Genomic DNA, 71,829 nt, shown 5'->3' with positions numbered 1-71,829 from the left:
GGACTTAGGGAAAATTTAAGACAGAGCATCAACCTATATCACAAGTCTACAGATCATTCAGGTTCATCATAATCCGGAGACTTGGGGGCTGGCAAAGCATATGTAAGCTAATGAAAGCTGGAGAACATACCTCATATTTCAGTTGCAGCTGTTTGACCATCTCAATTTCAGAGTCACGACTGGAATGCACATGACTGAGGTATCCAGATAGCACGTCACTAATGCTCAGGTGAGCATAGTGAGAGACATCAAACCATACTTTCTGCCTTTCCAAAGCCTCTTGCTTGGCAGAATGCCTGGCCAGTACAGTTGGATTGCCCGGTTCGACAAATCTACTTCCAGTAATTAAAACATCACCGTCGTAAGTCGCCGGCGGGTTAGTTGAGCTCGACCGTTCAACAATAGACGGGTTGAGAGTAGTTTCATCAACAGACGGTTCAGGAGGATCTATTTGAACATTGACGGCAGGGTCTTCTGGTGCTTCAGGTTGTTCAGGAGCAGGAGTTGGCATTGTCGGTTCAGGACCAGGGTCTTTCGGGTCTTCCGCCGGCTTAGCCACCCTGGCCTTATTGGGTTTAGCTTGACCGCTGAGAAGAATTTCATGAGTCAGTATAATGATACAAACTTAAAGATGCAGAAGAAAGATAATTTTCTTTACCCAGGGGCAGTCTTGAAAGCCGGAAATTGAGTTTGAGAGGAATCACCAGAAGAACAAGAGACCTCCTACAAAAGTGAAATCACAATCTAAAATAGCAAGGAAGTAGATTCATTCAAAAAAGCAAAAGTCAAAAGTGAAATAAACCTCATTCTGGCATTTCCGAGGGGTTTTCGATAAGCCGGGGGGCAGTTCATTATCGTCATTGGTCCAGGCGTGACGGCAGCTCTCATGTTGCTATTTTTTCAAAAGAAAATGAGGATCCAAATAAGCCAGAGGGTGTGAAAACCTTAGTTTTCGGGTTACCGGTCGAGGTTTCTGTCTTGGCAAAGGGGCTAAGTCGGAGGAAATAGTTACCTCTTCTTATACTCCCTGGCTGGCCCCCGTGTCATCCTGGAAATAGTCAGTGTCAATAAGGTTGTTAAAAAGCAGGCCAAGAGAGTCAAGGGCTAAGACATCATCCAGCTTGAACATATCAGAAGCAGTTCTTTTCTTCTTGGATTTTCGGGTTGTTTTCTTAGCGGCTATGGCAGCGGCTCTAGCCTTCTTGGCAGCTTCATGATCATACTTGGCCTTCCAAAAGTCAGATTTGGCCTGTAGGCGAATAACAGGTTTAAAGTTATGCAAGTACTTAACTATTGAAGGAAAAAGGGGCTCAAGGGGATTTACCTCTGGTGCCGGATTGAGTTTGTAGAAAGGGTTCAATCCAACTTTACTGCAGTCCTCGTATTTACTGTTTACAAGGGTGGTTGACATTTCAACAATGACCTCTTCAGTCAGTTGTATAGAACTATGATGCAGAGGGTCATCTGGTCCTCCGGCATACTTATACATCAAGTCAGAGCGGTGGCTCAAAGGGATGACCCGCCACGCGATCCAACAACGGATTAAGTCAACTCCAGTTAAGCCGTTTCCCAACAAGGCTTGAATCCTTTTGATGCTTGGGATAAGCTTCTTACGTTCAGCGGCGGTAAGCTTGTCAGGGAGTAGAAACTTCGAGTCAAGACGCTCCACGCGTTAACCCAATATTGGTTTTTCATCAGCGGGCGATGTGTCTTTGCAATAAAACCAAGTTTGGTTCCAATCCTTGGGATGGCTTGGTAAGACTACTAAGGGAAAGACGGCACCCTGTCGGCGCTGAATTGAAATTCCACCAAGTTCCAGGCTGGGGCCATTGGTGTATTCATTCTGGCGGTTCAAATAAAAATACTCTCTGAAGAGTTCAACAGTGGGTTCTTCTTGAAGGTAAACCTCGCATAGAACTTGAAAATTGTAGATGTCTGATATGGAATTGGGTCCAAGGTCTTGCAGATGAAGCTTGAAGAAATGCAGAACATCTCTGAAGAATTTTGAGCTGGATGGTGAAAAACCCCGATTCATATGATCAGTAAAGATAATGACTTCACCATCTTTGGGATGAGGTCGTTCTTCAGCCGGGTCAGGGGCATGATAGGACATAATGTTTTTCTCTGGAAAATATCTGATGGTGACAAAATCCTTCAAAGTGTCATCAGTGACTGTGGAAGGGACCCAGTTGCAGACTGTTGGTGTCTTTGACGGCATAATGAAAAAGGACAAGCTGAAAAGAAAGTAATTTGCCGTTTCAAATTAATTGGTGGAATTACAGGTTAATGATTATAGTACAGATGAGTAATGGCGGCTTAAAGTAAGGGCTAATGATATATGAAGGAAAAATGAGCCGGCATGATAAGCCACCATGGCTAAAGATATTCGAAGGTTGCCTGAGACAGAATTGGCTAAGTACTGAGATAAACAAGTTTCACAAGTTGTTGCTATTATTTTGGATCAAGATGGTTCAAAAAAGAAAAATAAATCTAGACCTAAAAAACTAGCACAAAGGAGTTCATCAGTTCTAAGGAGGCCTTTGTACAAGAAAGAGTGATCTGCTAGCATCTGAAATGGATGCAAAACAACTACCGCATGAGTTCCATACTGCTTTTAGATCAAAGGAGGATGCGGTGGAGAAACTACAAGCAATCCGCGATGAACAGCAAAGAACACAAAAAGAACTCGCAAACCCTAATGCAGATCTAAGGTGTGGGAAAGCAAGAACTTACGGACGCAGATCTACTGCGGAGGATCACCGCCGTTCTCTGGACAGACTCAGGTTGATGCAGCAACCAAGGTTGAGGACGACGGTGAGCACTGCGGCGGCAGCGGAGTTTGAGCGTTGGAAGTTGCAAGAGGAAGAAGACGATGGAAAAGGGGGAGAATGAGAAGAAGACCGATCGCAGCTATTTATAAGGAAAGACTGACAAGTGAGCGTGAAAAATGAGGAGACCTAAACATGGTTATCCAGCTACCTAGGTGCCTCGATTTTCGGAAAGGCATTAAAGATAAAGATCTGTTAAAGATGACATGGTGGCGGGTTTCTGAAAAATTCGGAGATGACGTCATGGCGGGTTACAAGGCTTTCGCAACAGTAATAGATGGACTTTTTCTAAGTGTTGGAGATTGACAAGAACAAAGTTCAAATCAACCCGGGGCCTAATGTTGGGGATATGACTACCAGGTATGACCCGCCCAGGAGGAGCCGGGTCAATCACAATGGCGGGTTACTTAAAGGAAGCTCGAAGAGTATATAAGGTGACGGTTTATGATAAGGTTGGTAGTAGGCCCAAGCCCAGAGGCGGCTTAAGGCCCGTGAGTGTAAACCGTCATGTACGAATAAAGACTTGTAAAGTAAGGCATGTAAAAGACGTCATCGAGGCGGACACGTTGTATGAGCCTGCCGGGACTCTGTAGGCCGCAGGGCGTGAACCTGTGTATATAAGGGGACGACCTGACGGTGGCTTAGGGCAAGAAATAACAGATCGAGAGGCAAGCTAGCGGATCTCGCTCCTTGGTCGTCGAAACCTAGCAATACCACATCAACTGGACTAGGCTTTACCTTCAACACAAGGGGCCGAACCAGTATAAACCTCTCGTGTCCTTTGTCCCGATTAACCCCTTTAAGCTTCCTAGTTGCGATGGCTCCACGACTAAGTCCTTTCACTAGGACATCTACCATGACAATTCCACGACAGTAGTACTCCTTCCCTTTCCTCCGCGACGAGATGGCCGGACGCGTGTGGGACCCGGCACCTTTCAGGTAGTACCCCCCTCCCAGATGGAGGATGGGCATGCGGCACACCGCCTTTCATGTAGTACTCGAGGCGGGTACCTGGATGCGGGAGGGACAACTGCCGCTCCTCCTTCACGGTTATCGGGAGCCAGTGGGTGCGGGGATGGCCACCTGGTGGGGAGAGTTGCGCCTCCAGCTTGATGTCGGTCGGGGGCCACTAGGTGTTGGAGTGGTGACGTGGCAAGGATGTCAAGAACTGGGCAGAACATCGAGGAGGGACATAGCGAGCCTGACCAGCATGTGTTGCTTCTCCGATGATTTCGCCGTCATCTCCCAGGTGAAGCCCTCATTGTCGGAGTCGGGCTCCTTCTCGGCGGAGGGCACGATAGAGGAGGACAGGGCACATAGCTATGTGCCGGCGAGGCGCACTGGCTTGCACGAAACACGACGACACGTGTCTCTACGCCAATGCGAGCCCAAGCTATCACTGCTGCCACCGCTAAATCCGACGTAGTGCACGGGGCGACGACAAGTCGGAAGGGTACCCACCAAGTTACAAATTACCACAACATGCGGCCCTGCAAGTCCTCCTTCATCATATGGTTCTTTCCTATGGGAACGATGACCGAAAGTGGTGTGATGCACGTTGTGGTGGGTGAAGACTTTCAGGTGGGGGTAGAGGAATGCGTGAGAATAGGGTTCGGGGGTGGCTTTAATAACAGAAATAGGTTCATCGAACGACGTGTCGGACGGGCGGGCTTGAATGCAGGTAGGCGGGAAGCCTATGAGCTTCCATGAATACTGAGAGGGTTATGGACATGGATGTGGTTTTGGATAACTAGGGTGTTGGACATAGATGTATGAACTCCCCTAGATCACCCCCCCCCCCCCCCGATTTGGCACCAAACTAAGGAATTTTGGTCGTCCGGAACATTCCGACTTAAAATGGATGATTGTGTTGAAGGCCTAAAAGTGCCCGAATCATTTGGTCAGGACATATAGAGGTTTCGGCGTTCGCGTTGAAGATGCCTTAATGGTGACTCATGGCGCCCATACCCACCTACTCTGTTCTCCTCTCTACTATTTTGGTGGCAAACCAGTGCCATCGCCCATGCCCCCGTATGTTTTACTTCCTTACCTCCTCATATGCGCACCAAAGATGAGGACGATCGACGGTGGTAAATGGGCTAAGATCAATTCAATGGTGTACTTCTGCTCGAAGCACATATGACATGTTCCCATAGGGTTATGGGAAGAGTTTCTAGATCTACATGCAATTACTAGAATCTTAGTTTTTTTCCGCAAATTTGAAAAGGCTACTTGGGTGATCGTCCGACCTCATATCAAACGCTTGAGCTCGCGCCAGAGCACGTGAGCTTAAGTGCTCCCGTAGCACCTGACATTTCTCGCTTCTGCTCGAGTTATAAGATTTTGTCGAATAATCTCTAATCGATATGATATTTGTTACTTTTATCCGAGGAGTCGTAGTCTGAATTCCACACCACGAGATTAATGAAAGATTGATTGCAAGCATGAGCAACGTTGGAGGAAAGGTTTCATATAGACCTTTTCATGGACAGCCCGGCCCGATAGCCCAACATTCGGGCCAGGCTTAGGCTCGACTTTTCCACTCAAAGCCCGGGCCAAAATCCTAAACAAAGCTCGAAAATAATTTGAAGTGAAAAAATATACTATTCACATGTTTCAGGCCTGGTCGGGTTTGGCCGTTTGGGGTTGGGGCTTTCACTTCGGCCTTTGTCAAGCCTGGCGCAAAACACGGCCTTGCATGGACATGATATGGTTTAGTTTCATACACCTGCCGCCAGTGGCGGAGGCAGGGGGTGCTGGCAGGGGCCAAGGCCCCCCTATGCTCTCACAAATACATCTATATGTACTCGTAATCTTTCATTTGTCAGACAAAATTAGATAGGTTTAGATGATTTGGCCCCCTCTAACATTATATGACATGTTTTGGCCCCCTGTATATTCAGTTTCTGACTCCGCCACTACCTGCGCTTGTGGTTGCCATCGTGTTGCTTCCTCCTCCACCCATTTTCACCGCGACACTCTCAAGAAATGTTGACGTATAAATGCATAACCATTTTTTTCTCATCAGTTTAAACTTTTGGGTGAACTAGTTTGTGTGTGTTGTTCTACATGGTTTCAGAGCCAAGAGTTCTTGAGTTCAATACCCAAGTAGCACAATTTAAAAATAAGAAAATACCACTTTTAGTGCATGTTTAGGACCGAGGAAGCCACACATGAGGGAGACATACTTGAGTTTGTTTTCTTCAGAATCCACGTACTTGAGCTTAAACAAAAAAAAAGGATCTCTTAACTTGTGAGGATAACTTATTTTCACGCCGCAAGCGGCTGCATCCACAGTCAAAATTTTCAATCAACCATCCACAGTGCAATAATTACCTCGAATCTTTCATATTGGCAATCTACATAGTTAGTACATGTTTATATATTTTTTTAAGAAAAGGTTTTCCTCAATTTCATCAAGGAAATCGGCAGTACATAATCACACATGCATTCACTCTGGGTAGTGGAGCATTTCTCACGTTCTCCGACAACTTCAGCCAGTGCACATCCATCGGACCGTGTTTCACGACCGCTATTACCACTGCTCGATCAGTTCTTTACTCTTTCGCCTGTAGGATACGACACCGGCGTGTTCCCTTTGGCATCCGATGCAGCGCGCAAGTAGACAGATGCCCACTGGCGCGCAGACGCACGCGTGCAGCGGTAACGCCACGGCGGGCTCCGCACCGACGGCAAGTTGCACGGCGCCAACCGCGGCCGGATGCGCGCGCGCGCGCGCCTGCTCGTCCGAAAGCCGCGCCGGACGGCACGAGCAGCCCAGCCGAGACCCATCCACCATCATCGCCATGTAGCACAACTGTACAAGTGCAACCGCACGGGCAGGCCTAGCAGGGGAAAACGACCCCTCACCGGCTCGTCATGCTCAAAAGCCACGAGGCGCGAGCTGTTGTGCATCGTCGTGGTACGAACGAACTGCAACGCCGAGCTTTTCTCTCAGCGGCGCAGTGCACGAGTCTGTCCTGTGTGTAGTAGGTGGAAGAGACGAGAGACGCCGTGCGCTTGCGCCACCGGCGAGTTCTCGCCCGGAGCATGCAGGCCAGCACGCGCGCTGGGCTGCGCCAACGGCCATTGCTGGTAGCTAGGGCATGCGGCTCGTATGGTATGGCTCGTCTTCTTCCCTGGGTTTACGTTCCAACAGGAACAGTTCACGCTTGAAGAGTTCACGCGTGAGTTTTTGAACAGTTCAAGCTTTGTTCCAAAGTTTAAAACTCCTCAAAAACACCCGATTGTTCATGTCTTGGCTTTCAGTTTCGACGTATCAGTTGAGGATGGAGCCGCCCGGATGCCTGCCGTCCCATCCACCGGCTGCATGTCATACAATAGCTCGCCACATTATTAGGTGCACGTTGGAAACGGGACCAGATTTTAAAAGGGAAACAGACAAAGGTTTCAGACGTACTGCTCAGAATCAGGATCTTAAGGCCGCTGTCCATCGCAAAAAAGAAGAAGAAAGAGCCGCTGTCTAGTTCAAAATCAAAGATGAAAATTAAAGCAGCTCTTCCGGTCGAGCCCACGCTTTTCATCCGAAGCGAGTGCTCTTAGGCCTTGTTTGGTTCGGCTGTGGATTTCTAAAAGCAGCTGTGAAAAATCTGCTGTGGAAAAATAGCTGTGAAAAATCTGATGTGAAAAAGATGTAGGTCATTTGGCAAACCAGCTGATACAGCTTTTTTAGATTTTGACCTGCAGCGAAATCAGATTTTGGAAAGCACATTCTGGACTGCTTCCGTTTTTGATTCAGATTTTAGTAGCAGATTTCTGGAATCGGATTCTGGTGGGTTCGCCCTTTGGTTTAGATTCTGCTGCGCGGCAGCCGAATCCGTCGATAAAAGCTGAACCAAATAGGGCCTTAGCCATGCCCGGTCGACCCTATTTCATAGCTAGACGCGTCACAGCTTCCGTCCATCCATGCACGCCTGATCGATGTCAGTTTGATTAGTTGCAACTTGCAACATTATCACCCATCCCTAGAGTATGAATTAAGAACGACAACGATGAAATAAACAGATCAAACGACTTGCTCAATCAACTGACCGTGCACACGCCCTTCAACACATTTACAAAAGTCTTGTTCGTTCTTCGTTGAGGTAAGTTCTAGGTGACAAACGACTTGCTCAGTCAAAACTGACCATGCACACGGCCTTCAACACATGTACACAAGTCTTGTTCATTCTTCGTTGCCGTAAGTTCAAGGTGACACAGAGGGCTGGGAGAAAAAACAATCCACTGTCATGTGTAAAAAGAAAAACCCTCTTTCGCCTATACAAGTCGCGGTCTGCCTTCCAAGGTCGAACCGACGTGATATTGCACATTTCACGCGGCTAAACATGTGCCGCCCGGTCCATATATCCATATCTTGTTCATCTCATTCTACTCGATTAACTTGGTCTTAGAGTATATCTAGCAGATCCTGCAAAAAGCTCCAACCCACAAAATAACCGTCAAAATGCAGGTCGACACGGAAAAATCTGCCCGAACAGACCCCGCAAACGCAGCCGGCCCGTAAATTTTTTTGAGGGGCGCGGCAAAATTTTGACCCCAACCCAGGAATACGCGCCCCTCCCCTCGGCCCGTCGGTGCCCTATATATAGCGGGAGCGGTTGGTGAGGAGGACATTTCAATCCGCGCTTTTCCCCACCTACCACCTCCCCTCTACCCCTCGCCCCACCGCCGCCCACGGTTTTGGCGAAAGTAACCGGCGGGATCACGCCGAAAGGCCGCCACACGCACGAGGTTGCCCTCCCCCCTCCTGCATCGACGGGCCGGAAAGTTGCAGATCTGCGACCCTTCGTCGCGGGCGGCCGGATTTGGCTTTTCCGGCCACCGATAGCTACGCCAAGCGATGGAATGGTCGGGGAGCACCTCACGCAGCCCCGACAAAGTCCCATCGCAACATGCAGGTACGGGTTCGTCCTGTCGCCGCCGCCGACGGTTTGGCGGCATGGATTCGGCCGGCTGTCCTCCGGACTCGGCGCTCGCGCAGAGGCTCTGTGGTTCGCCGATGCCGCTCATACAGTGCGGCGACTGCACGCGGGCAGTGCTGCGGCTAACTTCGGGCACGCCGAAGCACCCCGGATGGGTGTTCTTAAAATGGGAAAATGATGAGGTACGTGTTGTTTTCATTCGGCTTTGGCACCGCATTCTTTGGTTCAATTGCGATAGCTCATTTTGATCATCATCATGTGTGTAGGAAGATGGATACTCATTTTGGTTTTGGAAAGGCGAATACATTGATTTATTGATAGAAAGAAACTTAATAGACGTTCGTGCACTCCACAGATCATGTGTGTAGAATCGAAGGCAATGAAGCGGCCGCATGTGCGACTAGAGGGGAAGCAATGTCTACTTCTTTAGAACCAACAAAGAAGAATGAAAAATGCAAAACCAAGAATCCACAGATCAACAATGAATGCATGGAAAAGGTTTTGATCCAACTACTGGGAGCAGTTATGGAAGTTGGAAATCTTCTAAAATGTATAATTGTGGTTCTTGTTTTCTTTGGTCTTACTATTCTAGCAAAGATTTGGTGATGCCCTATGTATTCAATGTTGTTGAAAAAGCAAATAATTGCATTATCTTGTGTCAAATTGAGGTGCAAATTTAGGATTTGCGGGCCGGCGGGAGCGGCGCCAGATCAGACCCCGCAAAGCCGACCCGTAAAAAAGCATATTCCATGAATATCCTTTTATACGGGCCAGTTTTGCGGGGTCTGCCTCTATAGCCGTCCGCGCCGGCCCGCAAAGCCGTTTTTTCGCGAACTGCAAACGCGTTTTGCGGGTCGACATTATGCGAACTGAAGTCTCATGGTCTTGCACCGACAAGATGAAGAGAAGAAACTAACCACATGAAAAGTAATGCATGTTGCTTCAACTGCGGTCTACAGTTCAAACCTCAAAGTAACATGCTCCGACTGCTTCCTTCAAAAGAACATGTTTGTCTAAATCAAACATGCATTTGTTAGCCGCCAACAAGCCTCTTTGACCAAACAAAGGGCGTGAAAGATCATCCCACCCTACGACCTACTCTGGAGTCTGAACCAACAACAACAACAACAATGAAATAAACAACTCAAATGAGTTGCTCAATCAACACTGATCATCTTCATCAACAAGGCTGCGCAAACGTCCTTATTTATCACCGTCAGTTCAACGTGACGCCCGGAGCTTGTAGAAAAAGAATGCAAAGTAAATAGCCATCTCTTTCGCATATAGAAGTCGTGGTGTTCCTTCCATGTCCGAATCGACGTAATCGTGCACGTCACACACAGCTAAACATGTGCCGCTCGGTCCATATACCCATCGTCCGCGTGCGCTCCGCCAAATTAAGCAGACATCACGTCGTACCTGCGTCCACATACTAGGCCATCAACGTTAGGAACTTGCAACTTCCACGTCGACCGTTTCGTCTCGTCTACAAACATGTTAATCATACGTGGAATAAACGGCACCTTGGTAAAGAGAGGAACTCCTATTTGCAGTGGATATGAGGTCAAGAGCTGTCACATTTGCAACTTGATATATATGATTCATGGATGACCACTACGTGCAGCGACGCCTAGACATAATATTCCCTCACTTATCTTTTCCTTCACATGGTATGATCGGTCGATCACAGGAATTAGCCTTGGAATTGACTTTTAATTACTATCCTTTTGTGAAGCTGGAGATACGGCAATAAGTGCCGGTATATACTCCAGTGCCGCTGAGTTTTTCTGCCCCCAATAGTTGTAGCCATTGACATAGACGTGTTTTGGCTTTAGCTGGCTAGCTAGTGTTGTACTCCCTCCGTTCGAAATTACTTGTCGCAAAAATGGATGTATCTAGACGTATTTTAATTCTAGATACATTCATTTTCGAGACAAATAATTCTGAACGGAGGGAGTAGATCGATGAGGTAAATGAAAGCATGGGTTTGGCACTTGTGGAAGAGAGACAAAGATACATACATAGCTGTAGGAGGATTGATTTTTCGGACCACAACTGATCTGAATTGATCGGCGCAAAAGCAAAAAAGCGCGTCCAGCCATGCATGCCCGTCTGTAGATAAGCTGAAGAAAAGTGTTAGGGCATCTTCAACATGGACCTTCAAAACGGACATGATATTCGCCCGTGGACACGTCCGCAGACAGTTATATGGCAGCCGGCCATCCAACCGTGCCCGCAAACATTTCAAAGCGAAATTCATCAAACCGAAGGTTTTTCATATAAATCAGATGATTTGGATCAAATCATTACAATTTCAACATAATTTTTTAAACAAAAAAAAGTGCATCCAGCGTATGTAGATAAGCCCGAGAGGAGGTGGAGAAAAGTGCTTCGCTAAAGGGAGCATCTAGTTTACCGAATAGGATGGATACCTACTTGACGTACGTGACTAACTGCTGCTAGCGTGTCGTACACTTGCACTATTAGTACTGGGTGCCCTTGAGATGCCATGTTTACGCTAATGTGAGTGAGCTCGATGTCGTACGTACTTAATTAACCCTTGATATTTCCACATTCAGATCCAAGTCATCCAACCAAAGGAATATGTACACCTATTTGAGCTGATCTAGTCTCTCAACATTGTGGGATTGTTGCAGCGAATGAACCGTTCTTTTCCGATGACGAACGTTGGACCTCTACTTTTTGGTCGCCCGAGAAATCATGTCGCGAGAAGAGAGCTTGTTCGAGACAAAACCATCGATCGGTCGACAGATTAAAGTTAGCTGTAACGATTTGAGATAATCACTAGCTAGGAATTACTCCCTCCGTCCCATAGTGTCAAAAAAGTCTTATGTTATGGGACGGATGAATTAGCTAGCACATAGTCACTAGTAGAAAAAAGGTCTAATGTGAAACTCATTAGTCCCGGTTTGTAATTGAACCGCCACTAATGTGACCATTAGTATCGGTTTCAACGGCTAGGCGGACGGCGCTCAGTAGTACCGTTTCGTGGTGAACCTTTAGTACCGGTTCGTGTTACAAACCGGTACTAAGTAGGTGGCGGCTTTTAGTACGGGTTGGTGGCTCCAACCGGTACTAAAGACCCCCCCCCCTTTAGTACCGGTTGGTGGCTCCAACCGGTACTAAAGGTGGTGCGCTGCCACCCGCAGTGCACAATATTTAGTCCCACCTCGCTAGTTGAGAGGAGCTCGCACCGGTTTATAAGCCCCGCCGCGGCTACCGTGTCGAGCTCCTGTCTAAGCAGGCCTTTGTGGGCCTATTGCAAGTCTTCTGTCGTGTGGGGCCTACTGGGCCGTACGGGCCTGCATCCTGGCCCAACTAGAGATTGGGTTTCTAGTCGTATGCAGGCCGTGCCGGCCCAGTAGGCGGGCTGTTTTTGCTTTATTTCAAAAATAAAAATAAAAAAATCCTTACCAGCCGGGACTAAAGGTCCCCCAGACCACGGCGCGCCTCGTGCCACGTGGTTGCCCTTTAGCACCGGTTCGTGCTGAACCGGTACTAAAGGGGGGGGGGGCTTTAGTGCCCACACTTTAGTGCCGGTTACCGAACTGGCACTAAAGGGCCTTACGAACCGGTGCTATTGCCCGGTTCTGCACTAGTGAGTGCTAAGAGTTAGCTAGGGTTGGATTGCTTGCTTGCTTCGGCTTCAAAACAAGAATAGAATACAACCTAGGGTTGCCCTAGTTGAGAGCCGTGCTGACCAAATAGCCGCCATCTCTTATCCCTTCATGCAGTTGCCTTCTCCTACCTCCATGTCTTCCTTTTTCCTTGTCGGTGCTAGAGACCAATGGTCGGGCTAAGTCCGTCACTGATCGATGAAGGCAACGCGGGGAGATCTCTGCTCCGGTAGTCTTCAGCTGTGAGATGAAATCTACGTACGGACAACACGTGAGGTAGAAGGTATGATTGTGCGATGGTTGTGTTTCCGGGTGGTCTAGCGATCTCTAGCAACGAGGTGCTGGTGGTCGTGATCCATATGCATGTAGTGTTGGAAATATGCCCTAGAGGCAATAATAAATTGGTTATTATTATATTTCCTTGTTCATGATAATCATTTATTATCCATGCTAGAATTGTATTGATAGGAAACTCAGATACATGTGTGGATACATAGACAACAACATGTCCCTAGTAAGCCTCTAGTTGACTAGCTCGTTGATCAATATATGGTTACGATTTCCTGACCATGGACATTGGATGTCGTTGATAACGGGATCACATCGTTAGGAGAATGATGTGATGGACAAGACCCAATCCTAAGCCTAGCACAAAGATCGTGTAGTTCGTATGCTAAAGCTTTTCTAATGTCAAGTGTCATTTCCTTAGACCATGAGATTGTGCAACTCCCGGATACCATAGGAGTGCTTTGGGTGTGCCAAACGTCACAACGTAACTGGGTGGCTATAAAGGTACACTACAGGTATCTACGAAAGTGTCTGTTGGGTTGGCACGAATCGAGACTGGGAGTTGTCACTCCGTGTAACGGAGAGGTATCTCTGGGCCCACTCGGTAGGACATCATCATAATGTGCACAATGTGACCAAGGAGTTGATCACGGGATGATGTGTTACGGAACGAGTAAAGAGACTTGCCGGTAACGAGATTGAACAAGGTATCGGGATACCGACGATCGAATCTCGGGCAAGTATCGTACCGCTAGACAAAGGGAATTGTATACGGGATTGATTGAATCCTTGACATCGTGGTTCATCCGATGAGATCATCGTGGAACATGTGGGAGCCAACATGGGTATCCAGATCCCGCTGTTGGTTATTGACCGGAGAGTTGTCTCGGTCATGTCTGCATGGTTCTCGAACCCGTAGGGTCTACACACTTAAGGTTCGATGACGCTAGGGTTATAGGGAATAGATATACGTGGTTACCAAATGTTGTTCAGAGTCCCGGATGAGATGTCGGACATCACGAGGAGTTCCGGAATGGTCCGGAGGTAAAGATTTATATATGGGAAGTCCTGTTTTGGTCGCCGGAAAAGTTTCGGGTTTTATCGGTAATGTACCGGGACCACCGGGAGGGTCCCGGTGGTCCACCAAGTGGGGCCACCAGCCCCGGAGGGCTGCATGGGCCAAGTGTGGGAGGGGACCAGCCCCAGGTGGGCTGGTGCGCCCCCCCACCAAGGCCCAAGGCACCTCCAAGAGGGGAAGGGGGCAAACCCTAGGGCAGATGGGCTAGCGGGTGTCTGTCTCTCCCACTTTAGTCGGATCGGATTCGATGAAAAGGGTCCTTATGAAGGGTAAATAGAAATTGGCATATCACGTTGTGGTTTTCACGAAGGTAAGAAACGTTCTTGCTAGAAACCTATAGCAGCCACGTAAAAACTTGCAACAACAATTAGAGGACGTCTAACTTGTTTTTGCAGCATATGCCTTGTGATGTGATATGGCCAAAAGGATGTGATGAATGATATATGTGATGTATGAGATTGATCATGTTCTTGTAATAGGAATCACGACTTGCATGTTGATGAGTATGACAACCGGCAGGAGCCATAGGAGTTGTCTTTATTTATTTATGACCTGCGTGTCAACATAAACGTCATGTAATTACTTTACTTTATTGCTAAAGCGTTAGCCATAGTAGTAGAAGTAATAGATGACGAGACAACTTCAAGAAGACACGATGATGGAGATCATGATGATGGAGATCATGGTGTCACGCCGGTGACAACGATGATCATGGAGCCCCGAAGATGGAGATCATAAGGAGCAAAATGATATTGGCCATATCATGTCACTATTTGATTGCATGTGATGTTTATCATGTTTTACATCTTATTTTCTTAGAACGACGGTAGCTTAAAGAAGATGATCCCTCTCTAAAATTTCAAGAAAAGTGTTCCCCCTAACTGTGCATCGTTGCGAAGGTTCGTTGTTTCGAAGCACCACGTGATGATCGGGTGTGATAGATTTTAACGTTCGAATACAACGGGTGTAAGCCAAATTTACACAGCAAAAACACTTATGTTGACTTGACGAGCCTAGCATGTACAGACATGGCCTCGGAACACGGAAGACCGAAAGGTCGAGCATGAGTCGTATAGAAGATACGATCAACATGAAGATGTTCACCGATGTTGACTAGTCCGTCTCACGTGATGATCGGACACGGCCTAGTTGACTCGGATCATGTTTCACTTAGATGACTAGAGGGATGTCTATCTGAGTGGGAGTTCATTAGATGAACTCAATTATCATGAACATAGTCTAAATTGTCTTTGCAAATATGTTGTAGATAAATAGCTCACGTTGTAGCTCCCTGTTTCAATATGTTCCTCACTGCTACACAGAAGGCTGCCGTCTTTGATGCACCGCTTGATGTGCAAACCCCTACAGCGTCATCTGTGGATGTTGTGAACACCTGACAGACACATCCTGATGACTACTTGATAGTTTAGTGCACCATACTTTACGACTTAGAATCGGGATTCCAATGACGTTTTGAACGCCATAGAACATATGAGATGTTCCAAGAGCTGAAATTGGGATTTCAGGCTCATGCCCGTGTTGAGAGGTGTGAGACCTCTGACAAGTTCTTTTTGCCAACAAGATGGAGGAGAATAGCTCAGCTAGTGAGCATGTGCTCAGAATGTCTGGGTGCTACAATCACTTAAATCAAGTGGGAGTTAAACTTCCAGATAAGATAGTGATTGATAGAGTTCTCTAGCCACTATCACTAAGCTACTAGATCTTCCTGATGAACTATGACATGCAAGGGATGGAGTTGATCCTGGAGCTGTTCGCGGTGCTTAAGACCGCAAAAGGTAGAAATCAAGAAGGAGCATCAAGTGTTGATGGTTTAATAAGACCACTAGTTTCAAGAAGGGCAAGGGCCAGAAGGGAAACTTCATGGATGGCAAACCAGTCGCCGCTCCAGTAAAGGAACCCAAGGTTGAACCCAAACCCGAGACTAAGTGCTTCTATTGTAAGGGGAACGGTCACTGGTAGCGGAATTACCCCAAATGCATGGTAGATAAGAAGGCTGGCAACTTCAACAAAGTATATACGTGTTATTAATGTGTACCTCGCTAGTACTCCTGGTAGCACCTGGGTATTGGATACCGGTTCAGTTGCTATTACTGGTGACTTGAAGCAAAAGCTACGGACTAAACGGAGACTGGCTAAGGGCGAGGTGACGATGTGTGTTGGAAGTGTTTCCAAAGTTGATGAGATCACCATCGCACGCTCCATCTGCCTTCGGGATTAGTATTGAACCTAGATAAATGTTATCAGGTGTCTACGTTGAGCATGAATATGATTAGATCATGTTCATTGCAATACGGTCATTCATTTAAGTTAGAGAATAATGGTTATTCTGTTTACATGAATGATACCTTTCATGGTCATGCACCCTATGTGAATGGTTCATTGAATCCCGGTCGTGGTAATACACATGTTCACGCCAAAAGATGTAGAGTTAATAATGATAGTACCACTTTCTCGTGGCACTGCCGTTTAGGTCATATTGGCATAAGATGCATGAAGAAACTCCATGTCGATGGATGTTTGGAGTCACTTGATTTTGAATCACTTGACACATGCGAGCCATGCCTCATGGGCAGGATGACTAAGACCCCGTTTTCAGGTACAACGAAACGGGCAAGTGACTTGTTGGAAATCATACATGCAGATGTGTGTGATCCAATGAGAATTGGAGTGTGCGGTGGATATCGCTATTTTCTCATCTTCACTAACGATTTGAGTAGATATAGGTATATTTACTTAATGAAGCACAAGTCTGAAACGTTTGAAAAGTTCAAGCAATTTCAGAGTGGAGTTAAGAATCATCATAACAAGAAGATAAAATTCCTACGATCTGATCAATGAGAATATCTGAGTTATGAGTTTGGCAAACACTTAAGACATTGTGGAATTGTTTCACAGTTGAAGCCACCTGGAACACCACAAGGTAATGGTGTGTCCGGACGTCGTAATTGAACCCTATGAGATATGGTGCGATCTATGATGTCTCTTACCAATCTACCGTTTTCATTTTGAGGTTATGCATTAGAGACAGCTGCATTCACTTTAGATAGGACACCATCTAAGTCCGTTGAGATGGCATCGTATGAACATTGGTTTGGCAAGAAACCAAAGTTGTCGTTTCTTAATGTTTGGGGCTGCGATGCTTAAGGCTTCAGCCGGAGAAGCTCGAACCCAAAGCGGACAAACACATCTTCATAGGATACCCAAAGGTGACAGTTGGGTATACCTTCTATCTCAGATCCGAGGGCAAATTGTTTGTCGCTAAGAACGGGTCCTTTCTCGAGAAGGAGTTTCTCTCGAAGGAATTGAGTGGGAGGAAGATAGAACTTGATGAGGTTGTCGAACATTTATTTCAACTAGAGAATGATGCAACATAGAAAGATGTTTTCTGTGGCACCTACGTCTGTTGAATAGGAAGTTAATGATAGTGATCATGAAGCTTCGGATCAAGTTGCTATCGAACCTCGTAGGTTGACAAGGAAATGTACTACTCCTAAGTGGTACGGTAATCCTGTCTTAGACATCATGTTGTTAGACAACAATGAACCTACGATCTATGGAGAAGCGATGGTGGGCCCGTATTCCGACAAATGGTTAGAAGCCAAGAAATCCGAGATAGGATTTATATATCAGAACAAAATATGGACTTTGGTGGACTTGCCCGATGATCGGCAAGCCATTGAGATAAATGGATCTTTAAGAAGAAGACGGACGTGGGCGGTAATGTTACCGTCTATGAAGCTCGACTTGTGGGAAAGAGTCTTTTCACAAGTTCAAGGAGTTGACTACGATGAGAATTTCTCACCCGTAGCGATGCTTAAGTACGTCGGAATCATGTTAGTATTAGCTGTATTTCGATTATGAAATCTTACAGATGGATGTCAAAACAAGTTTTCTTACCAAGTTTTCGTAAGAAAAGTTGTATGTGATACAATAAACGTTTTTGACGATCCTAAGGATGCTAAAAGGTATGCTGGCTCCAGCAATCCTTCTATGGACTAGAGCAAGCATCTCGGAGTCGGAATATATGCTTTGATGGAGTAATCAAAGCTTTTAGGCTTATACAATGTTTGTTAGAAACTTGTATTTACAAGAAAGTGAGTGGGAGCACGACAACATTTCTGATAAGTATATGTGGATGACATACTGTTGATCCGAAATAATGTAGAATTTCTGGAAAGCATAAACGGTTTTTTTGAAGAGTGATTTTCAAAGGAAGATCTGGATAAAGCTGCTTACATATTGGGCATCAAGATCTATAGAGATAGATCAAGACGCCTGATGATACTTTCAAAAAACGCACACCTTGACATGTTTTTGAAGGAGTTTGTCGATGTCAAGACCGGCGGATCTCGGGTAGGGGGTCCCGAACTGTGCGTCAAGGCCAGATGGTAACAGGAGACAAGGGACAAGATGTTTTTTACCCAGGTTCGGGCCCTCTCGATGGAGGTAATACCCTACTCCTGCTTGATTAATATTGATGATATGGGTAGTATAAGAGTAGATCTACCACGAGATCAAGAGGCTAAACCCTAGAATCTAGCCTATGGTATGATTGTTGTGTATGGAGTTGATTGCCTACGGACTACAACCCTCCGGTTTATATAGACACCAGATAGGGTTAGGGTTACATAAAGTCGGTTACAATGGTAGGAGATCTTGAATATCCGCATCGCCAAGCTTGCCTTCCACGCTAAGGAAAGTCTCATCCGGACACGGGACGAAGTCTTCAATCTTGTATCTTCATAGTCCAGGAGTCCGGCTGAAGGTATAGTCCGGCTACCTGAACACCCCCTAATCCAGGACTCCCTCAGTAGCCCCTGAACCAGGCTTCAATGACGACGAGTCCAGCGCGCAAATTGTCTTCGGCATTGCAAGGCGGGTTCCTCCTCCAAGTCCTTCGTAGAAGATTGTAAACACCAAGAGTAGTGTCCGGCTCTGCAAAATAAGTTTCCACATATTGCCATAGAGAGAATAATATTGACACAAATCAAATCTGCCGACGTATTCCGCAGTGCGTCATCACACTACGGCCAAGTCCTTTGCTCGAATCGTTTTTACTTTTCCACCTCAGCATGTTTTGCGAGGCGGTTTCCTTGGCACGTCTTGTCAAAGCAGAGATCGTGTACCCCCTTTACGGGATTCTCATCAATACGGACGTGGGTAACCCAACCGCGCCATTTATCACGGCGCTTGGGAGGCAAGCAAGTTTTACTAGGCTGGTGGGGACGCACAACCGCATCCGCCCATATAAGGGGATAAGGATCCACCCTTTTACCTACGCCTTCTTCCTCTATTGCCTATCCATCTCCTGTGCACTCGAGCTCCAGCGCCCAAGCCCGCACTTCCCACCTCAACCTTCTCCAACAATGTCCGGAGCGGGAGGCAAGTGGATGGTCTCCTCCGTCACGGAGGGCCATGTCAAAAAGCTAAGGAAGGCCGGATAGTTGTCCAAAGGCATCGCGCACCGGCTTCCCGAGGAGGGGCAGCTTCTCCCCACCCCAAGGCCCCATGAGTGGGTAGTATTCCTTCCCCACTTCCTCCACATTTGTCCGTGGGCTCATGTTTTACTATGGCCTGGATTTCCACGATCTGGCCCCGAACTTCGTCCTCAACATCTCGGCGTTTATCGTCGTGTGTGAGGCCTTCCTCCGCATCCGCCCCCATTTCGGCCTCTGGCTCAAGACCTTCAACGTCAAGCCCAAGGTGGTGCGCGGCAGCCAGGCGGAATGCGGAGGCGCCATGGCGGGCAAGATGGCCAACGTCCTATGGCTCGAGGGCTCCTTCGTGGAGACCCTGAAGGGGTGGCAATCGTGGTGGTTTTACATCACCGAGCAGCGCGATCCGAAATGGATCGCAACCCCCGAGTTCCGATCCAGACCTCCCACGCGGCTTATGTCCTGGAAAGAGACGGGCCTGTCGTGGGGCGACGAAAAAGAGGTGACCGGACTGCAGATATGCATCCAGTCCCTGGTGAGCAAGCCGATCAAGCTCGTCAATGTAGTCCAGGTTATGCTCGTCTGCCGGATCCTCCCGTGTCAACAACGGGGCTTTAATTTGTGAGAGTTCAACCCGGCGCAGCACCAAACCCTTAACAGGCTCTTCGACACGACGTATGAAGATGTCTGGAAGGTGCTAACCAAAGGCGCCGAGGCTCCCACATCCGCTTTCGAGGACCGCGGATACAGCTCGCAGCGTCACGCTAGCGAGGTAACCTATTTTCACCTTTTACAGGATGTTAAGTTTTTTCATAGTTTGACTCTATGCGGGATCTAAGCTCCCTTACCTTTGACAGGCTTGGCGGGCGAAGTCTGGATCGATTAACTGTCCGGCTCCCTTGCCCGAAGACCCAGCCCCCGCTCTACTAGCGAAACTGCTGGTTCCGGCACCTTATGTGGTGCCGGAGAAGAAGGCCAAGAAGAAAAAGGCCACGGGGACCCGAAAGATTTCCCGGCATATGGTGGTGTCGGACTCGTCGTCCGACGAGTCCGAGATGCACTCCCCCTGTGAAGACGAGGAAGAGGAAGAAGAAACCTCTCCCTCCCAGCGGGGGGAGGAGAGAAGAGGAAGGCCGCCCCAACGGGGGAGGCCAAGGGGTCTAGGAAAAGGAAGACCCATCCGCCGGACTACGCCCCCAACTCCGAAGAGGGCAAAGAGGAGTGGCCAAACAGGGCCAAGCGTCCGGCGAAATCGTAAGTTCGGATATCAGAATAACTCATGATGTTTCTTTGTTGCACAACTTTCCCTAATGTCGAACATAATTATGCAGCCCGCCCCGGGCCGAACTCAATGAGTCGTCGAGCGGCTCCCTGGATTCATCGGACGTGAACTCAGTTCCGCCCGCTGTCTCCCCCCGCACTGCGGACGACGCCGAAGTGGCATCGCAGCGAGCTCCGGGGCAGGAGGAGGTGGTCCTGGAGGAGCCGCAGGGCGACCTCCCGGACCCCAGGAGTAAAGGGGACAAGACCCCCTAGGGCTCAAAGTCCGGCTTTGTGCCGGACACCGCGCCGGAATCTTCAACAGTTCCGGACCGCGGTAGGCGAACTCCTTCCAAGAGGAGCAAGCCTTTTGAGCCGGCGGCCTCCGTCCAACCGGAGGTGCCGGACAATCTGCTCGAGGTGCTTGACGGCGCCTCCATCGACGAGGAGCACCGTACTATTATGAGTACGGTGATCCAGAAGGTTCAGTCCGCCAAGAGCGGACTGAGTGAAGCTTGCGCTAGCCTCCTAATGGGCTTCGAGGTAAGTAAAAATATGTAAAAATATAACCGCATAGACAATAGCCCCTGATGCTCTGTTTGGCGTTCGAAAAGAAAAGCCGAATAGAGGATCTTGTAAATTTCGCAGGAGTCTAACAATAAAGAGTCAATATGCGTGTGCAGGCTTCGCTGCTATCCACCGCCGCACTGACTGCGGAGGTGGGTGTCCTGAAACAGGACCTCAAGTGGACCGAGCAAGAGCTCGGCCTTGCCAAGCGACATCTCAAGGAAAAAGAAGGTAGGAAATACCTTACAGAAAAAGTGCCTATAGAGAGGCGTGATTGCAAAAAATAACTAGATTGCACTGCTTATTATAGGGGCCACGACTGAGGTGGCGACCCTCAAGCAGGCGCTGTCCGAGGCCGAAAAGAAAACGGCCGCGGAGCGCACCGAGCGAGAGAAACTTGGGGCTCAGGTCGGCGAGGTGCAGCAAGAGCTTCAGGCTCTCATGAAAAACATGAGAGTTTGGAGCTTGAGTCAAAGACCCAAGCGTCCGAGCTTGCGGCGGCCCTTGAGACTGCCAAGTCTGCCAAGGCCGAAGCCCAAAAGGCCCTCCAAGAGTTGGAGGAGATTAAGAAGATAGCAGCGGGTAAGGCATTCTTTATGCAAAGCAGAAATATAAAAGTAAACTACTTGTTACTTACCCGAATCCGGAGTTCTCCAGGGGCATTCGCAGATCTTCCCTGCAGCGTATCCGACGCCGCCGCATTCTACCAAGCTGAAGAGGGCAGCTCGACGGAGAAGGTGTTCTGGTCTCAGTATGCTGAGGCCGGACACCCTGTGCCCTTGAGCGACCAGCTGAAACAGCTGGTCGAGCTCCACAAGGCGGCCGAACAGGCCATGAAGGGCTTCATAGTTCGGCTGTGGCCCAGAGAGGCCCTGCCTGGGAGCTACTTCGGGCTGGTGCGGCGGCTGGTGGAGGCCTGTCCAAGGCTCGAGGTCATCAAGCGCTCTGTCTGCATCGAAGGTGCCCGTCGGGCCCTTGCCCGTGCAAAGGTGCACTTGGGTAAGCTGGAAGGTGAGAAGCTTGTGAAGGATGGGCCGCCGCCGGGGAAGGAGCATCGCAAGCCCGAGAACTATTATAAAGATGTTCTTACGGGTGTCTGCCTTGTGGCGGATGAATGTACCAAGGATGTAATTTTTGAATAAACTCGCTCGTTTTTATCCTGTGCGCTGAAAATTTGTTCATAGGCGCTTAAGCAATGCTTGTTGAATTTAAAATATTATTTTCTGTGCGGCCATTTATCAAAAAATTGAGAGATGGCCAGTCGTCGACTTCTGCCCCCATGCCACTAGTGCTGGGGTGTTCGGGATAAACCTGAGCGCTCTTTTTCCCATAGTTGGGTCCTTCGAGGGAGGCGCTCAGCACAACGAACCAGGCAATCGGACTATAATGCTTGAACACTCTCACTTAGCCATAGAACTTTATAATTTTAAATTTCGGCGAAGCCCCTAGTTCGGAAGACCGAGTTCGGGGCGCTATCCACGCCTTGGCCGGACAAATCCGGCTCCTCGCTCGAAGTGGCATAAGTCTTTAGGGACTCAAAAAACCTCTCGAACAGCGACCGGTCTCTCACCTCATCATGACAGTCAATTTTAGCTTTCTCCACTGAGGTGCTTAACCCAGCTCAACCGGGGCATAATCGCAGTGGTTATCCTAGTGCTACCTTAGCCGATATAGCGGAACGTAAGGCACCAAAACATAGGAGCCGGGCAAACCCAACTATTGACCCAAATCATGATTCGGAGCCGATGCATATAGTGCTATAAGTTCGGGGTGCCGCACTTGTGAAAGTGTACGGACTTCTCACACCATATTAAAGGGTACTAAAGCCCCTGGCGTACTTGCCGTACCACAGTGTATGGGTGCAACATGTCATTAATGAACATATATAAAAGAGAGTAATGCAGAAAATAGACAAAAGCTATGCATTGTTTATATAAAGGCTATTTATCAAAGCCGAACGATACAAATAGTGCGGTAAGCAAAAGATATTGGACTATTCAGTATGTCCTGACCGGGGGCAGGCCGCGGAATTGTATTTAAAACAGGTATACCGCTCATAACAGAGACCACCTGGGAGTTCCATAGTGCGGCATGGCTTGTCTGCCTCCCTGGATCTTGCATCGTTTGTGCGGCAGTCGAATTGCCGAACAGGTCGTCCGAAGTATGGAGTCCTGAAGGTAAGAAAAAATTAAAAAGAGAATCCGGCAGCCCCTAGTACGTTTTAAGCCGTATTCTGGGCGTGCCGTTATTGTGCCCCTTCCCCTGTGCCCATGGTATTTCAAGGGCGTAGTTATGTACGCGAGGTACTGGTTTCGCTATGTCGCGATAGCTGGGGTTGGGGCCGCATTTCTACGCTTGCTCAGAGTGTGCCAGGCGGTCCTGCTGTGGGATACTCCGGGCGCGCTTGGCAGTGTCTGGCTTTTTAATGGCCGGGCTGGAGAATTGCCTGAGAAGGCTACTTCGTACCTCCGCTGCGAGAGCCGCTGTATGCTCCTCCGTACGGAGGGAGCGTTCGGTGTTTCCGTTGACCGTAATTACTCCTCGAGGGCCTGGCATCTTGAGCTTGAGATATGCGTAGTGCGGCACCGCATTGAACTTTGCAAATGCGGTTCGTCCGAGAAGGGCGTGATAGCCACTGCGAAACGGGACTATATTGAAGATTAACTCTTCGCTTCAGAAATTGTCCGGAGATCCGAAGACCACGTCAAGTGTTACTGAGCCTATACAGTTGGCTTCTACACCTGGTATAACGCCTTTAAAGGTCGTTCTTGTGGGCTTAATCCTTTAGGGATCTATGCCCATTTTCCGCACTGTATCCTGATAAAGCAGGTTCAGGCTACTGCCGCCGTCCATGAGGACTTTTGTGAGATGAAATCCGTCGATAATTGGGTCGAGAACCAATGCGGCGAAGCCGCCATGACGGATGCTAGTGGGATGGTCCCTTGGATCAAAAGTGATCGGGCAGGAGGACCATGGGTTGAACTTTGGGGCGACTGGCTCTATCGCGTATACGTCCCGTAGCGCACGCTTCCGCTCCCGCTTGGGAATGTGGGTCGCGTATATCATGTTCACCGTCCGCACTTGTGGGGGAAAGCCCTTCTGTCCATTGTTGTTCGGCGGCTTGGGCTCCTCGTCGTCGCTGTGCAGCCCCTTGTCTCTGTTTTCGGCCCTTAACTTGCCTGCCTGCTTGAACACCCAACAATCCCTGTTAGTGTGATTGGCTGGCCTTTCGGGGGTGCCATGTATCTGGCACAAGCGATCGAGTATTCGGTCCAAACTGGATGGGCCCTGAGTATTCTTTTTGAATGGCTTTTTCTGCTGACCGGATTTATAGCCTTTGAATCCGGCATTGACTGCCGTGTCTTCATTGTTGTCGCTGTTAACGCGGCGTTTTTGCTTATTCCGACGTGTCCTGCCACTTTTGTCCTTGGTATCCGAATTACCAGGGTTCTTTGATAAGTTGTTACTGCGAGCTAGCCAGCTATCTTCTCCCGCGCAAAAGCGGGTCATGAGTGTCGTGAGGGCTGCCATGGATTTCGGCTTTTCCTGTCCCAGGTGTCGGGCAAGCCACTCGTCACGGATGTTATGCTTGAAGGCTGCTAGGGCCTCTGCGTCCGGACAGTCGACTATTTGGTTTTTCTTTGTTAGGAACCGTGTCCAGAATTGTCTGGCCGATTCCTCTGGCTGCTGAATTATGTGGCTTAAGTCGTCGGCATCCGGCGGTCGCACGTAAGTGCCCTGAAAGTTGTCGAGCAATGCGGCTTCCAGGGCCTCCCAAGAACCGATTGAGTCTGCTGGCAAGCTGTTAAGCCAATGCCGGGCCGGTCCTTTAAGTTTGAGCGGGAGGTATTTGATGGCGTGTAGATCATCGCCCCGTGCCATGTGGATGTGAAGGAGATAATCCTCGATCCATACCGCCGGGTCTGTTGTGCCATCGTATGATTCGATGTTTACGGATTTGAAACCCTCTGGGATTTTATGATCCATTACTTCATTCGTGAAGCATAGCGGGTGTGCGGCGCCTCTGTACTGGGCTATATCACGACGTAGCTCGGAAGCGCTATGTCTGTTGTGTTCGGCCCGGCCGGATTTGTTGTATCCGGAGTGAAGATCATTGTCACATGCCGTAGGGCGCCTGCGCGATCCGTAGATCGATCTTGTTTGTCTTGCCTTATCCTCCAGTATGTCTCGCAGGTCGGGCGCATTTTCCCGTGCCTTAGTTGAGCGGCATCGGGGCATGGCTTGGGTGGAGGGCCGAGGGGCCTCTCTGTCGCGGCCGCGAGGTGGCCGGTCTGCCATGTCATGCGCTGGTGATGTAGGTGCTTCCTCCTCTGATCGGGGTAGTGGCCTGCGCTTCGGGTAACTTTTGGAGGGGCGTTCGAGTTCATACTCTTCGGCCGTAAGGACTTCAGTCCATCTGTCAGCTAGCAAATCTTGGGCAGCTTTAAGCTATTGCTGCTTTTTCTTGAGGCTGCTTGCCGTGGCTAAAAGCCTGCGTTTAAAACGCTCTTGTTCGGCAGGGTCTGATGGTATGACGAATTCGTCGTCATCGAGTCTTGCCTCGTCTTCGTAGGGAGGCGTATAGTTATCATCCTCGACCTCTCGGTCTGCCGCTCTCTCATGAGGGCTGGCTTCTCCATCTTCCTGTGCCGAATCTTGCTGAGGTGGGTGTTCTTCGGCGTTATCCGGGGTAGTATTATCTCCCGTGCCAGAATCACCGTTTTTGCTTTGGCGGGATTTAGAGCGGCGCTGCTGACGCCGGCGCTTCGGCTGTTTCTTGGGGGCGTCATCACCCACTGTTCCATCGCCATCTCCATCTTTTGGAGTATCCACCATATATATGTCATATGACGAGGTGGCCTTCCAGCGCCCTACAGGTGGTGGTTCCTGTTCGTCTCCTACATCGTCGTCCATGCCGTCGATGTCTTCGGAGCTGAAGTCAAGCATGTCGGTTAGATCGTCGACAGTGGCTACAAAGTGGGTGGTGGGTGGGCTTTGAATTTCCTTATCGTCCGTATCCCACCCTCGCTGACCGTAGTCCGGCCAGGGCTCTCCTGATAAAGAGAGAGACTTAAGAGAGTTCAGGATGTCGCAAAAAGGCGAATGCTGAAAGATGTCTGCGGCGGTGAACTCCATTATCGGCGCCCAATCGGATTCGATTCGCAGGGGCGCGGGGGGTTCGGAGTCCGGGGAGGAGTCCGGATCCTCGGAGTCACGGGCCATGCGGAGTGCGGGGCTGGAGTTCGGCTCGATCGCCTCTGAGATCGCAGCCCCTGAGGCAGCGTCTAACCGCTGATCCTCGATCGGCGCAGTATGCTCCTAATCAATGGTCGAAACCGATGCGTATGCGGCCTCCAAGTTGCTGTTCGGCGGCAGAGCTATATCATGCCCATCGAGACAGTGCGGCGCGCTTGGCTGTGGCTCGAATCCGTCGAAGATCAAGTCCCCGTGGATGTCAGCCGTGTAGTTTAGGCTTCCAAACCTGACCTGATGGCCAGGGGCGTAGCTTTCGATCTGCTCCTGGTGGCCGAGTGAATTGGCCCGCAGAGCGAAGCCGCCGAAGACGATGATCTATCCGGGAAGAAAAGTTTCACCCTGAACCGTATCGTCGTTGATGATCAAAGGAGCCATCGGGCCTAAAGGCGACGACACAGAGGAACTCTCAATGAAAGCACCAATGTCGGTGTCAAAACCGGCGGATCTCGGGTAGGGGGCCCCGAACTGTGCGTCAAGGCCGGATGGTAACAGGAGACAAGGGACAAGATGTTTTTTACCCAGGTTCGGGCCCTCTCGATGGAGGTAATACCCTACTCCTGCTTGATTAATATTGATGATATGGGTAGTACAAGAGTAGATCTACCACGAGATCAAGGAGGCTAAACCCTAGAAGCTAGCCTATGGTATGATTGTTGTGTATGGAGTTGATTGCCTACGGACTACAACCCTCTGGTTTATATAGACACCGGATAGGGTTAGGGTTACATAAAGTCGGTTACAATGGTAGGAGATCTTGAATATCCGCATCGCCAAGCTTGCCTTCCACGCCAAGGAAAGTCCCATCCGGACACGGGACGAAGTCTTCAATCTTGTATCTTCATAGTCCAGGAGTCCGGCTGAAGGTATAGTCCGGCTACCCGAACACCCCCTAATCCAGGACTCACTCAGAGTTCAAAATAGATGAGTCAAGGAAGGGGTTGTTACCTGAGTTGTAAGGTGTGAAGTTGAGTAAGACTCAAAGATTGACCACGGCAGAAGAAAGAGGAAGGACGAAGGTCGTCCCCTATGATCTTGTCATAGGCTCTATACGGTATGCCATGCTGAGTACCACACCTGATGTGTGCCTTGCCACATGTCTGGCAAGAGGGTACAAAGGTGATCTAGGAGTAGATCACCAGATAGCGGTCAAAATTATCCTTAGAGGAATAAGGAAATGTTTCTCGGTTATGGAGGTGATAAAGAGTTCGACGTAAAGAGTTACGTCGATGCAAGCTTAACACCTATCCGGATAGCTCTGAGTAGAGATACCGGATACGTATAATGGAGCAACAATTTGGAATAGCTCCAAGTGGAACGTGGCAGCAGCATCTACGATATAAAGTTTTGCGAAATACATAGGGATCTGAATATGGCAAGACCCGTTGACTACAACCTCTCTCGCAGCATAACATGATCAAACCCAAAACTCTTTGAGTGTTTATCACATAGTGATGTGAACTAGATCATTGAGTCTAGTAGACTCTTGGATGTTGGTCACATGGCGATGTGACCTATGAGTGTTAATCACATGGCGATGTGAACTAGATTATTGACTCTAGTGCAAGTGGGAGACTGTTGGAAATATGCCCTAGAGGCAATAATAAATTGGTTATTATTATATTTCCTTGTTCATGATAATCGTTTATTATCCATGCTAGAATTGTATTGATAGGAAACTCAGATAAATGTGTGGATACATAGACAACAACATGTCCCTAGTAAGCCTCTAGTTGACTAGCTCGTTGATCAATAGATGGTTACGGTTTTCTGACCATGGACATTGGATGTCGTTGATAACGGGATCACATCGTTAGGAGAATGATGTGATGGACAAGACCCAATCCTAAGCCTAGCACAAAGATCGTGTTGTTCGTATGCTAAAGATTTTCTAATGTCAAGTGTCATTTCCTTAGACCATGAGATTGTGCAACTCCCGGATACCGTAGGAGTGCTTTGGGTGTGCTAAACGTCACAACGTAACTGGTTGGCTATAAAGGTACACTACAGGTATCTCCGAAAGTGTCTGTTGGGTTGGCATGAATCGAGACTGGGATTTGTCACTCCGTGTAACGGAGAGGTATCTCTGGGCCCACTCGGTAGGACATCATCATAATGTGCACAATGTAACCAAGGAGTTGATCACGGGATGATGTGTTACGGAACGAGTAAAGGGACTTGCCGGTAACGAGATTGAACAAGGTATCGGGATACCGATAATCGAATCTCGGGCAAGTATCGTACCGCTAGACAAAGGGAATTGTATACGGGATTGATTGAATCCTTGACATCGTGGTTCATCTGATGAGGTCATCGTGGAACATGTGGGAGCCAACATGGGTATCCAGATCCCGTTGTTGGTTATTGACCGGAGAGTTGTCTCGGTCATGTCTGCATGGTTCCCGAACCCGTAGGGTCTACACACTTAAGGTTCGATGACGCTAGGGTTATAGGGAATAGATATATGTGGTTACCGAATGTTGTTCGGAGTCCCGGATGAGATCCCGGACGTCACGAGGAGTTCCAGAATGGTCCGGAGGTAAAGATTTATATATGGGAAGTCCTGTTTTGGCCGCCGGAAAAGTTTCGGGTTTTATCGGTAATGTACCGGGACCACCGAGAGGGTCCCGGTGGTCCACCAAGTGGGGCCACCAGCCCTGGAGGGCTGCATGGGCCAAGTGTAGGAGGGGACCAGCCCCAGGTGGGCTGGTGCGCCCCCCACCAAGGCCCAAGGCGCCTCCAAGAGGGGAAGGGGGCAAACCCTAGGGCAGATGGGCCCTAAGGCCCACCCCAGGTGCGCCTCCCCCTCTCCCCCTTGTGGCCGCCACCCAGATGGGATCTGGGGGCTGCCGTCACCCCTAGGGAGGGAACCCTAGGTGGGGGCGCAGCCCCTCCCCTTCCCCTATATATACTTGAGGTTTGGGGCTGCCCAACACATGTGATTTGCTCTCCCTGTTGGCGCAGCCCTACCCCTTTCCCTCCTCGTCTCTCGTAGTGCTTGGCGAAGCCCTGCTGGAGTCCCGCGCTCCTCCACCACCACCACGCCGTCGTGCTGCTGCTGGATGGAGTCTTCCCCAACCTCTCCTTCTCCCCTTGCTGGATCAAGGCGTAGGAGACGTCACCGGGCTGTACGTGTGTTGAACACGGAGGTGCCGTCCGTTCGGCACTAGGATCATCGGTGATTTGGATCACGACGAGTACGACTCCATCAACCCCGTTCACTTGAACGCTTCCGCTTAGCGATCTATAAGGGTATGTAGATGCACTCTCCTTCCCCTCGTTGCCAGATCACTCCATAGATTGATCTTGGTGATGCGTACAAAATTTTGAATTTCTGCTACGTTCCTCAACATGTAGACGGGCGGCATCAACGACCTTCTGCATCCCAACGAGACGGTCCTTCACTTGGGCGCACGTATGGCATCATGGTCCTGCACTGCTAGGTGGTCGTCGCAACATGTTAGAGGGTCTTGGACCTTTACATCTGACGACAATAATGAGTATGTTTAGACGACCAATTTTATAGTCACATACGAGGACGACAGAGTATGTGGATGGCGCGGGACTCCCGTCTGTCCGGCGGCATCGATGACCTTCGTCACTCGCCAATCCTCATCTCATGTGCGACGGTCGCCGTTTTGGACCTTTGGTGGTTACTGACACTTGTTGCATCTTGACTACCTACTTCTGTGACATGGCCATCACTTGTGTGGTATCTCCGTGCTACGCATGTAGAAGATGCCATTGCAAATAATGGTGGTGACAACACATGATGACTTTGATTTGATGGCGCTTATCGAGTATCCAGTTTGGAGCTTTGGATGAAAACCCTAGGTCCGACCCAACAGGTTATACCCGGCAATGCAGTGCTTTTGTGCCGTTAACTTGTTGAAGGTAATTCTGGATTTGCTAGACTTTATCTTTAGGGTAAAAGCATAGGATTTGACTTTTAATGGTTGGATCCGGCGACAACGGCGCTTGAGCATCGTTCCCTCCCGAAAGTGTTGTTGTTGAAGAATCTTTTTCGTTGTCTTTGTGATGGCAAAAGGTGATTGGTACGGATGGACATTATTTTAGCTCGTCGTTTGTTGTTTTGATCGCTTCGATTTATTTTCTTTTCTCCTCCATTTAGGTAGTCTGATTTCGTATGACTTTGCTCTTTGCCGGTTGTGATTTTTTTTGTGTCTATGCATTGGATTGGTGACCGTGTGCTTAGTGTGTTTGTATCCCTGATAATGTACATTGACTCAACAAAAATCACCTCTTTTGTTAGAAGAAAAGGCTAGATAGTGCTGGCGTGGTGCTTGTGCTTGAGTTAGTACGTACGGATGAGGGGGGAGCAGCTTGTGTGCCTACATTTGTGAGCGTGAGAGAAGCACTAGTGCCCGACCAGAGATTATGGGCGATTCCATGATTTTGGGCCCAGCCTACTCATCATTGCAAACATTCGGCCCTATCAAACTCTGACTGCCACACTTGACATCCATGTCTTGATCCATTGCCATTTGCTGCTACCGTTCTTGTTCATGATGATGACGCGTCATCTGACCACTAAATTTCCCCTTGATTTCTGCCGTGAAAAGCAGAGCATCCGCAATGGTGGATTCAGTGATACAAGTTGGCTTAGCTCATCCAGTCTTTTAATAAGATGTGTTCAACACAATGATTTTCTTAGCTTAGCCAGTTTGGCTTTCCTCTCAAGCTCAATCAGTACAAGCTAGTGCTAATTAAGCTTCCGTAGAAAGCCGTAGCATTATCTCACTGCCAGCGTGGCTGTATATATATCTTTTTTCTTCCTCCATATCTTGGAACTTGCTGCGGCTTCATCCGGAAGCTGCCGGGCAATTCACACGCAACTTTCTTCCGATGATCCAGTTTTAGGTACAGATAAGCTGTTGCGCGGCCATGTGTGCCCATGTGTATGCTCTGAACTCCAGGCCAATTTGCCCAAGCGAATCCTGTGTTGACCATGCCGGGTGTGGGAATTAAAGGCCAGAAAAGAGACACAGATACCTTGGTTGCCGCATCTGAAAGATTATTTTAATCTTTTCGAAACGGATCGCATCTGAAAGATCGATGCCGCGGCAGGTACGCGCAACACATCAAGAGAGATGGTCCTCCGCCAAAGTCGTTATCGGATTCATAGCTGCCTGGCTCTGAAGCTTTTCTTTCTTTGCTGCTTGCAGGTTTTCTTTAGTCTGTTCCTCGGTTCTAGCCAGAGGCCTGGTGAATACGAACACAACTAACCCTCTTTTGAAACATTAGCACAGAATGGCCTAGATCCAAACAAATCCGGCACCATGCTAGGTATCACGACATTCTGGGCTGGGGCGCCATGCTAAATGGCGCGAGAGTGACCTTCGTCGAAAGTGTCGCGCTATCTAGCATGGCGTCCTAGCCCCCGCGTCATGCAAAGTGGGCCATTTTGTGTTTTTTATCCGGTTTATTTTGTGCTAAAGGTTTAAACAAGGGCTAGATTTGTTAATTTCAACATTGGCTTGACAATCAAAGAGCATGTACATAGTGACCGGACGGACCTCAAATTTCGTCGCTGCATCCAAATACCTCATAGTTGATACCTCAAATCCATATAAACCATCAAAAATAAAAATTACATACCATCGGAGGAGATGTCCTACCCTACACTAATCATCATCGGAGGAGATGTCCACAATCTCTCTGCCGGGCTCTGGGTAGATGGCCGCCTACCGCAACTCTGGCTCATCGCTGGACTCAGTAGACGTGAAGATTTTGTCGACCTCCGCCCTCTGTTGGCGGAGGAAGCGCCAGTTGGCCTTCATCGCGGCCTTCAACTTGATGGACTCTAGGGTGGCGGCTTGCTACACCATCTCCTTCGTTTGGGCGACCTTGAACTCTGTCAGGGCTTCCTCCATGGCGAAGCCCGCAGCTGGCTCCGTCTCCTCCTCCGGCCCGCCCCCTCCATGGGTAGGGGTCCTGCTTCGCCTTCGGTTGCTGCTTCGCTTCCTCCCCCTTCTCCGGTTCCGAGGAGTCCGAAGGCAGGCCGACCGCGATTCGGGCTTCGTGCGTAGCCCGAATCTCCTCGAGCAGCTGAAGGCCCGCTCTTGCGTTAGCATAGAGTAGGTGGTCACCTCCTGTTGGGCCATGGCTCTCGACGGACGGCGAGCGGAGAGGGAGGGAAGCGGATCCGGCTCGGGCTTGCGATGCAGAGATGGAGGGAAGTGGTCAAGTGGATGTGGCTAGGGCTGGAAGTCGTCGTCCGGCATAAATAGCCGGACTTTGGCCCTCTGGCGGCTAGCTGGAGCAGCGCCACGCGACATTCACACCCCTTGAAGAAGACGCCCCGTCAAAAAGTTTGTATTCCGAGTGATTTCGTATGGGACCCCAACATAAGTCCGACGTGGCAGACGCACCCGGGACTCCTTCATATCTCCCAAGATTCGGGCTAGGTATTAGGTGCGCCCGCCAGCCCAGGTGTTTGAGCCCGGTTTGAGACGTCCAGGTATATAATTTTTTTGACCGGTCCATCCACTCCGGCATTTGAACTTGGTTTGAGATGCCCGACTGTAGATGCTCTATCAATATTTGTAGGAAATGAAAACCTAATGATATCTGTATGCGCATGGCTCCATTGGTCCATTGGTTCCTCATTGAGGTGCCCCTGCATGCGCGTCTATTGTTTGTTTAACGTGAAGAGACGAACGCATCAACACATGTTCCATAGGTAATTGCACGCTTGTACTTGTCGACAATGACATGTTATGCGCTCGCCTGTAAGAAAATCATTCCGGCCGCTCGTATGTCAATTATGTTTTCAAGACAGACCGATCTCCTCACTATTTATATGCCTGTGCGCTTCACGACCGCTGCACCCGAAGCAAAGGGAAAGAGAAGGAAGAATAGTGTGTGCATCGGCCATGGAGAGCTCCTCCTCGTCTCTGTTGTTGCCGAGTTCGTATGCCGGCAACAACAAGAGGGCCAGGGATGCCGACCTTGAGGCGGAGGCGGAGGCCGCCAAGAGGATGCGGCCGGAGGACCTGCTGGACCTGCTCGACGACGACACCGACGCCGCGGCGGCCGGCGACCTGGCCTCCGTCATGCGGAGCCTTGAGGAGGAGATATGCGCCGACGACCTGACGCCGCCGCAGCCAGAGCTAGGGTTCCTGCTCGAGGCCTCGGACGACGAGCTTGGCCTGCCGCCGGCCGCCGGGGCGTCCTCCTCGTCGGACGACGCTGGGGGCTGGGAACCAGAGGAGCCCGCCCGCGTGTTCGGGGAGCAGATATGGAGCTTCGAGGACGAGATTGAGGGCGCCTACGCCTTCGGCGGCGTTGCCTACTCGCCGGAGGCCGCCGTGCCGGCTGCTGCGGCCGCAGCCGAGTGGGGCGACGACGGCTTCGACGCCTGCCTGTTTGGCTTCGGCGACGAGTCCTTCGGGCCGTCCGATCTCGCCGTGCTTCGCCAGGAGACCATGCCCTCCGTTTGATCAGTCATTAGTGAATGGATTAGCCTTTTCTTTTTTACCTTTGGCTAACATTAGCTTTACCCTTTTTTAACCTTTGGGGATGTAAAGTTTCTAGATGCAAGATGAAAACCTGTGGAGAAGAAACCTGGAAAATGTGTTGCTTCGAATGAATCATGTAGAGAGAAAAAAAATCATCCGAAGAAAAAAAAATTCTCTCAATGTTCCAGAAAAAATAGCTTCATATTTATGTTGTTCTTGGAATTTTTCTTTTTATATGAAATGAAAAAAATTAAATAAATCCGCTAAAGTGTCTTTTACTTTGTCGATGAAAATTATGTTAGTATTATGAAAACGAGTGTACGAGCCAAAAGCAGATGCGGATTTGTGGCCGTTGATGAAAATGTTCAAAATGATAGGGTGCCTGCACTTTGGACGTTGACCTAACCTAATGACATGACAAACCTAAATAGTACTGTAATAGTGAGAAAAAAGAAAGATAAAAGCATGTGTGATTCAACTGCCCACTCACACGGATTGGGAAATCACAATCTTCTAGTGTTCCTCATGTTCACTTTATTTAAGAAAAGATAGGCCAATAATTCTCCAGCGTATATTCTAGAAGAGGAGAAAAGATACTTGGATGTGAGTTGGATGGAACGGATAATTTCTACACGTATAAAACAAGAGCATTTGGCAAGATGCATGGAATTTTGTCTACACGTATCCGCCAGTATAATACAGGCAATCTGGAAGTTGTAACAACTACCATCTCATTCATATTCATATTTGCCGTCCTCATAAAGTAATGCAAACACATCGGAGTTGTCACGAAAGTCTTGTGGAAACATGTTGTGTCAAAGTGTCTGGGGACACATTTTCTCTTCCTAAATAAAAAACGCATATAAAACTGATTGAACTAGTTTTTCTTTTTCTTTTTTGAACAATGATTGTATTAGTTTCCTAGTACGAAAAATATCGAGACAGCCAGCCAAGAGATTATGAATCGTATTTCTCGGCGAAGCTAAGCTGTTGCTTGACGGCTAACTTGTCAATGGCACTTGAAAAATGAATTTGCACGACAGCGCGAGATTGACCGTTCATATCTTTTTCTTTCTAGATTCGAGCACTGGGCATGACGTGGTGGCTGTCCTCTCCCTAGCTTGGATCTCTTTCGGGGTTGTCCTTTCCCACGGCAGGTCACCATCTAATCGTGCAATAATGTCGACGATGTTTGCCACAACCGGGTGTACACTGAAGATTGAAGATCTGTGAACTGGGTGTCACCTTGTTGGTTAGTATAGCACGAAGCTGTCTAGCTTACCCAGATTCGAGTCATCGAGTAACCTGTGGTTCTTAGAATTTCTCATATGAATTCAAAATATTATATTGGGGCGGTGGCGGTGGGGATCTCACGAGTTGAAAGTACGGTATTCCTGGAGCAGGGAAGTTTGGGCGGCTGGGATCAGAAATTTGCCCTATCGGGCTCGATCACTGTGGGTAATAGTATTTATAGCTGGACTTGACAAATTCGGTCTCTCAAACATTTGTGGACGGGACCGGATGCGTTTATATGGACAGTGATCGATCACGCCTTAAATTTACTACTCTATATTTAAGTCTCTTGTATTTTAACCCTAGATCTAGACAAAGCATGCAAAAATTCTATTTATTTACTACCCTAACTAATCTTCGTCATCGGAGATATCTACGACGTTGATGCCGGGTGGACGGGTGCGTAGGAGGGCTCTGGCTCCTCCTCCTTGTCCCCATACATGTAGGCGAACATCTCCTCCTCCTCCATCTCCTGCCGACGATGGCGTCTAGCCTCCGCAGCCAACTCCAAGCAGAGGGAGTCGAGGATGGCCTGCTGCTCCGTCTACAGATCCTCGTCCCCAGCGTTCCCCACATCCTCCCCCGGCTCCTCCTCCTCGTCTGTTTCCAATGCATCTGAAGATAGCCCCACGATGATCCGGACTTGCGCCTTACCTAGATCTGCTCAAGTAACTGTAGCTAGCGCTCCGACGTTAGAAATGGGTAGCTCCTCATTCGACATCGTGAGGGCATGTCTACTAGTTGTGGCAGACGGGGAGTGGAATGTGGCGGCGGCAGCGAACGGGAGGAGGAAAATGTGGAGGGTAGCGTTCAGTTCTGGCGGTAGGCTTAAATAGCCGGCCTAGGTACATGTGGCCCGTCGGAGCCGCGCCACGCGCGGCGACATCGGTCCGACTGAGGAGAAGAGCTTCAAACTGCCGGGTTCCGGACTGTTTTCGTCTGGGACTCTAGCGCCAGTCCGACCCGACAGACGCGACCAGGCGCCCCATGTCCATCCCATAGTTTGGCTCGACCTGACGGGTGCGATCAGCCTGGGCATTTAAGACCTGTTTAAGGCGATCGTCTAGTTCACATTTTCATGACCAGTCAGTGACCAAGCCATCCACCCGAATTTATAGGACGGATTTGAAGCGTCTGGCTGTAGATATTCTAAAATACAAAAGCCTGCAATCAAAGCAGCCACGCAACGATGCGGAAGGAGAACCCTCCAGTGCAGTAGCGTCTGAGGGATGGGCAAAAATCCGTATGAGAAACGGAAGTCAGATCTAGCGCTGCGGAATAAATTAGGCCGGCGAACTTTGTGTGTGAGCCACGATTTCGTTCCCGGTGAAAGAAGGGAAAGAGGCAGGCGGGTGGCGACGTGCGAATGATCAAAGCGGCAGCAGCATGATTCTACCACGGGACTGACCCGGTGACGCGGCGCATGTGGATGTCGCCGGTCTTTGCTGGCCGCCGCAGCGTGCCGCCGATGCCGATCCGGTCCACGGCGTTGCCTTCCCCTGGCGATGCACCAAAGGTCGGGCGGCGCCAACCGAGCCGAGAGAACCACGTCAATGGTCGCCCCGCCCGCCTTTTCTCACTCCCTGGGAACACAGCGGACACATATCCTTTTTCTTTTCTTCACATACAGAGAAAGAAGAGAGCGATCGTACGCTCGGCTGATTCCGTTTAATTTTCTTTGTCAAGTGGTCTCAGTTCGTCTAACTTGCGAGTGATGCCGCTGGTGCTCATCATGCATGATGCCATAATCATTCCGCTTGCAACGACAACTCGAGAGGAGGAGGTCACATGCCGGGTGTATCATTTTTTTTCTTTGACCGGTCCGTCCGTCCGGCGTTTGGACTCAGTTTGAAGCGTCCAATTGTAGATGCTCTAATAATATTTGTAAAAATAGAAAATCTAACAATATATATATGCGCATGGCTCCATTGGTCCATTGATTCCTCATTGAGGTGCCCCTGCATGCGTGTGTATTCTCTGTTTAACGTGAAGAGACGAACGCATCAACACATGTTCCGTAGGTAATTGCGCACCTGTACTTGTCGACAAGGACACGTTATGCGCTCGCAGGTAAGAAAACCTGAAATCTTAAAAATGCACGCGCGTTTGTTGGAGAGAACGAGCAGCTGCTTTATCACTCGCATGCATACATGCATGTATGGTCTGCTAGTGCATGTGACTACTAGCATTAAATGCGGTCAGACTTGTCACATGTGACGAAAAACAGATTCACGTCTATTTATTTCGGATTTTTCAAAATTTTAAGAAGTTATATCTTTCAAATCATGCGTCAGAATTTGGATCCGTTTTCACGGTTGGATTTCTCGTGACGAGATCTTTGAAACTAGATCCCACATGGGTATGTTTCGATGAAATTTTTTTGATGCCAACTTTCGTGCTATATGGTGCAACTAGTCTACTGTCCCGACCAACTACCTAGTAGTCGTTGTGCAACCCTCCCCCTACTCGTGGATGCGTAGTTTTTCACTATTGGCACACCCTACCCCCACCTCCCCTGCAAGGGATATGTGTAACTTAGTCTATTGTTCAAGCCAACTGCCTATTAGTCAATGTGCAACTCCCTATGCTCTCTAATTGTGGACCTGTATTTTCAGTTGGCGGGACCAACAAACAGAGTTGCACATAGTCTACTAGGTAGTTGGCCAGGGGCAATATACGAAGTTGCACATCTCACAGGCAGGGACAGTTGAATGGTAAAAAGGTACATATAAACAGAGTACTAAAGTTGCAAAACTCACTAGGGGGTGGTTTGGGCCATGTGCTAGCAGGAAAACTACACATCCATGGGGTATGAGAGAAAGTTGCAAATCACAGTTAGACAGTTGGCCGTGGCAGTATACGAAGTTGCACATCCACTGTTAGGTTGTTGGCCGATGCAGCAAATAGTGAAGCACATCCACGGGCAGGAAAAAGTTGCAGATCAACTACTATGCAGTTGGCCTGTGTAACAGACGAAGTTGCACATCTCATTGGAACGAGTTAGTTTTGCACCATTATTGAAATCTGCATGTTTACGGTATTGGACAAAAGTTGCACATCCCTGTCAGGTAGTTGCACACCGACGGCTAGGCAGTTGCACAAAACAAGGGGAAAATTGCACAAATTTTTTTCATCAAAACATAGCCATGCGGGATTTAGTTTCGAAGAGCACGCCACGAGGGTTTCAAAAGTGAAAACGGATCTTAATTTCGATGCGCGGTTTGAAAGTTATGATTTTTTTAAAAACTGAAAACACAAATTAAATACGTTCACATCTGTTCACATGGATGTTTTATAATTATTTATCCTCTTCAAATATGTCCGCACATGTTTACTTTTTCTAATATGAGTCAGGAAGACAAAAACTTACCTTTTTCGGCTGGCCACCATGGAGTGCTAGTGGGCAGCCGGCCGCCGGTTAGAGGCGTCCGTAACAAAATCATTCTGGCCGCTCGTATGTCAATTATGTCTGTGAAGCCAGACCGATCTCTAATTATTTAGGGCATCTCCAGCCGTTGGCCCCCCAGGAGGGGCAACAAATCACCCCCTGGGGGCGCACCGGTGCTAAACCGCGCACTGGGGGCGTGATGCCCCCCAGTCGCGGCCCTCACGAGTTTTTAAAATGTTTAAATTCGGCGCAAACACAACGCAAACACGGGCGAGTTCGTTCAAATTTAAACATATTTTACAAAAAAAAAAGAAAAAAACTACCGCGGGCTACCCCCGCCGTCTCCCTCGCCGCCCGCCCACGCGGTTCTACATGCCGAGGAAGCTGTAGAACCGCGTGTAGTCACCGCCGTCGTCGTCGTCGTTGTCGTCGCCCCCGCCTACGCCTCCGCCGTCCCTGCTGCATCCCTCCCCCAGTTGGCGCGGCGGGCTGGACGGTCCGAGGGCGTCGTCGTCGTTGCTATCGAGGACGACGATACCGTCCTCGTCCTCGCGCCCACGTTTGCGGGCGGCGATCTCCTCCAGGGCCCGGCGCTGCCGGACCATCTCCTCGAGCAGGTAGTCGTCGCGCGACCACCGCATGGCGTCCTCGTCGAAGAAGCCGTGCCGGGTTATCTCCTCGTACTCCAAGGGGAGGCTGGACTCCACCTTGGGCTCGACGAGGGCGCCGGAGCTGCGGGTACGCGCGCTGACAGGCGTGTCCTGGGGCTCCGGCTTGACGGGGCGGAGGTGGAGGCAGGGAGAGCCGCCGGACGAGGAGGAGGACACCCAGGTCTACATGCGCCTCGGCGTCCAGGAGCTTCCCCGGCGGCGTGAGAAGGACGGGGGAGCGGGGTACTCGAGGCGCGGCGTGTTGCCGCCCTCGATGTACTCGAGGACAGACTCCAACGTGCGCCCGGGCACGCCCCACCACTGACGCCGGCCGGCGGCGTTGAACTTACCGGAGGGCACGGCGCCGTTGGTGGCCTCGAGCTGCTCGTCGTGCCGGCGGCGAAAGTACAGCTCCCGGATTGGGCTGTCGGGGACGTACCGGGGCCCCTTCCTCATCGCACGCGGCAGGGACGAGCGGTTGCGTGCGATCTCCGCACGCCGCGCCGTACCGATGGGTACCGGGGGCACCGGCACGCCGCCGGCGCTGATCCTCCATGCCCCGGGCACCCGCATGTTCGGCGGGACCGGGTACTCGGCCTCGAAAAGGAGGCGAGCCTCGTCCTCGTGCAGATGACGGCGTCTGAATCCGTTCGCCGCCGCGCCACCGCCTGGGAAACGCTCGGCCATGCTTTCTCAACTGGTGACGGCGAGAGGATGAAAGGGGGAGAAATGAGCGCGTCGTCGGTGGATGATCGGGGTGAGTCTCTTCGGCGCGCTTGCAGTCGGCTTTTATAGGCGGAGACGCCGCGTGGTAGGCTTGGCCGGCGCGTTACGCGTGGCAGCCGCCCAGCCTTCACTGCGCCGCCCGTGAGGCATCAATGGAGGCTGACCGGCGCGGCAGCGCGCGGCAGCTTTGCCATTGATTCGTCGCGGAAAACGAGGCGATGAGGACAACGAAGGGGCGAGAAGAGAGTAGAGTCGCTGACGCGGCGGGCCCGCGGCTCTTCTCGCCAAAAACGATTCGCCCGGCGCCCTGAGCGATTTTTTAACGCCGGCGGATAAAAAAACACTTAAAAAGCAACTTCTTGAGGGCGTGGCTGGAGATGCTCTTATATGCCTGCGCGCTCCACGACCGTTGCACCCGAAGCAAAGGGAAAGCGAAGCAAGCGTAGTCTGTGCATCGGCCATGGAGAGCTCCTCCTCGTCTCTGTTGCTGAGTTCGTACGCCGGCAGCAACAAGAGGGCCAGGGGTGCCGACCTTGAAGTTGTCTCGTCCGCTGAGGCGGAAGCCGCCAAGAGGATGAGGCCCGAGGACCTACTGGACCTGCTCGACGACGACACCAACGCCGCGGCGGCCGGCGACCTGGCGTCCGTCATGCGGAGCCTTGAGGAGGAGATATGCGCCGACGACCTGACGCCGCCTCAGCCAGAGCTAGGCTTCCTGCTCGAGGCCTCGGACGACGAGCTCGGCTTGCCGCCGGCGGCCGCGGCGTCCTCCTCGTCGGACGACGCCGAGGGCTGGGAGCCGGAGGTGACCGCCGGCGTGTTCGGGGAGCAGATATGGAGCTTCGAGGACGAGATTGAGGGCGCCTACGCCTTCGGCGGCGTTGCCTACTCGCCGGAGGCCGCCGCGGCGACCGCAGCGGCCGCTGCTGAGTGGGGCGACGACGGCTTCGACGCCGGCCTGTTCGGCTTCGGCGACGAGTCCTTGGGGCCGTCCGATCTCGACGTGCTTCGCCAGGAGACCATGCCCGCCGTTTGATCAGTCATCAGTGAATGGATTAGCCTTTTCTTTTTTTACCATTGGCTAACTTTAGCTTTACCCTTTTTTTTTAACCTACGGGGATGTAAATATTCTAGATGCAAGTAGGAAGAAAAAACTGTGGGGAAGAATCCTGAAAAATGTGTTGCTTCGTATTAATGATGTAGAGAGAACAAATATCATCTGAAGGAAAAAAAACCTCCCTGGATTCTAGAAGAAATTGTTTCATATTTATGTTCTTCTTGGAATAACTTCTTTTTTATGAAAGAAATAGGAAATCAACCCGCTAAAGTATCCCCTATTTTGGTAGAAATGTATGCTAGTAGTATGATATGAACGAGTGTAAGACTCAACAGCAGATGCGGGTTTATGATCGTTGATGGAAATGTTCAAAATGATACGGTGCCTGCACGATTGGAGGTTGACCTAACGTAATGACATGACAAACCTAAATACGGCGAGAAAAAAAAGAAAGCTGATTGGATAATCAGAAGCTTCTAGTGTTCCTCATGTTTCTTTACTTTTTAAAAACGATAAGCTGACAAATCTCCGCCGTTTATTCTTGAATGAATAAAATAAAAGATACTTGGATGTGAGTTGGATGGACCGGATAATTCTGGCGGGAACGGTTGACCTGCAAAACAAGAGCATCTGCCAAGATGCGTGGGAATTTTTCCTGCACGTATCTATACAACCCGTATAATACAATCGGTCTGCAAGGTGTAGCTATTATCATCTCAATCAACTAGAATTTTTTTAAATGAGATTGTTGGGCACTAGCCCTCGGGGCATATTTTTATAAACGAACCCCATCTGATAGAGATTGCGAAAATTCACTTCCGACGGGCGTTGAACCCCAGTGTGAGAAAAAAAAACTGTCAACCCATTCATATTCAGGTTTGCCGTCTCAATAAAGTAACGTAGACACATCGAATTTTTCACGAAACTCTCGTGGAAACATGTCGCGTCATAGTGTCTGGCACACAGTCTCTCTGTGCCAGATAAAAAAAACACATATAAGACTGATTGAACTACTCCTAATTCTAAAACATATTTGGACAAGGAGACGAGAAATCAGGGGTCGTATTTCCCGCCGGAGCTAGCCGTTGCTGGACGGCTAATTTTGTCAATGGCACTTGGAAAATGAGTTTGCACGACAGCGCGAGGTAGACCCTTCATAAATTTCTCCTGTTTTTCTAGATTCGAGCACTGGGCATGACGTGGTGGCTGTCCTCTCCCTCGCTCGGATCTCTTTCGGGGCTGTCCTCTCCCGCGACAGGTCACCGTCTAATCCTGCAATAATGTCGACGATCTCATATGACTAACACCGAAGATCTCATATGAGGAGTAAAAAACTCCCTCGCAAAAAAAGAGAGTAATAAACTGGTATTGAGGTCAGATTTTGCCCTGGAGGGCTGGTTCTCCGCACACAACGCCCGCCGCAGCGATGCACCAAAGGGCGCCGACCGGACCGGCGCAATGGCCGCCCCGCCCGCCTTTCCTCGCTCCCCCGGAACACACACAGCGGACACACATATCTTTTTCTTTTCGCTACTGTATTACACAGGAGAGTACCATCGTATCGTACGTTCGGCTGGCCGCGCCTTTGTTTTCTTTGGCAAGTGGCTAGTACTGTACATTCGACTTGGCTGCCGCTGGTGGTGACCACGCCCACGCACGATGATGCCATGCCATAATCATTCGGCTTCGTACCAGACACAGGCCCCGGCGAGCTCTGGTTAGCCACCCGGCTCGGTCGGTTCCCGTTCGGAAGGGCCGGGCACGTAGTACTACGATCTCGGTTGCTGGGAGGTGGTGGTGCAGGTGCAGCTGACTGGTACTGCTGCTCGTGCCGGCACGGCCTCATCTGTTGGGAAGGTGGTTGGATCGGATCGCAGGAGTAGAGGAGGCCGTCACATGCCGTGCGTCCCGTGCGTCCGGCCGACCGTGCCGGAGAATGCAAACGCAAGTAACGTCGGATCCAATAATGGCCGCCTATAGGGGCAGGAGATCTGAATCTGCATCGGTTTGCGCGCCAGATCTCGTCTCGAGAACCACTGGGCGGCTCATCAGTGAGTGATTAGTTAATCCAAACTGGTTGCTCCACGAGTGGCGCATGCATGCAACCAGCAGCCAGCGGCCGATCTACGCAGGCCGTAGCACATGGGGTGTGCGGTGGTTCTCCGATCCGAGTTGAACCACCGATCAGTTTCGGGCAGGTCGGCAGCCCAGACGTGCCCACATGGGCCAAGCTTTGATGCGCTTGGCTTCATTTGTTGGATTCTGTCCGCTGTTTTAGCAGTCTGGATATCATTTTGCTCCGACGAGCTCGTAGGTGGGACGCATCAAGCTTGGCCCATGGTTCCACGCGCATATTATTTTGCCCTGATGATGACTTTGCTACTGTTGATATCTTGCGTGAGTTAGAAATCTCTAGAAATTTGTTGCATGACAAAAATATTGATACTAATTCACAAAAAAATATCGTTAATGATGGGTTGGGTAATGATGTGCCCCTCTCTTTAACATGAGATGATGATAGTAGAGATATTGAGGAACCATTTATCCTGGTTCAATCTAAAAAAAAAGAAAAATCAACGCAGGAAAACGGTGGTGGTTTTTATCTCCTAATAAGTCCACTAGACCCGTGACTAGAAGTCAACAGAAGAATGGGGTGGGTAGGGCTGCTATGGAACCTGGCAGACCTACCAGAGCGAGAGATAAACCCGAACGATATAAATGAAAGGTTTTTTTGGAATTGTAGGGGTGTGGGTAAAAAGGGCATGTCCACCTGCCTCATTGACATGATTAATGCCAATGAATTAGACTTTATTGGACTTCAGGAAACTATGAAGAAGTCTTATAATCCTGCCTTTTTTAGACAAATTGACCCGAATCATAAATTTCATTGGGAATGGGATCCTTCTAGGGGGAAATCTGGTGGCATTCTTTGTGTCCTTAATAACGAAAAATTTGATATCCTTATGACCAAGTGTGGTAAATACACCCTACAGTTGAACTTGTTCGATAAGAGCAAAAACTGTAGCTGGGCCTTGATGACTGTATATGGTGCTGCACATGACGAGCAGAAACCTGAGTTCATCGCTGAACTGTCATCCATGTGTCATAGTATTAATATTCCTTATCTAGTCGGGGGAGATTTTAACATCATTCGACATAGTGGGGAGAAAAACAAAAAAAACATCTATGTCCCACTTCTCGGAGGTATTTAACTCTGTTATACACTTGCTTGGGTTGAGAGAGATTTATATGACGGGTGGTTGTTATACCTGGTCCAATAATATCGGAGTAATGGGCCACGGGTAGGCCAACCCGTGCCCCATAACCTTTCAAGACATCGGGGCAGGCTGCGCCCCTCAAGACCACAGGGCGAAGAGCCACCTCCTGGGGAGTCTACGGCAAGGCGGCCGACTGCCTGCTCGCGGCCGAGTCCCAGGGGCGACTTCCAGAGAAGCCGGCTTTGGGGAGTCGGCCGGCGACTCTAACAAACCGTGACCTCATCGAAGGGGACGGGGCAGGGGCGTGGCTACAATGAAGCCTACTCCCCGCCCCTTACCAAGGGCAGGCATGGCTACAGCACGCCGTACTTGGGAAGATCTCCCTGCGGCGTGACACTGTTGCCCGGTCGGCCCTGACATCAGCACCACTGTACCGGGTCCTGCGCCCACGACGGCTTGTATGTACGGCCTGGAGGCAGCGGGGCCCACCAGTCAGCGAGACCTCGGGAGTCGGCGGGAGAACCGCCAGTCGGACCCGTCGGGAGTCGGCCCGGGGGAGTCGGCCGAGCCCTCCCCCGGGGCCCACGCGCCATTAATCAAGAAGAGATGGGGAGTGGCCACAGTGATCGCCCCCCAGGCGGCGGGGCTGTTGCCATGACCCCATGACCAAGCTTGCGTCATCAGGAGCACGACTACAGTAATCAGCAGCCGGCAAGACCCGCCCGCGGCAGACGCGGCCTGTCGGCTCCGTACCAGACCAGTCGGCGGGGCCCGCCGACTGCAGTCGGCGGAGAAGTCGGAGGTCGGAGGCACTGACGGCTGGGCCCGCGCCCAGTCGAATTATCATTGTACCCCTGGGGGGTAGGCCTATATAAACCCCCCAGGGCACCCATGCAAAGGGTTGGATCCCGGTAGTTCTAAACCACACCAGATAGAAGGAGAGAGCTGGCCTTGCACTCTCCTACCACCCGAACAGCTCAAGGAGCGACCTTATAAACACTTGGCCATAGTGATCATGCGGAGACCCCGTAGAGCAGCAGTAGGGGTGTTATCTCCCCGGAGAGCCCTGAAGCTGGGTAAGATTCGCCGGCGTGCATGTCTTCGCCTCACCCCGTTTCTAGGCACCGGCGACGTTCTACTCGCCCCCACCATGATAAGCCATCCGTTGGCATATGTCGCACCAAACCCCTGACATTTGGCGCCCACCGTGGGGCCTGGTGCACCGCCGTCCGAAGATCTGTTCTGGACGGGAACCCTTTTCCTTCCTGGCGAGCGCAGCCAGCCAGGCACGCCAGGCGAAGTTTGCGTCGACGCGCTGCGCGGCGTTGAGATCGCCTACGCAGCCAGCTCCTTGGCCGAACTTGTCGGCGAGGTCCGCCTCTCCGACGAACCTGTGTCCGACGCAGGCGCAGGCAGCCCCGAAAACCTCCTCGCGGGCCTCCTCGATCAACTCCACGTTTCCGGCGAGCCTGCCGTAGACTTGGAGTCCGTAGGCTCCATCGACTCGATGCTAGTCGACTCCGACACGGCGTCGGTCGACGCGTTCCCCACCAACGTGGTGGCCTACGACGAACCTCTCCCCCACGCGGAGAGCGACAGAAGCACCGTCACTGAGGTGCTGGTCATCAGTCATGACGAGTTCCCTGGCGGAGGGGCGCCCGACTCACTCGGCGCGGCGCTGCAAGACCTAGCTGCGCCCATTCCGGAAGATGCTAACGCAGAGACGTTAGAAGCGCGCCGCCTTCAGCTCGTTGAAGGCGCGAAGAAGCTGGCCAGCATGAGACGCTTGTCAGAAGCTTACCAGCGGGAGATGGATCACGCTGTTGGCGGCTCGCCGGCCCCGGCAGGGCCCAGCCGCCTTGGTGCGGTTCAGCAGCGCGGCATAGCCATCGCCAACCTGTTTGGGGCTAGCCGCCCCGTGTATGCCACCCCAGCGGAGAACATCCGACCCGCCCGGGCGGCGGCGGATGAGCTGGACAATTTCGAGGGCGAAGAACGCCGCCTCATGATGGAGCGAGTCCAGCGGCTCCTCGACGCGGCCGCCGCGCAGAACGAGGCCGGCTGCCGCACGGAGGCGCCGCAGCGGCCAAACGACGACCCGCACCGAGATCAAGGCGCGACGTCTCGGACGCCGACTGGCGGTGCCCGAGGAAGAAAGGATAAGGAGCCGGCTGTCAGCCATAGTCGGACTCGGATTACCATAGAGTGCGACCGAGATGGCCGCCCGAGAGCAGTGGAATGACGGGACGACTGTCCGCCTCCCCCTCCCCGCAAGGAGAGGCGAGTCTCCCCGCCGCCTGTTGACCATCCGACTCTCGGTGACCACCTTGGCCGCCGAGAGGGAGTTGGAGAGAATGACGCCCGCCACGGATCGACCGACTTCACCGGTCCCTGGCGCTGGAAGAAGAAGATGAGCTGGGTCCGCCTTGTTTCGGGCCCCGCATTCGGGACGAGCCCTTTCCCAGAGGGTTCACGCTCCCAAGAGACACGCCCGAGTATACCGGTTCCATGAAGCCGGAAGACTGGCTAGTCGACTACTCCATGGCTGTCAGCATAGCAAACGGCAACAAGCGTGTCGCGGTAAAGTACGTTCCGCTCATGCTCCAGGGCACAGCCCGGACATGGCTGAACAGCCTAAAGCCCCGCAGCATCGATAGCTGGGTCGACTTCACTGAAGCATTCGTCCACAACTTCACCAGCACGTACAAGCGTCCTCCCAAGCCTCGTCAGCTCTCCTTGTGCGTGCAAGGTCCTGACGAGTCGACTCGCGACTACCTCACGCGTTGGCTGAGCTCCGGAACTCCTGCGAGGGCGTGCACGAGGTGCAGGCCATCGAGTACTTCGAAGCCGGGTGCCGAGAAGGCACCCTCCTCAAGCACAAGCTCCTCTGCGACGAGCCAGAAACCCTCGACGAGCTGTTGATCATAGCGGACAAGTACGCTACGGCCGACTCCTCCATGAAGACGGAAATTCAAATCAGCACGACTGGTAAAGTAGCTCCTCGGGCTCCAAGAACTCCGGTGGCAGACGCCGGCCGGCGACAGCAGCAGGGCGACAACAAGCGCAAGGCCCCGCAGCCGGCTTCCAGCAGCCGGCAGGTCGCGACCGTTGAAGCCCAGCAGCCAGAAGAGCAGCCTCCGCCCAAGCGACAGAAAGGCGGCAAGCCGAACTGGTTGCCGGCCTTCTCCTACGAGCAGACCTTGGATGGACCTTGCAAGTTCCACAGCGGCATGAAGCCGCCGAATCACACCACCTGGAAGTGCCACTGGCTCACCAGGATCGCCAAGGGAGATGGCCTCCTGCCACCCCCGCCTGCTGGGCAGCCGCCTCCGCCTCCGCCCCAGCAGCCGGCAGTCAGGCCAGTCGGTGCAGTACAAAATGAATACCCTGAAGAGCACGGAGCCTACGTGGTGTTCACTAGTGTGGCTGATGATCGATGCAGCAGGCGGCTGCAGCGACAAGAGGTGAACGCAGTAGCCTCAGAGACGCCAGAGTTCATGCATTGGTCTGAGAGGCCCATCAGCTGGAGCAGGGCTGACCACCCAGAAGTGATGACGAGTCCGGGCCCCTACGCCTTGGTCCTGGACGCCACCTTTGCCATGGACAAACGGGCCGCGCGTTTTTCGCGAGTTCTGATAGATGGGGGAAGCAGCATCAATATCCTGTACAAGGACACCATGGAGAAGTTAGGAATCAAGCAGAGACAGCTTCAGAACAGCCGGACTGTGTTCCACGGCATTGTTCCTGGGCTTTCCTGCTCACCAATCGGCAAGATCCTGATTGACGTCCTCTTTGGGGACAAAGATCACTTCCGAAGAGAGTCTGTTTGGTTTGAGATAGTGGACCTTGAGAGGCCATACCATGCGCTACTTGGTCGGCCCGCCTTGGCCAAGTTCATGGCGGTCCCCCACTACGCCTACCTCAAGATGAAGATGCCCAGTTCCAGGGGAATTCTGACTGTGGCCGGCGACTACCGGAAGTCGTCTGCTTGCGCGGCCGAGAGCAGTCGGCTGGCCGAGTCCCTGGTGATGGCAACCGAGAGGCGACTCCTTGAGCGAGTTGTGGCGATGGGCGGCAAGCAGCCGGAGATATCGCCCGAACCGAAGGAGTCGGATGCCGAAGGTTCGTTCAAGCCGGACAAAGAGACAAAGAAGATACCCTTGGATCCGGAGCGCCCAGAGAGGTACGCCGTCGTAGGTGCAAACCTCAACAACAAATAGGAAGGCGAGCTCGTCGATTTCCTCCGTGAGAATCTAGACATCTTCGCATGGTCTCCCAAGGACATGCCAGGTGTACCGACGGATTTCGCCGAGCACAAGTTACACGTCCGATCTGATGCATAGCCGGTCAGGCAGCCCCTGCGCCGCTTATCAGAAGAGAAGAGAAGAGTTGTCGGAGAAGAGATAGCCCGACTCCTAGCAGCCGACTTCATTATGGAAGTTTTCTTCCCGGAGTGGCTGGCAAATCCGGTCCTGGTACTAAAGAAGAACAGGCAATGGCGAATGTGTATTGACTACACGAGCCTCAACAAGGCCTGTCCCAAGGACCCATTTGCTCTACCGAGAATTGACTAGGTGATAGAATCCACAGCCGGATGCGAGTTGTTGAGCTTCTTGGATGCATACGCAGGATATCACCAGATCAATCTAAATCCGGCTGACAGATTGAAGACCGCCTTCATCATGCCGTTTGGAGCATTCTGCTACCTCACCATGACATTCGGCTTAAGGAATGCCGGCGCCACCTTTCAGCGTTGCATGCAGAAGTGCCTCCTCAAGCAGCTCGGCAGGAACACCCATGTTTACGTGGGCGACGTGGTGGTGAAGACGGACAAGCGAGGAACACTGCTGGAAGACCTCAAGGAGACCTTTGAGAACCTGCGCCGGTTCCAGATCAAGCTCAACCCTGAGAAGTGTGTCTTCGGAGTACCAGCCGGCCAGCTGCTAGGTTTCCTGGTCTCTGAACGCGGCATAGAATGCAACCCAGTAAAAATCAAGGCCATCGAGAGGATGGAGGTACCCAGCCGACTGCTGGATGTGCATAAGTTCACCGGCTGCTTGGCGTCCATCAGCTGATTCATCAGTCGGCTGGGCGAGAAAGCTCTCCCCTTATACCAACTCATGAAGAAGACCACTTTTTTCGAGTGGAACCATAAGGCGGACGAAGCTTTTCATCAGTTGAAGAAGATGCTGACTACTCCACCCGTCCTGGCGGCTCCGACTCCTAAGGAACCTATGCTCCTGTACATTGCCGCCACCAGCCGAGTAGTCAGCATAGTCATTGTAGTAGAGCGCAAGGAGGAAGGCAAGGTGCTACCTGTCCAGAGACCAGTATATTACCTGAGCGAGGTACTGTCGACCTCCAAGCAGAACTACCCCCACTACCAGAAGATGTGCTATGGCATGCACTTTGCTGCCAAGAAATTGAAGCCTTACTTTCAAGAGCATCCAATCGCAGTGGTCTCCACGGCTCCACTTGCCGAGATCATCGGTAACAGAGATGCCTCTGGTCGAGTGGCCAAGTGGGCCATAGAGCTGGCTCCTTACACCATCTACTACCAGCCCCACACCGCTATCAAATCACAAGCACTGGCCGACTTCCTCGTCGACTGGGCCGAGACCCAGTATCTGCCTCCAGCGCCTGACTCCACCCATTGGCGGATGCACTTCGACGGCTCCAAGATGCGCACCGGCTTGGGAGCCGGCGTCGTCCTCACCTCCCCCAAAGGCGACAAGCTCAAATATGCACTGCAAATCCATTTTGCCGCCTCCAACAACGTGGCCGAGTACGAGGCGCTCATTCATGGGCTCCGGCTTGCCAAAGAACTTGGCATCCGCCGGATCTTGTGTTATGGCGACTCGGACTTAGTGGTCCAGCAGTCATCTGGCGACTGGGATGCGAAAGACGCAAACATGGCGAGCTACCGTTTCCTCGTGCAGCAACTCAGCGGGTATTTCGAAGGGTGCGAGTTCCTCCATGTGCCAAGAAACGACAACAACCAAGCAGACGCCTTGGCACGAATGGCTCTACCCGCCAAGCAATACCATCTGGCGTCGCCCTTCAACGCCTCCTCAAGCCGTCTGTCAAGCCTTCACCAGAATCAGACTCCATTTTTGTGCCGGCTCCTCCCGAAGACGGCGGCTCCGACTCTAGAGCTCCCGCAGTTGGAACGGGGACTTTGGCGGGCGACTCCAAAGCTGCCGCAGTCGAGCCCGGCCCGGGGACTGCGGTGACGGACTCGAAGATTCCAGAACTTCGCCCAAGGACCGCGCCAGTCGGCCTGGGGACTTCATCAGCCCAGCAAGCGGCTGTTGACTCCAGCCCGCCGCCTCCCAGCCCAGCCGCCCTCGTCCAAGTCGCAGTTCTGGTAGTCGAAGAAATAGCAGCACCCTCATGGGCCCAACCCATCCTCAAATTCCTGGTGAACAAAGAGCTACCAACTGATGAGACCTCAACTCGGCAAGTACAACGCCGGGCGGCAGCCTATACCATAATCAACAGAGAGCTGGTCAGGCGCAGCGTCACTGGTGTCTACCAGCGCTGCATAGAGCCAGAGCAAGGCTAGGCGATCCTCAAAGACATCCATCAAGGCGAATGCGGCCACCATGTGGCTTCAAGAGCACTCGTCGCCAAAGCTTTTCGGCATGGTTTCTTTTGGCCGACTACCTTGGAAGAGGCCAAGGAGTTGGTCCAAAAATGCAAAGGGTGCCAGAAGTTCAGCTCCAAGCCGCACCAGCCGGCTTCCGCGCTCAAGACCATCCCCATTGCTTGGCCTTTCGCAGTTTGGGGTCTAGACAGGGTGGGACCATTCAAGACAGCATGAGGTGGTCTAACTCACCTACTTGTCGCAGTGGACAAGTTCACCAAGTGGGTGGAAGTGAAGCCAATTAAGAAACTGAACGGTCCGACTGCCGTGACCTTCATCACCGATATCACAATTCGGTACAGCATACCACACAACATCATGACCGACAATGGCACAAATTTTGCCAAAGGCGCCTTGGCCCGTTTCTGCGCAACACAGGGCATCCGACTGGACCTAGCGTCCGTCGCCCACCCGCGAACAGCCGGCCAGCACAAGCTGTCGCCGCCTTGGGAAGGCCCTTTCATCATCAGCAAAGTACTAGGCAACGATTCCTACTACCTGATCGATGCTCAGAAGCCCCGAGCACGCAAGAGGGACGACTCCGGCAAGGAGATAGAGCAGCCATGGAATGCAAATCTTCTCCGAAGATTTTACAGTTGATGCAGTATGTACCATGCTACCTTTCGTATTTAAGTACCAAGACTTCGGGCCCCCCGAGACGAGCTCGGGGACTGCCCTCTTTTGTCTGTATGATAAAAATTATGCCTACAAGTATGTTACTCTTTGTCATGCCGCTTGGCACCGGGCTCGACAAGTCGGCCCGGGGACTTGCCGCCTTGCACTATGAAATGCTTCCTGCAGCCGGACAAGTAGTGTGTAACACCTAAGCCGTCTTCTGTCAGAAGCCGCAGCTCGCAGAGCGACTGTACGGTGGGCAGAGGTAAGGTAGAATGGGTGCTCGCACGAAAAATGGCTAAGGACTCAAAGCGTAAAACATAGCTCAAGATGGTTTCCAGCCTTTCTCGCAAACCGATTCTTGCACAGTCGGATTGTCGTTTTCTATCCAACTTGCTCAAACAATCTTGAAATCGGCTAAGTACTTGCTTTCCCAAAGTAGCCTAGCACTTGATCCAGCAACAGTCCACAGAGCGGCTACCCGATTGGCAAGACAGGCAACTAAGAGAAAGCGGCAAAAGAAAACAACCAAAAGAACAATGAGCAAGAAAAGATATATAGATATATATATATATATATAACATAGGCCCTTGGCCGAATTGTTGAGTAGAGGTTCAAAATACACCCCGCGGGTGGAATTGTGCGAATTAACAAGTTCTTCAAAAGACTACTGAAGCAGATAAAACAAAAAGACACAGTGGCAGCTTAGGAGGCGGCAGACGGATTTGGGGGGTCGGAGGAGGCGCCAGCATCAGGCGTCGGGGCGGTCGGCCGGCTAGTCTCGGCTTGATCGCCTCCGGCAACAGTCGGGTCGGTCGCACGTGGCTCGTTGCTGGAGGCGCGGTCGGGCTGAGGCTGGCCGTCTGCTCCGTCTTCTGGTGTCTCCGCCTCGCCCTCATCCTCCGCCTCGTCCTCCTCCTCGACGCTGGAGCCAATCACCTCCGCCGAGTCTTCGCCATAGTCTGGGTTCATCCCAAACCACTCCGGCGGTACCTCCTCGCCGTCTTCAGACCGCTCGTGGACGAAGATGCTCGTGTCGGTGTACTCGACGATCGTCACAACACGCTTGACGAGGGCGTCTTCTGCAGCCGCCAGCTCCGGCTGGGCCTCCGACCGAAGCATGGCCAACCGGTCTAGATCCAGCCCCGGGTAGCACGCCTTGACGAACTCCAAGGCCCGGCGCGCTCTAGCCCAGGCCGAAGAGCCCTTCCAGGCCTCGAGGCGACCAGCCGTGACCTCCAACCAGTTGGCCGTCAGGCTGGGGGTGCGTGGAGCCTGCATATCCGGCCAAAGAGCGGAAATCGCCTGGGCACCGACGCGCTGAAGCCGGCGCAGCATCCGGTGAGCCGGCCGAAGGCGAGCCTCGATGCTCAAGATGTGCTCATCAAGAGTTCGGGGGGCATCGGCGGCGATCTCCGCGCCCTCCGCCCTCCGACTTTCACGATTGGCCTCGATGGCTTGGATAGCGGCATGCGACTACCCAGGGAAGAAGTCTGCAAAAGACACGAAGAAACGAAGAAGCAAGACAAAAACCAGGAGTCGGCACGATCTAAGTCGGCAGCTCGAAGAAAGAAAATAAAGAGACTCACCATCAACGATGTCTTCAATCTCGTGGAAGCCGGAGGATAGCAGCGCCTCCTTGTCAGACCAGGAGGAGCGCTCGCTCGCGAACTCGGCCAAGAGGGCGGTTTCCGTCTCCTCCGCCTCCCTCTGCGACTTCACAAGCAGCTCCTTCTGCTCCGCCAACTGAGTGGCCAGCAGATCGCGCTCTGTGGCGAGCCTGCTGCACTCCTCCCCTTTGGCGAGCAGGGTGGAGTTGGCTTCGCTCAGCTGCTGTTGAAGAGTAGCGTTGGCTCCTAAAGGAAAGGAAGAAAGACAACAGTCATCAATAAAGTAGGTCGCCGGGGAGATCCGGCCCGACTGCTCAGTAGTCGGCCCGAATCTTGGGGACTACAGCCCGCGGGTGCGCTAGCGCGCCCCCGCAGAGAAGAAAAAAGAGGGAAGGACTTACTCCGGCTCTCCGCCAAGTCGGCGGTCCGCTTGCCCAGCTCTTCAACATTTCGGTTGAAGGCAGTGACGCGGAGGTTGTGGTAATCCTGCAACAAGCATTTCAGACAAAGTTAGTGCCCAGAAGTTCATCAATTGGAGTTCCGGGCCGCCTGCTCAGCAGCCGGCCCGAAACTCGGGGACTACACCCAGTGGGTGCGTTAGCGCGCCCCCACAGAGAGGAACAAGAAAAACAAAGGCCCAAAGAAAAAACATACCCGGACGGCTGCCCGCGACGCTAGGAACGCCTTGGTGCAACTCTGGAGGGCGTCGCCCTCAGCGCGGAGCTTCGCCTGGACGTCCAGGAGCGTCCGGTTCAGCGACCCTGTGCCGCCTCCTCGCACCCACCCAACAGGTGCGGCGCTCGTCGCTTTGGCATCTGGATCCGCCGAGCTGGCGGTGTCGGCTTCCAGGGGGCGCGGTGCCGAAGTCGCCTTCTCTAGACGACGGCGCGCTGGCGAGCCGACCTGGAGGAGTAGTTGTTGGGTTTCGTGGTAATTTCAAAAAAATTCCTACGCACACGCAAGATCATGGTGATGCATAGCAACGAGAGGGGAGAGTGTGATCTACGTACCCTTGTAGATCGACAACGAAAGCGTTTGGTTGATGTAGTCGTACGTCTCCATGACCCGACCACTTCCGGTTTTCTCCGAAATCACCCGGAACACTTCTGGTGTCCGAATATAGCCGTCCAATATATCAATCTTTATGTATCGACCATTTCGAGACTCCTAGTCATGTCCGTGATCACATCCGGGACTCTGAACTAACTTCGGTACATCAAAACTCATAAACTCATAATATAACTGTCATCGAAACCTTAAGCGTGCGGACCCTACGGGTTCGAGAACAATGTAGACATGACCGAGACACGTCTCCGGTCAATAACCAATAGCGGAACCTGGATGCTCATATTGGCTCCTACATATTCTACGAAGATCTTTATCGGTCAGACCGCATAACAACATACGTTGTTCCCTTTGTCATCGGTATGTTACTTGCCTGAGATTCGATCGTCGGTATCTCAATACCTAGTTCAATCTCGTTACCGGCAAGTCTCTTTACTCGTTCCGTAATACATCATCTCGCAACTAACTCATTAGTTGCAATGCTTGCAAGGCTTATGTGATGTGCATTACCGAGAGGGCCCAGAGATACCTCTCCGACAATCGGAGTGACAAATCCTAATCTCGAAATACGCCAACCCAACATGTACCTTTGGAGACACCTGTAGAGCACCTTTATAATCAACCATTTACGTTGTGACGTTTGGTAGCACACAAAGTGTTCCTCCGGCAAACGGGAGTTGCATAATCTCATAGTCATAGGAACATGTATAAGTCATGAAGAAAGCAATAGCAACATACTAAACGATCGGGTGCTAAGCTAATGGAATGGGTCATGTCAATCAGATCATTCACCTAATGATGTGATCCCGTTAATCAAATAACAACTCCTGGTTCATGGTTAGGAAACATAACCATCTTTGATTAACGAGCTAGTCAAGTAGAGGCATACAAGTGACACTCTGTTTGTCTATGTATTCACACATGTATTATGTTTCCGGTTAATACAATTCTAGCATGAATAATAAACATTTATCATGATTATAAGGAAATAAATAATAACTTTATTATTGCCTCTAGGGCATATTTCCTTCAGTCTCCCACTTGCACTAGAGTCAATAATCTAGATTACACAGTAATGATTCTAACACCCATGGAGCCTTGGTGCTGATCATGTTTTGCTCGTGGAAGAGGCTTAGTGAACGGGTCTGCAACATTCAGATCCGTATGTATCTTGCAAATCTCTATGTCTCCCACCTGGACTAGATCCCGGATGGAATTGAAGCGTCTCTTGGTGTGCTTGGTTCTCTTGTGAAATCTGGATTCCTTTGCCAAGGCAATTGCACCAGTATTGTCACAAAAGATTTTCATTGGACCCGATGCACTAGGTATGACACCTAGATCGCATATGAACTCATTCATCCAGACTCCTTCATTTGCTGCTTCCGAAGCAGCTATGTACTCCGCTTCAAATGTAGATCCCGCTACAACGCTTTGTTTAGAACTGCACCAACTGACAGCTCCACCGTTTAATGTAAACACGTATCAAAGCTTGCATCAACGTAACCTTTTATGATGAGCTCTTTGTCACCTCCATATATGAGAAACATATCCTTAGTCCTTTTCAGGTATTTCAGGATGTTCTTGACCGCTGTCCAGTGATCCACTCCTGGATCACTTTGGTACCTCCCTGCTAGACTTATAGCAAGGCACACATCAGGTCTGGTACACAGCATTGCATACATGATAGAGCCTATGGCTGAAACATAGGGAACTTCTTTCATTTTCTCTCTATCTTCTGCAGTGGTCGGGCATTGAGTCTTACTGAACTTCACACCTTGTAGCACAGGCAAGAACCCTTTCTTTGCTTGATCCATTTTGAACTTCTTCAAAACTTTGTCAAGGTATGTGCTTTGTGAAAGTCCAATTAAGCGTCTTGATCTATCTCTATAGATCTTAATGCCTAATATGTAAGCAACTTCACCGAGGTCTTTCATTGAAAAACTCTTATTCAAGTATCCCTTTATGCTATCCAGAAATTCTATATCATTTCCAATTAGTAATATGTCATCCACATATAATATCAGAAATGCTACAGAGCTCCCACTCACTTTCTTGTAAATACAGGCTTCTCCAAAAGTCTGTATAAAACCAAATGCTTTGATCACACTATCAAAGCGTTTATTCCAACTCCGAGAGGCTTGCACCAGTCCATAAATGGATCGCTGGAGCTTGCACACTTTGTTAGCTCCCTTTGGATCGACAAAACCTTCTTGTTGCATCATATACAACTATTCTTCCAAAAATCCATTCAGGAATGCAGTTTTGACATCCATCTGCCAAATTTCATAATCATAAAATGCGGCAATTGCTAACATGATTCGGACAGACTTAAGCATCGCTACGGGTGAGAAGGTCTCATCGTAGTCAATCCCTTGAACTTGCCGAAAACCTTTTGCGACAAGTCGAGCTTTGTAGACAGTAATATTACCGTCAGCGTCAGTCTTCTTCTTGAAGATCCACTTATTCTCAATTGCTTGCCGATCATCGGGCAAGTCAACCAAAGTCCATACTTTGTTCTCATACATGGATCCCATCTCAGATTTCATGGCTTCAAGCCATTTTGCGGAATCTGGGCTCACCATCGCTTCTTCATAGTTCGTAGGTTCATCATGATCTAGTAGCATGACTTCCAGAACAGGATTACCGTACCACTCTAGCGCGGATCTCACTCTGGTTGATCTACGAGGTTCAGTAGTATCTTGTTCTGAAATTTCATGATCATCATCATTAGCTTCCTCACTAACTGGTGTAGGTGTCACAGAAATAGTTTTCTGTGATGTACTACTTTCCAATAAGGGAGCAGGTACAGTTACCTCGTCAAGTTCTACTTTCCTCCCACTCACTTCTTTCGAGAGAAACTCCTTCTCCAGAAAGTTTCCGAACTTAGCAACAAAAGTCTTGCCTTCGGATCTGTGATAGAAGGTGTATGCAATAGTCTCCTTTGGATATCCTATGAAGACACACTTCTCCGATTTGGGTTCGAGCTTATCAGGTTGAAGCTTTTTCACATAAGCATCGCAGCCCCAAACTTTCAGAAACGACAACTTTGGTTTCTTGCCAAACCACAGTTCATAAGGCGTCATCTCAACGGATTTTGATGGTGCCCTATTTAACGTGAATGCGGCCGTCTCTAGAGCGTATCCCCAAAACGACAGCGGTAAATCAGTAAGAGACATCATAGATCGCACCATATCTAGTAAAGTACGATTACGACGTTCGGACACACCATTACGCTGTGGTGTTCCGGGTGGCGTGAGTTGGGAAACTATTCCGCATTGTTTCAAATGTACACCAAACTCATAACTCAAATATTCTCCTCCACGATCAGATCGTAGAAACTTTATTTTCTTGTTATGATGATTTTCAACTTCACTCTGAAATTCTTTGAACTTTTCAAACGTTTCAGACTTATGTTTCATTAAGTAGATATACCCATATCTGCTTAAGTCATCTGTGAAGGTGAGAAAATAACGATATCTGCCGCGAGGCTCAATATTCATCAGACCACATACATCTGTATGTATGATTTCCAACAAATATGTTGCTCTCTCCATAGTACCGGAGAACGGTGTTTTAGTCATCTTGCCCATGAGGCACGGTTCGCAAGTACCAAGTGATTCATAATCAAGTGGTTCCAAAAGTCCATCAGCATGGAGTTTCTTCATGCGCTTTACACCGATATGACCTAAACGGCAGTGCCACAAATAAGTTGCACTATCATTATAACCTCTGCATCTTTTGGCTTCAACACTATGAATATGTGTGTCACTACTATCGAGATTCAATAAAAATAGACCACTCTTTAAGGGTGCATGGCCATAAAAGATATTACTCATATAAATAGAACAACCATTATTCTCAGATTTAAATGAATAACCGTCTCGCATCAAACAAGATCCAGATATAATGTTCATGCTTAACGCTGGCACCAAATAACAATTATTTAGGTCTAATATTAATCCCGAAGGTAGATGTAGAGGTAGCGTGCCGACTGCGATCACATCGACTTTGGAACCGTTTCCCACGCGCATCGTCACCTCGTCCTTAGCCAATCTTTGCTTAATCCGTAGTCCCTGTTTCGAGTTGCAAATATTAGCAACAGAACCAGTATCAAATACCCAGGTGCTACTACGAGCATTAGTAAGGTACACATCAATAACATGTATATCACATATACCTTTGTTCACCTTGCCATCCTTCTTATCCGCCAAATACTTGGGGCAGTTCCGCTTCCAGTGACCAGTCTGCTTGCAATAGAAGGACTCAGTTTCAGGCTTAGGTCCAGGTTTGGGTTTCTTCTCTTGAGTAGCAACTTGCTTGCTGTTCTTTTTGAAGTTCCCCTTCTTCTTCCCTTTGCCCTTTTTCTTGAAACTAGTGGTCTTGTTGACCATCAACACTTGATGCTCCTTCTTGATTTCTACCTCCGCAGCTTTCAGCATTGCAAAGAGCTCGGGAATAGTCTTATTCTTCCCTTGCATATTATAGTTCATCACGAAGCTCTTGTAGCTTGGTGGTAGTGATTGGAGAATTCTGTCAATGAAGCAATCATCTGGAAGATTAACTCCCAATTGAATCAAGTGATTATTATACCCAGACATTTTGAGTATATGCTCACTGACAGAACTGTTCTCCTCCATCTTGCGGCTATAGAACTTATTGGAGACTTCATATCTCTCAATCTAGGCATTTGCTTGTAATATTAACTTCAATTCCTGGAACATCTCATATGCTCCATGACGTTCAAAACGTCGTTGAAGTCCCGATTCTAAGCCGTAAAGCATGGCACACTGAAGTATCGAGTAGTCATTAGCTTTGCTCTGCCAGACGTTCATAACATCTGGTGTTGCTCCAGTAGCAGGCCTGGCACCCAGCGGTGCTTCCCGGACGTAATTCTTCTGTGCAGCAATGAGGATAATCCTCAAGTTACGGACCCAGTCCGTGTAATTGCTACCATCATCTTTCAACTTTGCTTTCTCAAGGAACGCATTAAAATTCAACGGAACAACAGCACGAGCCATCTATCTACAATCAAGCATAAACAAGCAAGATACTATCAGGTACTAAGTTTCATGATAAATTTAGGTTCAATTAATTTACTTAAAGAACTCCCACTTAGATAGACATCCCTCTAATCCTCTAAGTGATTATGTGATCCAAATCAACTAAACCATGTCCGATCATCACGTGAGATGGAGTAGTTTCATTGGTGAACATCACTATGTTGATCATATCCACTATATGATTCACGCTCGACCTTTCGGTCTTCGTGTTCTGAGGCCATATCTGTATATGCTTGGCTCGTCAAGTATAACCTGAGTATTCCGCGTGTGCAACTGTTTTGCACCCGTTGTATTTGAACGTAGAGCCTATCACACCCGATCATCACGTGGTGTCTTAGCACGAAGAACTTTCGCAACGGTGCATACTCAGGGAGAACACTTCTTGATAATTAGTGAGAGATCATCTTATAATGCTACCGTCAGTCAAAGCAAGATAAGATGCATAAAAGATAAACATCACATGCAATCAATATAAGTGATATGATATGGCCACCATCATCTTGTGCTTGTGATCTCCATCTTCGAAGCACCGTCGTGATCACCATCGTCACCGGCGCGACACCTTGATCTCCATCGTAGCATCGTTGTCGTCTCGCCAATCTTATGCTTCCACGACTATCGCTACCGCTTAGTGATAAAGTAAAGCATTACAGCGCGATTGCATTGCATACAATAAAGCGACAACCATATGGCTCCTGCCAGTTGCCGATAACTCGGTTACAAAACATGATCATCTCATACAATAAAATTTAGCATCATGTCTTAACCATATCACATCACAACATGCCCTGCAAAAACAAGTTAGACGTCCTCTACTTTGTTGTTGCAAGTTTTACGTGGCTGCTACGGGCTTAAGCAAGAACCAATCTTACCTACGCATCAAAACCACAACGATAGTTTGTCAAGTTGGTGCTGTTTTAACCTTCGCAAGGACCGGGCGTAGCCACACTCGGTTCAACTAAAGTTGGAGAAACTGTCACCCGCAAGCCACCTATGTGCAAAGCACGTCGGGAGAACCGGTCTCGCGTAAGCGTACGCGTAATGTCGGTCCGGGCCGCTTCGTCCAACAATACCGCCGAACCAAAGTATGACATGCCGGTAAGCAGTATGACTTGTATCGCCCACAACTCACTTGTGTTCTACTCGTGCATATAACATCAACATATAAAACCTAGGCTCTGATGCTACTGTTGGGTTTCGTGGTAATTTCAAAAATTTTCCTACGCACACGCAAGATCATGGTGATGCATAGCAACGAGAGGCGAGAGTGTGATCTACGTACCCTTGTAGATCGACAACGAAAGCGTTTGGTTGATGTAGTCGTACGTCTCCACGACCCGACCGATCAAGCACCGAAACTACGGCACCTCCGAGTTCTAGCACACGTTCAGCTCGATGACGATCCCCGGACTCCGATCCAGCAAAGTGTCGGGGAAGAGTTCCGTCAGCACGACGGCGTGGTGACGATCTTGATGCACTACTGTCGCAGGGCTTCGCCTAAGCACCGCTAAAATATTATCGAGGACTATGGTGGAAGGGGGCACCGCACACGGCTGAGAATATGATCACGTGGATCAACTTGTGTGTCAAGGGGTGCCCCTGCCCCCGTATATAAAGGATCAAGGGGAGGAGGCCGGCCGGCCTCTATGGCGCGCCAAGGAGGACTCCTCCTCCTAGTAGGAGTAGGACTCCTACTAGGAGGGGGAAAGAAGTGGGGAGGGAGAGGGAAAGGGGGGCGCCGCCCCCCTCTCCTAGTCCAGTTCGGACCAGGGGGGAGGAGGCGCGCGACCCACCTTTGGCTGCCCCTCTCTCTCTCCACTAAGGCCCATATGGCCCATTACTTCTCCGGGGGGGGGGGGGTTCTGGTAACCCTCCGGCTCTCTGGTTTTCTCCGAAATCACCCGGAACACTTCCAGTGTCCGAATATAGCCGTCCAATATATCAATCTTTATGTCTCGACCATTTCGAGACTCCTCGTCATGTCCATGATCACATCCGGGACTCCGAACTAACTTCGGTACATCAAAACTCATAAACTCATAATATAACTGTCATCGAAACCTTAAGTGTGCGGACCCTACGGGTTCGAGAACAATGTAGACATGACCGAGACACGTCTCCGGTCAATAACCAATAGCGGAACCTGGATGCTCATATTGGCTCCTACATATTCTACGAAGATCTTTATCGGTCAGACCGCATAACAACATACGTTGTTCCCTTTGTCATCGGTATGTTACTTGCCCGAGATTCGATCGTCGGTATCTCAATACCTAGTTTAAAATCGTTACCGGCAAGTCTCTTTACTCGTTCCGTAATACATCATCTCGCAACTAACTCATTAGTTGCAATGCTTGCAAGGCTTATGTGATGTGCATTACCGAGAGGGCCCAGAGATACCTCTCCGACAATCGGAGTGACAAATCCTAATCTCGAAATACGCCAACCCAACATGTACCTTTGGAGACACCTGTAGAGCACCTTTATAATCAACCATTTATGTTGTGACGTTTGGTAGCACACAAAGTGTTCCTCCGGCAAACGGGAGTTGCATAATCTCATAGTCATAGGAACATGTATAAGTCATGAAGAAAGCAATAGCAACATACTAAACGATCGGGTGCTAAGCTAATGGAATGGGTCATGTCAATCAGATCATTCACCTAATGATGTGATCCCGTTAATCAAATAAGAACTCCTTGTGCATGGTTAGGAAACATAACCATCGTTGATTAACGAGCTAGTTAAGTAGAGGCATACTAGTGACACTCTGTTTGTCTATGTATTCACACATGTATTATGTTTCCGGTTAATACAATTCTAGCATGAATAATAAACATTTATCATGATATAAGCAAATAAATAATAACTTTATTATTGCCTCTAGGGCATATTTCCTTCAGTAGCCTCGCCACGGCCTCGTCTTCGGTCGGCGGCACCGGAGGGTCCGCTGGCTGCTCGCCTTGCACGCCTTCAGACGGCGGCGGAGGCAGCGGCGGAACGTTCGCGCCCGGAGTAGAGGGCTCACCGCCTTCCCTCTCCTCGACGAGGTTCTCCCCGCCGGCTTCTCCAGTCTGCCCCGTGAACTCCGGGGGCGGCGGCGCAGAGTTCAGCGGGGTAACAAGCAAGGCCGACTGGCGGCGTGCGGCTTCCTCAGCCTGCTGCTTCGCCGCGGCAGCGGCTTCGGCCTCTGCTAGTTTTTTCTTAGCGGAGGCCTCTGCCCTTTCGGCCTCCGCCTTCTCCAGGCGGAGGGCTTCTTCTTTGTTGCGCTTCACCTGCGCATTCCGCTTCGTCGCCTCCCGAAGGTCGGCAGCAGGGTCTATCCGCTGAGTGGTGGCGGGCGTCTCCGCTGACCCCATGACGGAGGCGGCGGCGACCCGCTCAAGAGAGAGGGGACCCCTAAAGAAAGAGGGGCGAGCAGAGACTCAGACAAAACACGGAGAAAGAATAAACTTTGAAGACAGAATACTTACGCAGAGACCAACAGCGGCTTCTTCACTTCCTTACGGAAGCGGATGGCCTTCGCGGCTGCCTCGTCCCGCTGAGTCGCCACAGCCGAGCCCTTAGGCTTCTTCGGCCGGCTGCCGAACAAAGTCGGCACAGCCCGGCGCTTCTTCCCGCCGCCTGGAGCGCCCGACGCGGCAGAAGAGCCCGTGCCCGGCTGGCTGGCTCCTGGCCGATGGCGAGGGGCGACTCCTCCCTCGGTGTCGTCTTCAGGCCAGTCGGCGAAGGTAGCCGAGGGCCTGAAGTTGCCTGTCGTCCCTCCTCCACCCTCGGTGTCGTCTTCCAGAGCCGCCGCCCCCAGATCGGGGTCTTCGACGTCGCTCTCCGCCCGGTCGGCGATGAACTCAGGGCCGGCCCCGAGGTGCCGGCTGGTGGGTGAAGAAGGGGATTCTAACCAAAGCCGACTGATCAGAACAAAACTCGGCAAGAAGAAGACAATCCAAAGAAAGAAAAGAAAGGCGACTCACCACGGGCGGGGGGTTGGCGCGGGAGTATGGCTCCTTGCCGAATCGCCAGTCCTCCGGGAGCCTGCTGTCCGAGAGGTAGTTCACCATAAGGGCCACCTCTTCGTGAGGCATGTCCTTGGTGCACATCCGACTCGGGTCGCGGCCCCCGCTCATCTGGCATATCAGGTGAGGGCGGCCTTGGAGTGGGAGAACTCGGCGCGAGACGAAGATGGCCAGCAGGTCCGGACCAGTCAGACCCTCCGACTGTGTCAGCACTTGGAGTCGCGTGATGGCGCCGGCTCCCGCAGGCATCAACGACCTGGCCCGGTACGACCAGTTGGGCAGTCTGCCAGCCGGCGGGCCGGCTTCGAAAGCCGGCAGATTGACCCAGTCGCCCCTCGTGGCGACGTTCCTGATGTAGAAGTAGGACCTCTGCCACATCTTCACCGACTTCAACAGCGAGATGGAGGGGAAGTGGTTGTCGGCTCCTGTCCTTCGCACGGCGATGAAGGCGCCGCACTGAGCCGGCACGCCCGCGGCCTGGGTGCCGAGCTTGGAGAAGAAGAACTCCCCCCAGAGCTTGAGGGTGGGGAGGACTCCGAGGAAGCCTTCGCACAGAGCCACGAAGGCGGACAGTAGCACCACTGTGTCGGGGGTGAGGTGGTGCGGCTAGAGGCCGTAGAACTCCATGAACGACCGAAAAAGCTGCTCGCCGGCAGCCCCAGCCCGCGCAGGCAGTGCGAGCGGAAGATGACCCGCTCGCCCTCCTGTGGGGCGGAGGAACTCGATATGGTCTTCGTGGACTTCGGAGCCGTCCCAGGTGCCGGAGCGCACTGGGGGAGGTGCGGCAGCGGAGGAAGAACTCATCGCGAAGCTGTCACCGCAGCGTTCGCCGGAGCCTGGGCGTGCGGCGGAGCGAAGAAGAGGAGAGGAAGCAGGAGAGCGAGGAGCTGCGAGGAGGAAGAAAGCAAGGGGTAGTGGGAAGGAGGGGCGCGTGTGCCCCCCTCTCCCCCTACTTATAGCCCCGTGGGCTGCGAAGCCGAGGGGGCGGACGTGGGGATTTACTGCGCCCGCAACCCCACGACCCCCACGATCCACGTAAAGTTACTGCGCGCAGTAACTTCACGGGAATCCCAACCGTCCACCGGGGCCGCAGCGGATCCGCTCGGGCGCCGAGGCGCAGTAGTGGCGGGCCCCGCCTACGGGCCCGTCTCGTCACACGAGTGGGCTGGCAGGACGGCCTGGCCATGTGCCCTCGCGCAACAGGCCAAAAACGGGCGGCGGCCTGGAAGCTTAGCTAGCACGCCACTTGAAATCCCGCCGCGACGTTCGAACAACTGAGAAAGTCAGAATTGAGTGAGTCCGAGTTGGGCGAGTCCGACTCCTTCTAGTCAGCCTGGCAGAAGTCAATCAAGACCATGTGTTGAGAACCCGGAAAGAGAAACTGTTGAGGCTTCTCGGCCGATCGTCCGCGGTGCCTCACCAGCTTCGGGGACTACTGTCGGAGTAATGGGCCACGGGTAGGCCAACCCGTGCCCCATAACCTTTCAAGACATCGGGGCAGGTTGCGCCCCTCAAGACCACAGGGCGAGGAGCCGCCTCCTGGGGAGTCTACGGCAAGGCGGCCGACTGCCCGCTCACGACCGAGTCCCAGGGGCGACTTCCAGAGAAGCCGGCTTTGGGGAGTCAGCCGGCGACTCCAACAAACCGTGACCTCATCGAAGGGGACGGGGCAGGGGCGTGGCTACAATGAAGCCCACTCCCCGCCCCTTACCAAGGGCAGGCATGGCTACAACACGCCGTACTTGGGAAGATCTCCCTGCGGCGTGACACTGTTGCCCGGCCGGCCCTGACATCATCACCACTGTACCGGGTCCTGCACCCATGACGGCTTGTCTGTACGGCCTGGAGGCAGCGGGGCCCACCAGTCAGCGAGACCTCGGGAGTCGGCGGGAGAACCGCCAGTCGGACCCGTCGGGAGTCGGCCAAGCCCTCCCCCGGGGCCCACGCGCCATTAATCAAGAAGACATGGGGAGTGGCCACAATGATCGCCCGCCAGGCGGCAGGGCTGTTGCCACGACCCCATGACCAAGCTTGCGTCATCAGGAGCACGGCTACAGTAATCAGCAGCCGGCAAGACCCGCCCGTGGCGAACGCGGCCTGTCGGCTCCGTACCAGACCAGTCGGCGGGACCCACCAGTTGGCGGGCCCCAGCAGTCGGCGGTGAAGTCGGAGGTCGGAGGCACTGACGGCTGGGCCCGCGCCCAGTCGAATTACCATTGTACCCCTGGGGGGTAGGCCTATATAAACCCCCCAGGGCACCCATGCAAAGGGTTGGATCCCGGTAGTTCTAAACCACACCAGATAGAAGGAGAAAGCTGGCCTTGCCCTCTCCTACCACCCGGTCAGCTCAAGGAGCGACCTTGTAAACACTTGGCCATAGTGATCATGCGGAGACCCCGCAGAGCAGAAGTAGGGGTGTTATCTCCCCGGAGAGCCCTGAAGCTGGGTAAGATTCGCCGGCGTGCATGTCTTCGCCTCATCCCGTTTCCAGGCACCGGCGACGTTCTACTTGCCCCCACCATGATAAGCCATCCGTTGGCATATGTCGCACCAAACCCCCGACAAATAAACAAGAAAACCCGACTTTGAAAAAACTGGATAGAGTTCTTATGTCTCCTGATTGGGATGATTTATACCCTCTCACCTCTGTTCATAAACTGGTCAAGGATATATCAGATCACAATCCTTTGTTGGTGGATGGTGGGAGTGCTTCCTCTAGAACACCAGGCAACAGGTGTTTTAAGTTTGATAATGCTTGGCTCAGTAATCCAGACTTCCTTCCTCTGGTTGCTGATATTTGGTCTAGGCCAGTATACACTTTAAATCCCATTGATTCCTTGAATATTAAGCTTAAGAGAATCAAGAACTTTTTAAAAGGATGGGGGTCCAATTTGTTTGGTCATAATAAGATCAGAAAAAAAATCATCAAGCTCGAACTACAGGAGCTTGAAAAACTGAAGGAGGCTCATGGTTTATGCGGGGAAGCATATAATAGGAAGTTGGAAATTCTAGTAGAGCTTAATAAGATGTATGTTGAAGAAGAACTCCACTGGCATCAATTTTCTAATGAGAGGTGGCTTTTGAAAGGAGACAATAACACTGAATTTTTTCATAAAGTAGCTAATGGCCGTCGTAGGAAAAACTCCATGATCTCCCTGGAGTGTGGGTCCACTATTATAGAAGGTACTAAAAACCTACTTGCCCATGCTACTGAGTACTATAAAGCCTTGTTTGGACCAGCTCCTGGCAATATTTGTCAGATAGATGCGAATTTGAGGTCTCAGGAAGAGACGATTACTCCTGATGATAATGAGGACTTGACTCGACCTTTTTCTTTGGAAGAAATCAAAAAAGCTTTATTTGACATGAAAACTAATCGTGCTCCTGGTCCAGACGATATTCCTGTTGAATTTTATCAACACTGCTGGGAGGTAGTAGCTCGTGATCTCCTTTGCCTGTTTGAGTGGTTTCATGAAGGCAAGTTAGATGTGCAACGTCTTAACTATGGCATCATAACTTTGTTGCCTAAGTCGACTGATGCTAACAGAATCCAGCAGTATAGGCCCATTTGTCTATTACGTTGCCCATACAAACTTCTCACCAAAGCCATGGATATTAGAGCTAGCAAATATGCTCATAAGCTGTTTAGTATTCAACAGAATGCCTTCATTAAGGGGAGACACATACTAGATGGAATCCTATCACTACATGAGGTTCTGCATTATACCCACTTCAAAAAGCAAGTGGGAGTGGTTATTAAACTTGATTTCGAGAAAGCATATGACAAAGTCAATTGGGACTTTTTGCTTGATTGTCATAGGAAGCGTGGGTTTAGCTCTAAGTGGTGCGGATGGGTCTCTCAAATCCTAAAAAATGGCACGGTTAGTGTCAAGATCAATGATGAGGTGGGACCATACATTAAAAGTGCTAAGGGGGTGAGGCAGGGGGATCCTCACTCCCCTTTCTTGTTTAATATTGCGGCTGATTGCCTGACCAAAATGGTACTCACAGCTCAAAAAATGGGCTCATTAAAGGGTTAGATGATGATCTTATTGAGAACGGCGTTGGTATCCTGCAATACGCGGATGACATGGTGCTTTGTTTTGAACATGATGTTGACAAAGCTGTAAACATCAAACTCTTGCTTTATCTCTTCGAGCTTATGTCTGGGCTTAAGATCAATTTCGAGAAGAGTGAGATATTTAGTATCGGGGGGGGGGGTACTGATACTGATTTGGTTTATGCCGACATGTTTGGTTGTCAAGTGGGAGTACTTCCTATGAAATATCTGGGAGTACCTGTTACTTATTCTGCCCTCAAGAACGCGGATCTAGATTTCCTTGACGGTAAAATGATCAAAAAGCTTGATGCCTGGGTAGCTTATGCGGCATCTTCTGGAGCCAGACTGACTTTGTTAGTGTCCAGTTTGGATGGAATTCCCTCTTTCCTTATGTCAATGTTCCTCTTCAATAAAACTTTTATTGAGAAGTTGGATAAACATCGCAGACGTTTCTTTTGGAGGAGAAAAAAAAGAAACGGGGTACCATATGATTAAGTGGACGAGGATTTGTCGATCGAAAAAAATTGGGGGGCTAGGGATTAAAGATCTTCATAAACAAAATATTGCCATGCTCGTTAAGTGGTGAACGACTGATGGGCTATGGCAGCGTATAGTAAGAGCTAGATACTTCAGGAACAAAACAGTGGCTAACATTCAGAGCCACTTTTCGGACTCCCCCTGCTGGAAAGCGATTATGAAGGTCAAGGATTCATATATGGCGAGGAGAAAAATTAAGATTGAAAGTGGAAACCTTGCTAGGGTCTGGTATGACCCTTGGGTTGAAAATATTGCGTTGAAAGACCGCTTTCCTGATCTATTTACTATATGTCAGGAACAAGATTGCACTGTTGCATCCTGGGCGGCAAACAATTATGAACCTGGCTTCAGACGTAGACTGATTGGGGGGTTCGGCGAGCAGTGGGCTTGGATGGTTACGGAAGCTAAAAAACTGTCGTTGAATGATTCCCCGGATAAGATTCTATGGGCCTTTGGTAGTAAAGGGAAATTTACTACTAAATCCTTATATGAATGGTTGGAAAGGAATTTATCAGGTCCTAACTATAAGATGGTGTGGAGAACACCTATCCCATTGAAAATTAAAATCTTCCTTTGGCAGCTGTTTCAAAATGCAGTTCTTACTCGTGATAACATGCACATTAGGAACTGGCCTGGAAATCCCACGTGCTCCTTCTGTGCTGACATTGAAACAACAAATCATTTACTCTTTACCTGCTCGCTTGCTCGTTCGGTATGGGGAGTGTTGGGCATGACGGCTGGGGCATCCTGTTGTCCTCGTTCTCTTTGGCAAAGCTTCGCTTGGCTGTATAAGTTTTTTCCGGGAGGGAAACATTTCTACATGATGATTATTGCTGCAATATGCTGGGGGGTTTGGATCCTCCGCAATAAAGTTACATTTGATAATCATATTGTTCGTTCCCCTTTGGAGGCTGTTTTTGTTGGGGAACGTAGTAATTTCAAAAGATTTCCTACGCACACGCAAGATCATGGTGATGCATAGCAACGAGAGGGGAGAGTGTGATCTACGTACCCTTGTAGACCGACAGCGGAAGCGTTAGCACAACGCGGTTGATGTAGTCGTACGTCTTCACGGCCCGACCGATCAAGCACCGAAACTACGGCACCTCCGAGTTCTAGCACACGTTCAGCTCAATGACGATCCCCGGACTCCGATCCAGCAAAGTGTCGGGGAAGAGTTCCGTCAGCACGACGGCGTGGTGACGATCTTGATGTACTACCGTCGCAGGGCTTCGCCTAAGCACCGCTACAATATTATCGAGGTCTATAGTGGAAGGGGGCACCGCACACGGCTAAGAATATGATCACCTGGATCAACTTGTGTTTCTAGGGGTGCCCCCTGCCCCCGTATATAAAGGATCAAAGGGGGGGTGCGGCCGGCCAGGAGAGGGCGCGCCAGGAGGAGTCCTACTCCCTCCGGGAGTAGGATTCCTCCCCTTTCCTAGTTGGAATAGGATTCGGGAGGGGCAAAGAGGAGAGAGAGAAGGAAGGGGGGGGGGGTGCCGGACCCCTCTCCTTGTCCTATTCGGACTAGGGGGGAGGGGCGCGCGGCCCAGCCCTGGCCACCTCTCCTCTCTTCCACTAAAGCCCACTAAGGCCCATATACCTCCCGGGGGGTTCCGGTAACCTCCCGGTACTTCGGTAAAATCCCGATTTCACCCGGAACACTTACGATATCCAAATATAGGCTTCCAATATATCAATCTTTATGTCTCGACCATTTCGAGACTCCTCGTCATGTCCGTGATCACATCCGGGACTCTGAACAAACTTCGGTACATCAAAATGCATAAACTCATAATATAACTGTCATCGAAACCTTAAGCGCGCGGACCCTACGGGTTCGAGAACAATGTAGACATGACCGAGACACGTCTCCGGTCAATAACCAATAGCGGAACCTGGATGCGCATATTGGCTCCTACATATTCTACGAAGATCTTTTATCAGTCAGACCGCATAACAACATACGTTGTTCCCTTTGTCATCGGTATGTTACTTGCCCGAGATTCGATCATTGGTATCTCAATACCTAGTTCAATCTTGTTACCGGCAAGTCTCTTTACTCGTTCCGTAATACATCATCTCACAACTAACTCATTAGTTGTAATGCTTGCAAGGCTTATGTGATGTGCATTACCGAGAGGGCCCAGAGATACCTCTCCGACAATCGGAGTGACAAATCCTAATCTCGAAATACGCCAACCCAACATGTACCTTTGGAGACACCTGTAGAGCACCTTTATAATCACTCAGTTATGTTGTGACGTTTGGTAGCACACAAAGTGTTCCTCCGGCAAACGGGAGTTGCATAATCTCATAGTCATAGGAACATGTATAAGTCATGAAGAAAGCAATAGCAACATATTAAACGATCGGGTGCTAAGCAAATGGAATGGGTCATGTCAATCAGATCACTCACCTAATGATGTGATCCCGTTAATCAAATAACAACTCTTTGTCCATGGTTAGGAAACATAACCATCTTTGATTAACGAGCTAGTCAAGTAGAGGCATACTAGTGACACTCTGTTTGTCTATGTATTCACACATGTATTACGTTTCCGGTTAATACAATTCTAGCATGAATAACAAACATTTATCATGATATAAGGAAATAAATAATAACTTTATTATTGCCTCTAGGGCATATTTCCTTCAGTTTGCACTGCCTGCTCGTTTATGTTGTATTGGGAAGGTTTGCTAAAGGAAGAAGAAAAGATGAAGCTCCAGGCTGGAGTGAAGAGGTTGGCTCACGCGGCTGCTGCGCTGGCGGACAGATCTCTTCCTCGAGGCAGGCCCCTTTTGGGAGACAGAGAGGGGATCCAGATTGGTTAGATGTGTTCAGCGCTCGGTCCTTTTGCTTGCCGTTTCCCACTGGGGTTTGATGCCCGCTGGATTTATGTCTCCTGGTAGTGGTTCGTTTAGTCGCAGAAGTTTACCAGAGTGTCTCATCCTGGGACTTTTGTTTTCATTGGGTTGTGGCTTGTGAGTGTCATTAGGTTTTCCCCCCATGGCGGATGGTCCGTTCCAGGATCATCTTGCGGTGGGTTTCCTGATGATGCACCAACTCGCTCCCCCCTTTTCAGTCTCTTTAGTGTTCAAAAACTTTACCTTTCATGCTGGTAGATGTAGTGGTTTGGCTCTGAGAACTTGGATACAGACTGATGTATTTCCATTGATTGCGAAATTAATGGAAAGGGGTTGAGAGCCCGGTTGGAAAAAAGGTGGAATGGTATAGAATCAAAAGAAAAATTATGTTCTACTCCCTCCGTCTGGAAATACTTGTCGTATAATTAGATAAAAATGGATGCATTTAAAACTAAAATACGACTAGATACATCCATTCCTCCGACAAGTATTTCCGAACGAAGAGAGTACTAGAAAAAAATTCAAAAGAAAGTAAATAACTTTTGCTGTGTCAAATTTGGTCGGCTGATCTAATAACATGTGTATTTTCAGAAAGAAATGACACCCACGATATTCTTCGCAAAGAGAACAAAATCAGGTATTACTATTGCTCCAAACAGTTATTTTAATGTAGCTTCAATTTTTTTACCTAGAATGATATCACATGTGTCATTTCTTTGTGAAAAATGACGCCCATGATATTATGTACGAGATGTTTCGCCAAAATGATATGAAAAATGCTTTGCGAATGCCTCTAGCGATCATGTGGTAACAGAAGATACTGCCGGGCAGCTATGATAAAGGCCCATCAATGTATTTGTAGGAAAACTGAGGAGTTGTTTGTATACAGAGATGGTAGAGAATCGGATCTCCTAAAACATGATTGTTGGTGTAATTATGTAGAACTTGTTTTAATTTTTCACCCAAACTGTAAACATGTACAACCATTTTTTACGAAAAGCCCAAACCCAGTTTTTAAGATTATTTCCATGGTGGACCCGTAGACTAAGGTTTTTGGGTCACTACAATAAATATGTCAACTTATGACCTTCTGTCAGTGACCCTCGAAGAATTGGTCATAAATTTATGACCATTTTAGACCAATTGGTCAAAAGCTGTCTGGGGGGCTCTAAACCCTAAACCATAACGACCATTTGGGTGAGAAAGGTCATAATTTCATTAGAGGAAAT

General features: G+C 50.4%; 2 protein-coding genes across 3 annotated transcripts; both read left to right on the top strand.

Annotated features, from left to right (window-relative positions):
• Positions 1–33,138: 33,138 nt before the first annotated feature.
• On the top strand, positions 33,139–34,008 carry LOC125547697 (uncharacterized). The gene has a single exon (XM_048711499.2). It carries the CDS (start codon positions 33,207–33,209, stop codon positions 33,771–33,773), a length of 567 nt encoding a protein of 188 aa, XP_048567456.1. The 5' UTR covers positions 33,139–33,206; the 3' UTR covers positions 33,774–34,008.
• Positions 34,009–40,198: 6,190 nt separating this feature from the next.
• Positions 40,199–43,355, top strand: LOC125547696 (uncharacterized). Of its 2 annotated transcripts, XM_087516490.1 has the most exons (2): positions 40,224–40,746; positions 43,038–43,355. In XM_087516490.1, the coding sequence occupies exons 1-2, from the start codon at positions 40,309–40,311 to the stop codon at positions 43,140–43,142; spliced, it is 543 nt and encodes a 180-aa protein (XP_087372616.1). In that variant the 5' UTR covers positions 40,224–40,308; the 3' UTR covers positions 43,143–43,355. The 2 variants fall into 2 exon arrangements, with proteins under 2 accessions (XP_048567455.2, XP_087372616.1); XM_048711498.2 differs by lacking the exon at positions 43,038–43,355 and having other exon boundaries at positions 40,199–41,110.
• The last annotated feature ends 28,474 nt before the right edge of the window (positions 43,356–71,829 follow it).

This window comes from Triticum urartu, chromosome 3A (assembly GCF_056163025.1).
Source record: "Triticum urartu cultivar PI428250 chromosome 3A, HENAU_Tu73, whole genome shotgun sequence".
Classification (NCBI taxonomy): Eukaryota; Viridiplantae; Streptophyta; class Magnoliopsida; order Poales; family Poaceae; genus Triticum; species Triticum urartu.
This window is presented reverse-complemented; position numbering and strand designations above follow the sequence as displayed.

Bases quoted from the DNA above. Each gene is read 5' to 3' on its own strand.
- LOC125547697 (XM_048711499.2), top strand. From the start codon at position 33,207: ATGGAGAGCTCCTCCTCGTCTCTGTTGTTGCCGAGTTCGTATGCCGGC.
- LOC125547696 (XM_048711498.2), top strand. From the start codon at position 40,309: ATGGAGAGCTCCTCCTCGTCTCTGTTGCTGAGTTCGTACGCCGGCAGC.